Below are 72,089 nucleotides of genomic sequence, written 5' to 3'. Positions count from 1 at the left end.
CATCGTTCAGGAATGGGCAAGGCAGGGTGCAGGGTGCAGAAGCAGCACAAGACCTGTGACTCAGGAGACGAGGTCTCAGTTTGTTGCTGACTCTCGGTGTGATTATGAGCAGATCATTAGGTTGCTATATGTTATGTATAATCAGCCATGCTTTCGAAACAGAACCTGAGGGAAGTAACCACTCGATAAAAAGAAGCTTCCAAATGCCTTATAAGGGTACCCTTGTTGATGTTTGTGTCGCGTAACACAGCAGTGAGGCCCACCTGTGCCTGCCTATCCCAGAGACCGGGGCATGAGCACTGCCATATAGGACAAGGCTCACAACGTTTCTATTCGAGGAGTAGTTGTGACTTACTCCTGCAAAGTCAGGAGTAAGTTGTGGCTAGATCACACGCCATGCCATCTCTCTGCATTGCGCCCACCTTGTCAACCTTCCATGTTGCTAGATTATCAAACCACTTGTCCTGCAGTACTTTAACACAATAGGAATGTCAGGCATAATCCAACAGGGATATATATATATATATATATATATATATATATATATATATATATATATATATATATATATATATATATATATATATATATATATATATATATATATAAAAAAATAATAATAATAATCGAACGGCTGAATGGATTTGCACGAAACTTGGCAAAATATTAGGGACTGGTAGCCCGATGTGCCTTTGCTAGGTCTCAATATATGTGCTCCAGTGGATTTTGAGAAATTAACGTTCAAAAAAAGATATATATCTGTAACAGCGCTCCGCTTCGCGTACTTTTTGCGTTACGGAGCTTTGCGAAGCTGATTGGTTCTCCGGCGTCTGTCAACATTCCAAACAGTCCGTAGCGGCCGCCATCTTGTCTCTCGGTAGGATTGAGAGACAAGAGGAGGCCAAAGCGAAGGGGGAAATGACCATAAGGGGGCATAGTAGATCCTTCCTGACCTCTTAGGTTTGATGTACCATTTTGCCAAGTTTGGTGTAATTCCGTTCAGCCATTCAGGCTGTAGACGTATGTAAATGTCCTATGGAAAATTGCATGGGGAAAACACATTTGAAAGTGTTGAAATTTAGAACCAATTAAAATGTTACTTTGGTTTTGTATTTGTGTGTGATGAAAGTTAATTGGTTATGTATATATTTCAAATGAGAGGAAACCACAGCCATTTTGTGATACTACTGTCTGAGGTACATTTGTGAGGAATTTTTGGTGGTGAATTTCTGGTGTTTGATTTACACAGTACTAACACTTCTCCTACTTTTAAAAAGGTGAGTTGTTAATTTGTAAGGGGAACTATGTTGTACACTTGAAGATAATTTGAAAAATGTTTTCTGTTATTTATTTGCAGTCCTTCTGTTATACTAAATACTTGATAAAGTTAGTTTTATATTATGTATTACTAAAAACGATAAATGAAAGTGATTATTTTTTTCTGCAATTTACAGCAAGCCATTTCAAAATAAAATGGCTCACAATGAAGAGACCGTGGCAATTTCTTTTGAATTGTCCACTACATTGATTGAAATTGAGAGCACCAATAATGAAATATTGTCACAAGGAGGACATGACTTGTATGATTCCATTAGATTGATTGAAATGGACAGCACCAAGAATGAAATATTGTCACAAGGAGATGACTTGAATGATTCCACTACATTGATTGAAATTGAGAGCACCAATAATGAAATATTGTCACAAGGAGGAGATGACTTGTATGATTCCATTAGATTGATTGAAATGGACAGCACCAATAATGAAATATTGTCACAAGGAGGAGATGACTTGAATGATTCCACTACATTGATTGAAATTGAGAGCACCAATAATGAAATATTGTCACGAGGAGATGACTTGAATGATTCCACTACATTGATTGAAATTGACAGCACCAATAATGAAATATTGTCACAAGGAGGAGATGACTTGAATGATTTTTTTGATCAATCTCTTGATGGCGAATTTATCGAGTGTTTGGAGACCATAGAGTTACAAGAATCATCATTGGAGACTTTTCATGAGGACATTGCTGATGAGGACATGTTACTAGTTCTTTCAAATTTAGAAAATTCTGAAGAATAAATTTATATTTAGAAATCAAAAATTGTTTGAGACATTATTCATTTTTATTTTTAATTTATGAGGTTGTAGCGAAGTGATTGTAGTATAAAATGAGACTTATAGTATAGAGTGCAACATTTTTATGTTACATGGTAAGTTTACTCATATTTACTTCCCTTCTGCCACTATATTATCTCCAATGTTTATTTGACATCTCTTCTTCATCTCCGGCCTCCTTTCTCTCACTGTGTGTCTCCGATGCATCTTATCGCTGCTATTTTGTGTAATTACAGAAGAGAGTAAAATAAAATAGTTCGGAACGTGAAAAGGGGGCAAAGTAGAGTACTCCTCACCCCCTAGGCCTTTTTAGGCGGTCCCAAAAGGATCAGTTTCTGCTTTCCTGAGAGATTATGGTATGAGTTCCATATACCACAATAACTTGCATTACAACATGCAAGATATCTATCTCCTATTACCAACTTTTGGAGATATTCGCGCTAAGCGCGAATATCTCCAAAAAGTAACACCTGCCCTGAGCAGTTCTTAGCCATGTTATCCAATGGGAGGTGGATAACATGGCTAAGAGCATTAGCTCGGTAATGCATGAATATCGCTGAGTTTTTAGCGATATTCATGCATTGCGGCCGTTTATTATCGCATTTGCGATAAACCTTGATAATAGCAAGGTTTATCTTCGATAATTTCTGACGATGCTTAGTGGTAAAAAATTCGTTGGTAAGCATCGTTAGCGATAAATATCGCTTAACTTTGGTAATATGCCCCAACGTCTGTTAACGTTCGATTCGAAGGAAATGAGGAAGTGTTGAAAAACATTGTCTGCGCCATCTTGCCTTTTTTGAAATGCCACACTTTTGTCGTGCACGGCAGCCATTTTAGATGTCTTGACCAGACCCACTCTCTGCACGCTGTCGATTCGTAGCATGGCTCCTCACCCACGCAAGCATCTTCCCCAGGCACTGGTCACCACCGCTCTCTGTCTTATGCATGGGCAATAAACCTCCCCCCATCTGCGCTGCTCTTCCCTGAGAATCACACTCTGTGCCCGCCCGACACCTCCCTTTCGCCCTATTCACTACCGCACCCTCTGACACTCCTCTTCCTCTGTGTCCGATTGTCCAGGCTATCAGCTAGCCCTGCAGATGTAGTTGATGGCCCCAGCTGTAAAGAATCACCCCTCTTCAAAGGAGTTATAGTAGATCAAGGCCCACACCCGATGAGATCCGTCACACCACACGTGTTCCTACTATCTGAAAACCATCCTGTATTGTGATTGGGGAGGGGACCGAGCCTGAAGCGGAAGATTCCAGGAATGACTCTTTGTACATCAAAGTTTTTACAATTATGTGTCACATTAAAAATATATAGCACTCCAACAAAGTAGTAGGAATATAAAACTTTAATAACATATAAATATATACAACAAAACAAAAACAGTAAAAACATTTAAACAACGAAGAGACCGTGGCAATTTCTTTTGAATTATCCAATAGATTTATTGAAATTGACAGCACCAATAATGAAATATTCTTGTCAGTAGCGGTCTGTTGTGCGAATAGTTCCAAGGCAGCAGAACGCGCTGAAATCTAGATGGCACGAAGGTGATGTCTAGTAAGTTGCCGCCCAGCAAATAACGGCGTGGGGCGCCGCGGGGGTGAGTGAGTCCAGTAGGCACCACAGCTATTCTTACCGGCATTGCAGAATTACTGCTGGGGACAATGCCTGTGCTGTAGCAGGGTCACAGCAGAAACAAAAAGGATTATGTTGAAGATGTTGTTGGTTTTCAATTTGAAAACAGTTCTGGTGTCAACTGCTATGCTAATGTAGTGGTTAATGTTTTGTTTTCTCTAGAAAATGTAAAAGAGGGGGAGGCAGTCCAAAGTTCTGTTAAAAGGGCAAAGGAAAGGATCGGTGGTTTGAACTATCAGTCAAAAAGGGGAGGGGGTGCAATAATTTTTCCTACCGGGTCACACTGTGCTTTCACCGGAAGTGAGGTCTGCAGGATTCTAGTAATTCAAAGTGAGGCTGGCGCCAGCATGGGAGCGCCGACGTCCCGTGGATACAGTTTCGTCACTCCACGGGCGATCATGGCAGTCATTCCCCATCGGGGGTCGGAGACTCCCGCGGCTCCTCTAGAATCTTCAAGGTCGTGGAGGACTACGGTGGTGGAGTCAACCAGTGACCGGGCCATTTCTTTATGCTGGGCCCGCTCTTGCCAGGTCGACCGCCATTTTGAGAGTTCGGCAGCTACCGGCGATCGCGGGGTCACATGAGCGGACGGGCTCCACCCTGCCGGGCGAGACGTTGCAGCATGGCCACAGTGGAAGAACCCTTTTCCGGGCGCCTGGAGCGCTGAGGGTGCAGCTGGGAAGCCTCCACCTGGGGAGGCGGGAGAGGCCTGTTCGCACCGTCTCTCCCTCCCAGTGCACCCCACGGCGTCTCGCTTGAGATTTGTTATGGCCGGACCAGGCGATGAGGACGAGGGGGGGGGGGGTCGGAGGCATGTGCAAGACATCCCCCCCCAGTGTTGTCGCAGCCATTATTCAAGAAAGAAGAAGTGTCCCGTCCGTCTTCGGGCCGGGCTTCCGGTAGATGTCGGCCGGACGCCCCTGGCTCTGGCCCCATGAACGGGTTTCTTGGTTTATCGGCTGCAGCCGGATCCCGTCGGCCTCGGCCCCCCGACCGTTGGTGGCCGGACCGGAAGAGCATGTGGCGGGACTACCTGCAACTCTCAAGGGCCACCGCGGCCGGACTGGGAGAGAGAGGGGAGGGTCGAGGAGACATTCCCCCCCCCCTGCAACTGTTCAGCGTTGTAAAGGCAATCCCCTGGCCGGGTCCCGCTGGCCTCGGCCTCTCCTCCGGCTACACCCTACGTTAGGATCTCCTGGCCGAGGCGTGGCAGCAGGACCTGCCTTATATGGGCTGCTCCCGGCTGGGCGTAGTCGGAACCCTGCCCCACCTTGGAAGTTTCCAGAGTGGGGGCGGATGTTCTACTGACTTGCATTTTCCCTAGTCTATCGATTTTTTTTGGCGTGGCAGGCGGTGGGACAGCGAGGGGTGATTTGGTTTCTCTTACTGTTTTTCTGGTCTCTCACCACTGGCATATTTTAACGTTTTCTTGTTTCTAGGACATTAATAGGTTTTATCATTACGTTATGTTATCGTTTCTTTGTTCGTTGTTTAATAAAAGTTCATGTTCATCAGTGGCCTACTGATTTTCGTTTTCCTATTCTTTTCTTTCCAGGTTGTTTCATGCTAAAGTTTCTGTTAACAGGATACAGTGATCACTTCGTTATTATTGCATATGTCCTTTTCACTAGGGGTGCTCTCTGGTCGGGCCAGATGACGTATCTCTAGTAAATGGTCCGGGTGAAACAGGTGCATCAATCAGTGGGGAGTAGATAGGCATGACAGATTACAACGGGGGAGAAAGGTCCGCATTACGTACCCTTTCACTACTTGCAAAGATTTTCCTACGTTTATTTGCAAACAGGGAATACCTCCAAAAAGAACTAATTCCCAAACAGTCAATGTTAGGACAATCAATCAATCAATGAGGAATGAAATAGGTACGACGTGTAAAAGGCTTTCGTTACCTACCCTTCACTATCTGCAAAGGGAGAGAGAATATTCCTATTCTTCCTCGTTTGCAGGCAGAGAAGATCCTTAAGAGAATTAACTTCGAACAATTCAATGCTCGATTCAAACAATCAACAAGGGGTACTGTGAACACAAATGAACGCCGCTTATGTACATACGCATTGCTATTTTCAACAGGTTGTTCCTAATGTTTCTATTTTAGCGAGGTCAAAAAGAGATCCCATTAGTGGCCTACTGATTTTGCTCGATTCCTTTTGTTTTTTTACACGATTTTTCGCTATCTGCAAAGACTAAACAGAGTATTGCGACTCTGTGCTTGTTTGTAAATAGAGAATGAACCAAAGAGAACAATCAATCAAATGGAGAGAGAAGCAGGCACGACGGATTACAAAGGGGGCAAAGGGCTGCGTTAACTACCCTTCACTATCTGCAAAGAGAGAGTACTCCTAATAGAAATGAGGGGTGGGGGGCAGCATTCAAAGCAGATCAGTGTGCATAAACACGAAAATGTTTTTACTTACCACGTACTTGACATTCGACAGGTTATGATATTTGCTATTAAAAAACCATTGAAATTCACTGAAAAAACCATAGGTTATAGACCATATATAGTTAGGAATTAGCATTTACAAAACCTTGAAAATTCACTGAAAAAACCATAGGTTATACACCATATATAGTTAGGAATTAGCATTTAAAAAACCTTATTTTACTCACACAAAACCATTGAAATTCCATATATAGTTAGTTGCACTAACTATATATCGCGCACCCGCAATCCACTGCTGATCATGTCACATATTACATCATTCATGACATGGTCAGTGACATCACTGATGACATCTCAAATGACATCACTGATGAGATCACTGATGACATCTCATTTGACATCAATGACCACATCACTGATGATATCATTCATGTGACAATACAATGCATCTCCTCACGTTTTAATATAACCTCTGTTTCACCCAGTGTTAAATACAGAGTATAATTTTTGAAACCATTGACACACCAATACTAGTTACTACATACGTACTCACTGATTCCTACGTCTACACACACATTCACTCATTCACCCATACAATCATTCATACATACAATCACTCATCTTTACAACACTATCATATGCACTCATACACCTATACAGACACTTACACTCTGCCACTCATCCATGGAGTTACTCACACACCTAGTCAGTCCTGTAAAGAATCAATCACACTTCCATTTTCTTGTCTATACAGTTAAACATAGAGCACCTTACATTTTCAAACATATACTAACACATACTTACTTTCTTATACAATCATTGATACAAGTACACATTGATCTGCACAGTCACACACCTCCCAGCCAGCCACACACACACTCAGTCTCCTATACAAATACTTGGACAATCAATCAATAACCCATATAGTTAATCATATAGCTACTGATCAACACATGCAGCAGTTTACAGAACAACAGACATAATGATGCACAAATTAAGACAGTTTAGTCACTAACCCATGCACTCAGTGAGACACATTTAATCACTCACTCATACATTCAGTCATGCACCTACTAAATCCTTCGTCCAGACACTTATACATCTACTCATTCTTCAATATGTAAAACATATTTAAACTTTACAGAAACACACAGTCACTGGATGATGTCATCAGTGATCTCATCAGTGATGTCATTTGAGATGTCATCAGTGATGTCACTGACCATGTCATGAATGATGTAATATGTGACATGATCAGCAGTGGATTGCGGGTGCGCGATATATAGTTAGTGCAACTAACTATATATGGAATTTCAATGGTTTTGTGTGAGTAAAATAAGGTTTTTTAAATGCTAATTCCTAACTATATATGGTGTATAACCTATGGTTTTTTCAGTGAATATATATATATATATATATATATATATATATATATATATATATATACACACACACATACATACATACATACCTACATATATGTGTGTGTGTATGTTATAGTATAACAGATGTACGTGTGTGCCAGGGGATGTTCTGGAATCTAGCAGGGGGGTGCAGCCGCAGGTCGGTGCTGTACTTCACCAAAGGTGACGCAATCTTGCCTTGTTTTCTCTGTGCTGTAATACAGCAGAGGCTGTGCTGTCGTGTGTCTGTTGTAATACATCACAGGCGATGTATCTCTGTCTCTGAGCTGTAATATACAGCAACGGTCGTTCGTTCATTCATATCCGTGCTACAGTACTGCAGCGGTAATGCAGTTTTTCCCGGTGCTGCAATATAGCAGTAGTTGTGCATTCCTGTCTCTGTGCTTTAGTATATAGTAGAAGCGTATTATCCGTGCTGTGTTACAGCAGAGAATATGCGGTTGTACGTCTGTGCTGTAATATAACAGATGTAATGCTACCATTCCCACCTTGCTGTAACACAGCAGGAGAGATGCAATCTTGCTGGCTGCAGTAATACATCATATTAGAGGTTTTGGTTTTTCACAGCTTTGTGAATCTGCAGTAAAATAGCTCATGTGATACGGTTGTGTATCTGTTGTAATAAAGCCGAGATGGTGCGGTCTTGTCCCCGAGCTGTAGTAAAGCAGATGTGATGCTGCTCAGCCTCTCTGGTGGCAGGGGGTGCCCGACGGAGCCTGCTTGACGCTGCATAATAAACGCTGAGTCCGGATTGGCCCACCTGAACGTCCCTTGCAGGCTAAGCATCTTCTCTCGCTCCTGCCTCTGTTGCCGTGGAGACATCCAATCGTAGCGATTGGCTGCTGGCTGAGCCCAGCTCGCTCCTCGAGACTCTGCAGGTTTCATGGCGAAGAATAAAGAGCTTTTCGCAAGGGCAGTAGGCTTTGCTGTGAGAGATCCTAGGGGCGCCGTCGTTGGCCCGTGCGGTTTTCATGGCTTGTCCATACTCCCTCGAGGGTCACACGGTTGCTTTTGCCCCAGATATGGCCTCATGGCCTTTGCACAACAGGGGTCTCACAGCTAATCTGTACTTCACTGGGGGTCTCACGCCTGTTCGATACGTCAAGGGTCACCCAAATCATAGCCCTCATCAAGGGTCTCACATTTTCTGACCCCCATCAATGCTTTCTACGCGCCAATGTTATTCTGGCTTATCCTGGATTCATACTGAGTCCAGCTGAGGGACTTAGAGCTGGTCCTGGCCATCCTTGAGGGTCTCATAGCTTGACCCAGCCCCGTTGAGAGCCTCATGGATGGTTCTAGCCCCAATGATAGGGTGACCGTTTTGCCAGGACAGTCCCAGTTTTTAAACAGCTGTCCCAGCAAATTTCAAGAAATGTAGCTCATGTCCTGGTTTTTAAAGAGGGTCGACTGAAAACGGTGTGAGGTGTTTTTTATGTTTTACAAAGCAGGGATAGTTAGCAGCTGTTTCAAGAAAGAAATTTAATTAACAGGCAAGCTACTGGGTTTAAAAAATGCATTTTATGTATGTTCTTACTGCCTGGTCTGTAATTCTCTGCTGTGGAGCGCTCTCATCGCTTGAAGTTAAATTGTAGTCCTTCTTCTATTTTTGTGAAATGTCCCGGATTTTGGCTTTAAAATTCTGGTCACCCTACCCATTGAGGGACTCATGATTGACCCTAGCCTCGTTGAGGACCTCATGGATGGTCGTAGCCCCCATTGAGGGAATCATGATAGACCCTAGCCCCGATTGAGGGACTTGTGATTGATGCTAACCCCCATTGAGGGCTTCATAGATGGCCGTAGCCCCCATTGAGGGCCTCATGATTGATCCTAGCCTCCACTGAGAGCCTCAGGGATGGTTCTAGCCCCATTGAGGGACTCATGATTGACCCTAGCCCCCATTGAGGGCCTCGTGATTGATCCTAGCCCCCATTTAGGGCCTCATGATTGATCCTAGCCCCCATTGAGGGACTCATGATTGACCCTAGCCCCGATTGAGTGTCTAGTGATTGATCCTAGCCCCCGTTGAGAGCCTCAGGGATGGTTCTAGCCCCATTGAGGGACTCATGATTGACACTAGCCCCCATTGAGAGCCTCAGGGATGGTTCTTGCCCCATTGAGGGACTCATGATTGACACTTGCCCCCATTGAGGGCTTCATGGATGGTCGTAGCCCCAATTGAGGGCCGCATGGATGGTCGGAGCCTCCACTGAATGTCTCCGGGTTGTTTCGGACCCTAGTCCTCTTGTTCCAATCCCCATGAGGGTGTCATGGATGGTGCCCTTCAAAACTGAAGGCTAGCCTCGATGCGCATTAGTGATCTCACAACAGTGTGCAGACGCATTAAAGGTCTCCAGGCTGATGCTGACCCACCATTGAAGATCACATGTGTGGTCCTGGGTGGCCCATGAAAGTATCATGTCTGGTCTCAGCACCCGCTGAAGGTCACCTGGCTGGTCCGGGTGACTACTGAGGGCCTCATGCCTGGTCCCGGCGCCCCCTGATGGACTCACAGCTGATCCTGGCCACCAACTGAGGATCTCACAGTTGGCTCCTGTGTCCATTGAGGATCTTATATTTACTCCCACACTATGGTGTCCTTTTGCAGTGTTTTCACTGTATTACTGTATGTGTGCACAAATGCTTTACACTCTGCCTCTGAGATAAGCCTGTCTGCTCGTGTCAAGCTACCAAGGGGGTGAGCAGGGGTTCTTTTAGAAGTGTATCCCCCTTACCCTGACTAGGAAGAAAGGTCCCTACTTGGACATAAGTGCAAACCATTGCCAAATAGCGACTCCCATTTCTAGCACACACCTATGAATGTTTCGTTTTTGGCCTACAAGCCTGTGAAGGACCTCATGTCCTGTCCCTGTGCCCATGTGGAGGGTCTCAAGGTTACACCCCCACCTAGGTGCACTTAGGGGCAGATTTATGATGACTGGCGCATCCCTGGGGATGCGCCAGTCATCCTGCGCCGCTGCTCCGCCACCCATGGTGCGCCGCATTTATAATGCGGCGCACCATGGGGCAAAAACGGCACAGATGCGTGACGCATCTGTGCCGTAAAGGTGGCGCATTGCTGGAGCTGCGTCGCAAGCGCGACGCAGCTCCAGCAAGGCTCGGGGGTGCCCCATCTCCACAATGCTGCGTCAAGACCTACGCCTGCTTCAAGCAGGCGCAGGGTTTTGACGCAGCATTGTCCTGAATGTGACTGAGTGAAATCTCATAGATTTCACTCAGCCACTTTTAGGAGGCGTTCCTGCGCAGGAACGCCCCCCCTGCGCCGGAACGCCTCCTTAAGGCGCAGGGCTTTACAACGTGACGCATCTCCTAGATGCGTCACGTTGTAAATAGGGCGCATTGTTTGCGCCGCCGTTGCGTCAAATAAAGTGACGCACCGGCGGCGCAAGGCCGTCATAAATCTGCCCCTTAGTGTCAGCAGCTTTCGTTTCCAGGACGGTTGGGGGTTAGTAATCAGATACATACTTAGTATGGTAGTGAATGTTCTCGGTATATTATGTTTGTACTTGTACTTATACTTGTGTCTTTTGAACGGATGGTTGGGTTGGGTCGGAGTTAGTCGGTCACATGTCAGATACCCTATCCCTAAAACCTATCAAATATAAACCATTGGGCAGTTGGTAAAAATCTAAGATACACCGTTGCTGAGTTCTATTCATTCAGGTTCTATTAACTTATCTTAGTTTAATACATGCCAACATAGCCTCGTGGCACTAAAGCATACAACAGGCGTATAAAGAAAAGAATGACAAGTATATAGATCCCAAGCATACTATTTCATGAAATCGATGTAGTAAGTAGGGAAACAGGATCCTGTACCCTTGAAGCAGCTCAGTGGCAGTCAGTTCCTGCCGGTGGCGCACTCAGTGTGGCGAATGGGAGCTCACCGAGGGCAGCACCCATGGCAGGCCTTCCACGCCACACTCGAGCTGCTCGTCCAGTCCAGGGGTTTTCCTCTGCTGCTTCTCGTCCTGTCGGTCCCATTATACCACGAGGACTACAGATCCCACAATGCAAAGAAAAACTGGGCCAGGATGAGCTAGTCAAGCAAAGTCTTGGGATGTTCGGGTCCCATAAGTAAGATACCATTACATTCACCTTACCTTTTGTGACGACGTAGAAGTGTCACCCCATCCACACAGCTCCAAGTGTGCACCACTGCAAAGGCTTTTTGTCCTCACTCAGTGAAATTGTGTTTATCTTCTGTGTGTCCAGCTTTAACTTTTATTTGGGAAATTGGTATCTAACGGGGTCCAGTCGGGCGAGCCTTCAAGACTCCTTCCTCATTGAGCTGTCCCTTCACAAAGAGTGGTGACGTCTCTCTGCACAGGGATGTAGACGCTCTCCTGCAGCAGGAGAGGACGTTCTCTTGCACTCCCTTCCGTTCTATTGGAACCCCGTCACTCTATAAGATTCCTTCTCACACTTTAGCTCATCTAAACTTATCAACTGTGTTATTTACCTAAAGTGTTCCCAGGGGCTGGAGAAGATTAACCTTCTGACCACACACAACCTGCTCTCAGAGAGCTCGAAGTAATTGTAGCCCTCGAGGGAAGCTTCTGTTTGAACACCGTTACTTAACACGTTATCACATTATAGTATTCAGGGCTTTAAGTGGGGTGGAAAAACTGGGGGTCTCTCAATGGGGCGTGGTCCATGTAATTATGGGCGTGGCTGAAAAACACGTAAGCTAAAAATCTGTGCTTAGCATAGTGTGCCTCTCGACTTGTATTTTGCTGTTTCTGTCATTGCATCCAGATATTTCATTGAACAAGTAATATCATACCTACAAGTCAGGACTATTGGCTTTGTCAATGGTTATTAGTTGCATAAGATAAATAAGCAGCAACTATGGCTTGTCTATAATATTGAAAGAGTTTCCACTTTCAGCCCTGGTGACACCACGACAATGTTGCTGCTCCGAAGTTTCAAAAAGAGAAGGGAAATCCAGAGAGAAAAGGATTCTCTTTAAAGCATTTCCCTTCCCCCACAACGCTCACCTGGCATGAAGTCAAGCCGTAACTTCTCTACTAGTGAGAAGTGAGAAGTGAGCACGCGCACATCAATGTGCTGCTGTCACAGCAGTCCGGAAAAAAACGGACTGCCTGTGATAGGGCACAAAAGAGAGCCCGATAGCAGCTTCGGATTGGTAACACGGGCATTCGGGCAATGCCCGAGGGGCCGGTGTCCGTGATCTGCTGTGGACTGCTTTTTTTGAGCAGTCTGGGGGACCATTTGGGTGCTGTGTCTATTGTTCGAACATAGGCTCAGCCAGTGACCCAGTGGGTGTCTGAGTGGCCTTTCTAGAGGCAGATGGGAGATCATTACCACCATTTAGCAACAGGCAGAGGTGTCACTTTCTTTCTCTCGCTGGCCGGCCCATTAATGTGTGCACATACTGAGCGGGGGCCTGAGTTGAAGAGGCCTCACTTGCTTCCTGAGGTTCTGTAATTCTCGAGCCTGACTCCATTTTGTGTTGCCCTCATGTAGGCCTGTGAAAGAGGCTCGGCGAGCAAGTGGCCTGGCCTTCTGAGTTCATGTAAACATTAATTAGGTTTCTTTCAACTCTGAAAGAACTGCAGAGAAACTGACCTCTTCACCTGAAACTGACCTCACAAAGCCAATTTTCCCCTGGTTTGATCCTTGTCTAAGATTGCCACTTAATGTTCAGGACCTCGTTAACCTTTAGTTTCCTTGCACATGGTTTATCTTGTTCAGCATCTATTACTGTTTCCTTTATGTTCTGACATTACATGGGTTGTGCTTTTCAATTATAAATTTGTCCGGCTTGCAAAGATTGAATTTGGGACATTCCTAATAATTAACTTTTGGGTTGGGTTACTGTAAATTGGGTTTTTGTTAATGTGATACTCAGTTAGAAAATGTGCCCCATTGGTTAGAATTTTGCGCAGTGGGTGTACATTTATAATGAGAATATGGTGTATAAAAGGAGATGTCTTGCCTTAGTAATTTGAACAGTCTCCTAGGAATATACATTGTGATGTATTGATGGTATTTCTGCTACCATCTGCAGCTAATAAACTTGGTCTCTGATGCCACCCAGAAGTATTCCGTGTCTCTGTATACCAAGACAGGTGGAATCCGAAGATTTCAGGTGTGTCCCTGGCACCGCTGGGTTCTGACCCGGTTCTTCAACTGGCGCGGCCAACCTGGGGCGACTTCAGCGGTACCGGTCCAAGCCCGAAGATTGTGAGGAGCCCCGCGAGGAAACTCTGGAGGAGGGCCCCCACTCCATCCCGGAAGCTTGTTTCCTTTCCAGTAAAGAATTGGCTTGGTAGTTTGGTATGCCCTGTTCCCATGATGCACTGGGCCAGGGTCAGACTAATTTGCATGTAGCCAGGTTCTGAGCTGGGATGGTGCAGTGAGCTAAAAAACGGTGATGGATCAAGCCCTGATCTTTTGACTGGGTAGGAGTGTTCTGCTTAATTCAGATACTCTGTCCATCACCACCCCCTTTATGAATCGTTTTGGCCACCACAAGTGTGGAAGAGTATGCTCAGATGTGAGTCCCTTGCTCACTGCACCATCAGGATTCAAGCAAGCCCGGCCGAAGACGGCTGTAATGCCAGAAACCGGTCCCCGGAAGCTTGTTTCCTTTCCAGTAAAGAATTGGCTTGGTAGTTTGGTCTGCCCTGTTCCCATGATGCACTGGGCCAGGGTCAGACTAATTTGCATGTAGCCAGGTTCTGAGCTGGGATGGTGCAGTGAGCTAAAAAACGGTGATGGATCAAGCCCTGATCTTTTGACTGGGTAGGAGTGTTTTGCTTAATTCAGATACTCTGTCCATCACCACCCCCTTTATGAATCGTTTTGGCCACCACAAGTGTGGAAGGGTATGCTCAGATGTGAGTCCCTTGCTCACTGCACCATCAGGATTCAAGCAAGCCGGGCCGAAGACGGCTGTAATGCCAGAAACCGGTCCCCGGAAGCTTGTTTCCTTTCCAGTAAAGAATTGGCTTAGTAGTTTGGTCTGCCCTGTTCCCATGATGCACTGGGCCAGGGTCAGACTAATTTGCATGTAGCCAGGTTCTGAGCTGGGATGGTGCAGTGAGCTAAAAAACGGTGATGGATCAAGCCCTGATCTTTTGACTGGGTAGGAGTGTTCTGCTTAATTCAGATACTCTGTCCATCACCACCCCCTTTATGAATCGTTTTGGCCACCACAAGTGTGGAAGGGTATGCTAAGATGTGAGTCCCTTGCTCACTGCACCATCAGGATTCAAGCAAGCCGGGCCGAAGACGGCTGTAATGCCAGAAACCGGTCCCCGGAAGCTTGTTTCCTTTCCAGTAAAGAATTGGCTTGGTAGTTTGGTCTGCCCTGTTCCCATGATGCACTGGGCCAGGGTCAGACTAATTTGCATGTAGCCAGGTTCTGAGCTGGGATGGTGCAGTGAGCTAAAAAACGGTGATGGATCAAGCCCTGATCTTTTGACTGGGTAGGAGTGTTCTGCTTAATTCAGATACTCTGTCCATCACCACCCCCTTTATGAATCCCCACTCCATCGACACCTGCATGTCGAAAAGTGGACCGAAGGTCTTTTCTGCGAGGCTTCCCCTTTCCGACGGCTACGAAGGACTGCTGCCCTGACTGTCGCCCTATCTTGGAACCTCGTGTGACGATTTGTAAGGCGAGACGTTAGACGGTCTTCTGGTTGCGTGACAGACATTTTGGTTAAGTATTAGTGGGTCGCTCCCACGACTTTGTTTTGTTTCTTGGGTCTTGATTCGGATATTGCAATAGTCGAGGCCGAGGGGTTCGTATATTTACGAGTGTATCATTTTTTGATACCCTTTGAAGCTTGAAACCAGACTAGTGAGCAAGATGCCTGGTCTTGGTAAACTTGGTAAATGGTTTGTTTGTGGTCTTAGGGATTCCCGATTGGAGGATTCGTGTCTGATACCTCCGGTTGGAACTCCAACTTATGAGCTTTATTCGAAACATGGCGTGGGTCCCATTACCTTTAATGAGGTTTGGGTCTGCTACACTAGGAAGGACGGTGTTTTACGATGGCCCCCACATGGTAGTTTTGAAACAGAGATTTTAGATAACTTAGAAGTTGCGCTATTTAGGAAGAAAGCCCGGCCGGCGATGTTTGACTCTTTCCGACTTTGGCGTAAGGAAGCCAAACAGCGAGAAATTAAGCAAGCGAAAAGAGATAGGAAAGAAAGGAATATGTCAGTAATGCAAGCCGCTACGCAGTTTAAGGACGATGAAGAAGATCGTGCGATTGAAGTGTCAGATAGACAGCATTGCATGGCCATTGACAAATATTATCCGGCTTTGCCACCTCCCCTTTCAACTGTGACTGAAGACCTTGAAAAGGATCCTTTGATGTCGCATTTACTGAGATTACCACCCCCTTATGCGCAGAGTGCTACAGCACCTCCGTTACCTCCAGTTGTTGCACCCCCTGTTGTTGTTCAACCCCCTGCTGTTGTTCAGCCCTTTGTTGCTCCACAAGTGGTTCTTCCTCCTGCGGTGCAGCCCCCTCTAGGGCCGCCAGCTTTGTTACCAGCCTTGCCTCAAACTCCTTTAACTTACACTGCCTTATCTTCGTCTTCTCTTACTTCTGTCCCTATGACTCCTATTTCTCAGACTACTTTGTCTCCTGTCCTTATGTCAGCTTCTTCTCCTTCTGCTCGACAAAGAATGACTGAAACTGTCACTAGTCTTTTGTCTCCTCTCTTTGGGTCACTGAATAGGACCCCTGTTTCTGAACGTAAGCAGAGACGTAGTCAGCTTCCTGGTCCCGAAGAGCGGGCAGTGTTAGATCTCCTTGCTCGTAGATGGGTTTCGAATGCTTCCAGGTACGGTTTACAAGCGGTTATGGATGTTTTTCTACAGTGGGAAGCACCAAAGCAAAGGTATGTTTCGATGTCATGTGTACCTTTCTTCGTTAGGAGTGGGAAGATAATGAGTTGGGGACGCTTTCTTTTGACCGGCAGACACCAGTGGGACCGAGTGATTTTATTCTTTGTGACCCAGCCTACCTCTCGCGGAACCCGCTCCGCGGGTCCCGCTTCGTGTGGGGTTGATTGCAGCATCTCGAAGGAGACTGATTGTGTCCCTGCAGAAGGCGAGTTGATAGGCGGGGCTGCGAGCGAGTGCAGGCGCTGGACTGGGACTACTGTTCCCAGGAGCACCCGCCAGCCCGAAATCACTGCACCTGGGCCGCTCTCCCTGCCTGCTCCTCCCCTTCCTCTACAGTTCTATTAATTGACACACCAAGCACCGCTGCGCAGGAGCGCGCGGGAGCGTGCCCGGGAGAAGCCCGGGACAAGGGCGGGACCGTCTGTGGCCGTCAGGGGCCGAAAGAGGCCGGGCTGGGGCCCCCCTCTGATAAGTCTGTAATGTGGTGTGGTTTTAGGTTCATTATTATTGGGTTAATACCCCTGTTTAGCACTAAATGTATTTGAAAAATATTTCCGGAGATAGTTTGCTTGTGACCCTTTATTGGGTATTTTAATTTGCTCCCCCTATGCTCAATTCTTTTTAGGCACTATCCCCTTTTTAATTAATTTATTATTGTTATATTTTAGGAATGTCTAGCTCTACTCCCAACCTCCTCCCTGATCGTGTGAATATATCTATTCTCGGCCCCCTTGATAAATTCTTTATTAAAGCTACTAAGGATATTGATCGAGAGTTAGCCCTAGCTGAAAGGAGGGCCGAACGTCGTCTTTCAATAGAGCTTTTAAAGAGGCAGGTTCCTTCTCCTAGTAAAGTGAAATCTCCCGTATGCTCCTTAGAACATGCTGAGACAGATGCGGAGTTATTTAACACAGATAGTATACCTTTAATCTTTCAAGAAAGCCCGCTATCACCGGAGGTTTTGGATGTAGCTGTGGAGGGTCCAAGTGACTTGTCCTCGGTAATATCCATTAACCTTATAGATCTCAATACCCCTCTGCTTTTGGAGACTGTTCCCCATACTATTAGTAACATCTTACCTCCTCCCCTGAAGATACAAACGGAGGTTGTGACGTTGCTTGCTTCCCAGCCTATCACTAAAACAACTAGAGCACGCGACAACCAAAAGTCAAAAGGTGTGGTATCCTCCCCAGTTAGGAAGAGAAGGAGGAAGGGAGGGAAAAATAAAAGTGAGTCTGACAACCCGTGGTTGCCCCCACGGGTAGCAGTCCCTAAAGAAATTGTATCAAAGGAAGCGGGGGAAAAATTTATAGATGAGATATAAGTAATACAAAGGAAGGTAGATATGGGAAATAAACACACTCCTAATGATGGGCTTTTGGAGGCTGTTGAAAATCTCTTAAAGGCTTTTATTCTTCCTCTTGTCGAAAGGCTTAAAAGGCTAGATAAAAAACTGGATTGCCTCTTACCAGAGGTTACTCCTTCAGAGAAACCAACTTTAATTACCCCAGCCATTTCAACTGAAAACAAAAACACATCTAGACAATCTGAAAATAATCAAACCAGACAACATAATTCCTCTAAGAATTCATATAATGTACCTGCTAATAAAGATCCCACTGTTTCAGCAGGCATATCTGCTACGACAGCTTCGAAAACAATAAGTAAAGAAAAGACCCCCTCAGTGGTTTCAAAGTCTGTCTATAACAAAATACCTTCTACCCAAACAAATTTTCTTAACAGAGGTAAATTAAACTATAAAAATATTGTAGATCTGCCGCCGGACTCCTTTAATTTTGTCACTGTTTTAACGGGCGTTCCTGCTGTCTCAGAGGGAATTGTGGAATCGAATACTAGTTTAAAAAATAAAGTGATCCACTGGTTACGTTTGAATAGGCCACTACCCTCACACTTGAATGGAGACATTGTCTCAGTTAAAAGGTGTCAATGGGTGGGCATACGTCCTAAGGACATAGAGGGTGATTTGGTTATAGTTAATTTCCGGGACCACAGGGTGGTATCTTATATAAGCGATTGGTTTTTGGGTAGCAATAATGGGGGAGTGTCAACCCGGAACTTGACATATTTCTATCCAGAAAACATGATATTCCTCTCGAATAAACCTCGGAATGGTTATGGGTTGGATTTCCCTTACCAACGGAAACAACTTAGGAATCAACCTATCTCTACCCACTTTAACCGAAATGTTAATTTCTTTCCTTCGCCAAACCATCCTAACATCTATTCTAGGCCAATTAATCATCTTCCTACAAATCCAAAGGATTTTTGGAATATTCCTTTATCAAATATGTTCCATCCGCTGACTCCTATGAATCTAAATGACTGACTGAATCCAATTTTACAACAAAAAATACCAGTCTGGGACAATAAGTCTATTCTTACTCCCCTGGATAAATCAAAACCTAACTCTCATTTGGATCAATGGTGTGGGGATAGCATGTGTACACTTAGAGATACAAAAACTCATGATGAAGTTGATGTGGGAAATAATGTTGTAAGAAATATGGTAGAGGGGTGTGATCTAGCCCATTCTATAATGAAAACACAACAGGGAAAAGTAGGTAACCAAGAGGAGTCTAGTTGTTTCCGTTTAATCTCTTGGAATATAGCGGGCCTTGGGCGAAGATTGGAGGATCCGGTTTGGTTAGACTATGTTGATTCCTTTGACATAGCCTGCTTACAGGAGACATGGAGCACTGTGGATCAGAGCTTGGATGGGTTTCAAATGTTTAATGTTTCTGCAATACCATCGCAATCAGGGAGAGCAAAGGGTGGGCTAATGACAGCGATCTCTGTAAGGCATAAATCAATATATGTGAGCAGAGTGGTGGAATCACCTTGGTACCAATTACTCATGATTAAGGATTTATTTCCGGAAAATCTTCTTCTCATAAATTGGTACTACAATATATTTGACCCCAATGAAACTGTAATCATTGATAATCTACAGGAAGAGATTGTTAAGGTGACAAATAGGGTCTTCCCTCTCTCCATCATATGGTTAGGCGATTTTAATTGCGAGCTATGTAAGTTTAGTGGGTCCAGGGTGTGTGGTCTGCTGGATCTAACTGACCAACCTATGGCCCATTTTACCCATTCTAAACAGGGGGAAGCTCTAAATAGTATCATCATGAATAATGATCTATGCATCTTGGATATGTCCAGTTTTTCAGGTGAATTGAATATACCTACCTTTCAAGGTACAGGGGGTAGAATGAGTACAATTGATTTTGCTATGGTGTCTAAGGGTTTTTTTCACTTCTTGAAGGATTTTAAAATTGAGGCGAACCCAGCTAGTGACCATAATACCCTAATCTTGATTTTTAATATGGCTCTCGAAAAAAGACAGTGCCCGGAACAACCGATAGTATATAGTCAAAATAAGGGTATTACTTTAAGGTGGGATAAAGTACATGTGAGGCAACTGGAAACGGATATTTTTAAGGAAAATGTGGATCAGATAGAATCTTGTTTGACACCTATATCCGATCCAAATTATATAATTAAGAGCTTCGAAATATTACTGAGAAATGTCGCTTCACATCTTGTAAAGATAGGGGGGAGGAATCAACATCAAGGTCCTAAATGGTTTGATGCTGAATGCTCTTCTGCCCACACATACCTAACAAAGGCCTTACGCCGAGACCCACTTGACAGAGATATGGTTAGACTGGCCAGGAAAAGATATAGTGAGGCGGTTAGAAAGAGGAAAAATGATTTGAGGACCAAAGCATGGGAAGACCTGGATAAAGCGGTTGATCTAAGGGATAATAGGCTTTTCTGGGAGATAATAAATAGGCCTTTTTTTAAAACAGGGGAAGATAACACCATCCGAGTACATATACCTGAAGATTCCTGGGTAGCTCATTCCAGTAAAATCTTCAATCCCAATGAGTTACTCCAGATTGCTTCCACGGGAGAGGGTGAATACGGTAATGTTAACACGAAATCAGCAAAGCTACTCAGTGATTCATTAACGCTTACGGAACTGGAGTTAGCTTTGACTAAGGGGGTGGCTTTAAAGGCCCCTGGCCCCGATGCAATTCCCTTAGACCTTTTTAAACATAATTTGAAGGTCTGGTCCCCATTACTTTTGAACGTTTTTAAGGCAGTAGTGTTGGGGCCGATTCCGACCTCATGGAAAGAGGCAGTTGTGGTGCCTATTTTTAAAAAGGGGGACAAGTCGGACCCACGTTGCTATAGGCCAATATCATTAATAGACGCTTCTTGTAAACTAATGGGTAGGGTGATATTGGCTCGTCTGGAAACTTGGGCAGAGTCAGCTGGGATTATTGTAGAATCACAATATGGGTTTAGAAGAGGGAAAGGAACTACTGAGCAGTGCTTGAATTTAGCACTGATTATGGGCAAGTACATGGGTGCCAAGAATAATTCTATTTACTTGGCATTCATGGACTTGTCCAGTGCCTTTGATACGGTGTGTAGGGACAAATTGTGGCGTATGATGGAGGCTATGGGGTTTGAGGAGCCTTTGGTCACTCTGCTCCACAGGTTACATACCGCGACAACGGTTAGAATTAGATATGGCCCTAGAGGAGAGAAAACTAGACATATATTATCTACTGAAGGCGTCCGCCAGGGATGTATTTTAGCTCCTTTTTTATTTCTGGTTTATACAAATGGTTTAGAAGGTTTCCTGTTGGAAACTGGTGCTGATTTTCCTAAGATTAATGGTAAAAGAATTCCAATGTTGTCATATGCAGATGACACTGTCCTAATGACCCTTACCCCCAATAGCATGCAGATTTGTCTGAATGCTTTTGATATGTTTATGGGAAAATTAGATCTTGGGGTCAATTGTACTAAATCCTTTGCCATGACTTGCGGTTCGAAAAGTGTTAAAATCCGCAAATTCAGGGTGAGGGACTTCAATATAGAGAAAGTTGACAACTTCAATTATCTGGGAAACCTTTTTAATAAAAAACTGAACTGGGAACCCTTGATGTTAGCCCGAGTTCAAAAGGTTACACAGTCAATTGAAGCTCTCTTTCGCTTTGCTAGTAAATTAGGACAACAACGTATAGCTGAAATAACATCTTTGTATAAAGCCAAATGTGTTTCTGCTATGACCTATGGTGCTGGTGTATGGGGGTCACATAATTGTGAAAAGATACAGATTATGGAGAATAAGTTTCTAAAACGTTTACTATCTGTCCCATCGGGCACATCAAATATATTTTGTCATAGTGAGGTTGGAATTGAGTTTGTAAGTGATATTATTCACGTTGCACCTTTAGTATTATGGTCTAAGGTTTGGCAATCTGATGAATTGAAACTGACAAAAGATATTCTTCAAGATTGTCTTAAACTTGAGCATTACAGGGAAATCCCATGGCTCCGATATGTGAGGGATACCTTTTATAAAATTGGGCTAGGCGCAATGTTTACAAATCCTGACATGCTTAATAAGGATACTAAGGAAATTATAAAAAAAGCGTATAGTCTCAAATTGGGTTCCCTAAAAAAGAATGAACATGTATTACGTGTTCGGGGAAGACTAGTGCGACCCTTTTATTTAACATATATTATGAACACGCAAGGGCGTTTCTATCTCACAAGGTTTCGCCTCGGTACTTTACACTTCCTTTTTGCTTTTCCAAAGCAGGGGGGCTGGAGGGAGAAGTTACCTTGTTGCCCCTGTAATAATAAGGTTTCGCAAAATACCCTGCACCTTATCCTTTTTTGCACTTTGTATAAGGACCCAAGAAATACCTTTATTAGACCATTACTATTATCCCTTGGAACGTGCTATATAAAGAAGGTTATGAATTTTTGTTATCACTGTCAACTGTAAATATCTGTAATGCTGTATTGAATTTTATCAGATCAGCCCTTGTAATCAGAAACCGATATTGAATATTTTCGATAATCAAATTTGTGTAATTATGTATTGTGGTTTTACTATAGAATCATGTAGAAATGTATTGTGATTTTTTCGCAGTTCTAGTGCTTTTTAAATTGATGTATACTTTTATGATTTCCTTGAGGAATCGAAATAAAGTTATTTGAAATTGAGTTGGGTCCAATTCCGTTGGACTTGATTAATGTTCAGTCCGAATTTTCTAAGGTTCAGATGTTGAGGTAGCGGTAGTGACAATACTTACTTTCTGGTCTAGACTTCCACCTCAGTCATTGTTCGAACCTGATCCTTCTGTTAGGAGAAAAGTGAAGCAGTATACCTATGCGAGAGGTTCCTCCAGTATGGAGAGAGGCAGTTGAGGCTGACGTTCCTAATGGTGTTTTGGCTGCACCAGCACATTTTCAGCGAGTGTGGGTACATGTCCCTTGGAAGAGAGCAGAGGTTTTGGCACTTAAGCAGACATTGCCTGACCCCCGTAAAAATCCTGCTGGTTATTACAAGGAGTTGTCTCAGACAGTTGATGCGTGTGTTATGAATTTAGCTGACATCGATATGTTGATGGGTAATGTAGTTCCTCAACCTTTGTGGGCGAATATCTGTCACGAGGATCATGTGCAAGAGTTAGGAGAAACATGGGTTAATATTACTGCTGCAGATGGTAGACACGTAGGAGGTGCTAAACCTGAGCCTTTAGTTGCAGAACTACCTGGTAGGATTGTTAATTTAATGAAAACTTTGATGCCTCCTTAAGAACCAGCTTTTCTTAGAACCCAGCGGTGCCAGGGACACACCCGAAGTCTTCGGATTCTCCTGTCTTTGAATACAGAGACACGGAATACTTCTGGATGGCGTCAAAGATCAAATTTATTAGCTGCAGCTAGTAAGAGTAAACCAAGCAATACAACACGGTGTACAACTCAGGAAACTGGTCAATTTCCGTAGAGCAAGACATCACTTTTTATACACCATATTCTCATTACAAATGTACACCCACTGCACAAAATTCTGACCAATAGGACACATTTTCTAACTGAGTATCACATTAACAAAAACCCAATTTACAGTAACCCAACCCAAAAGTTAATTATTAGGACTGTCCCAAATTCAATTTCCACAAGCCGGACAAACCCATAATTGAAAGCACTACCAACTTGGTCTCTGACACCACCCAGAAGTACTCCGTGTCTCTGTATACCAAGACAGGTGGATTCCGAAGATTTCAGGTGTGTACCTGGCACCGCTGGGTTCTGACCCGGTTCTTCAACCAGTGTAAACTAACACATGCATTTTTTTACCCCCCCCCCCTTCCTAAAGTTTTTTTATAAGATTACGCTAAAGCAGTGATTTGAGGAGTGATTATGCAAATGTGGGCCGATTTTTGTTTTGGCGTGCCCAGGCCGATTTTCAATCCCAATCCAACCTTGCCCGATAGAGACCCATTTCAAGCCCCTTTTGAAAAACTGCCGGTGCTCAGTGTGGTAAATGAAGAATGCACAGTCCAGCTGAGTAAGTAGGTAGATTCTTTATTGTAGATTCCTCCTTGGTTAGATGATAGAAGAAGATAGGAAGTATAGATAAAACTCCACCAGGAGCCAGCTCTAAGCAGCTCAGCCTCGGTTGATCAACTGACATTATGAGCCAGAGAGTCACCCAGGCATTCCATGATGTCATGAACATTCTAATCAGTAAAGCACTACAGAGAAGTAGTTTACTACACATCCTCTTTCCTTAGGGAATGACAGAAGAATAGAGAAAAAATATAGACAAAAATACCTCAAGTATGACATTTACATGAAAGTACAAAATGAGGTACACAAATCAAATAATGTACAACAAGTACTGCATGAGGTATCATTAGCATGAGCAGAAATACAATACCATGCTAAATTTAGATGGACAAAAAAAACAACTAAATGCTACTATATGCCACATCCCCTTCCCTTAGGGTAAAAGCATGGTTTAGATGAATGAAGACCAAAGTAGCAAAGAAAGGTGGTCACGCTCACAACTGGGTACACCAGAGGGTAAACACCCTGAAAAACAAATGGGAGTGTAGACACAGACCCTTTACAAGCTCCCCTGACAAAAACATGCTGACAGAGAAAAATATGATAAAACTCCTCACCCAAAGTCCCACCAACATGAAACCCTTGGCCACGAATCTCAGGCAGGTAGACTTTGACGGAAGCAGAGTGTCAAAAAGAAACAATGTTTAACAATCTCCACCAAAAATAGGGAACAACACAGGGAACTAATCCTTTAAAATCACAACCTCCCCATAGTAGGGTACACCGCAGGATAGTGAACCTGGGAACTGAAATGGGGCATTGACTACCCACAAATCCACAACCTCCCCTAAGTAGGGTACACCGCAGGATAGTGAACCTGGGAACTGAAGAAAAAAAAAAACATTCACGGGGCATTGACTACCCACAAATCCACACCTCCCCAAAGTAGGGTACACCGCAGAATAGTGAACCTGGGAATTGAAATGGGGCATTGACTAGCCACAAAGACTACCACCTCCCCAAAGTAGGGTACACCATAGAAAATTTAAACTGGGAACTGATATGGGCATTGACTACCCACAAACACTACTAGCTCCCCCAAAGTAGGGTACGCCACAAGATACGAACCCTAGAAACTGATGTGGACATTGACTACTACCCACAACCTCCCCAAATAAACGGGTACACTCTAAGTGAGACGACTAAATAAAAATAGAAACCATGCAACACTACACAATATTCATGAGCTAAAGAGAACGCTTACTGTCACCCAACCAACTTAAATTGAAAACTGAATGGTTTGAGTGTGCACACACACAACTTCCCCAAAGAAGAATAGAAAAGTGGGCTAACCACAAAGCCTGGTAACTGATTGCCCCTAAAACCTACACAGATTAATGCATACGTCAAATTCTTGTCTGCACATTAACCACATCACTTGGATTGTAATGCTTGTACCTTACCAGGATAAAAACATAAGGCAAACAGGAAATACATAAAGACAACTTGCTCTTAGTCCCAGAAGAAGAGCTGCGGGTCCATGAACTATCCCTTCCGGTGTCCAGACAGTCACGATAGCTCTAGAAACGTTGTCTTTGCTGGATAGGCAACACCAGGCAACTCCTGTTGACTTTGTGAGGAGCATAGTGACCTTCGTTGACCATTTCACGCAATACTCAGTCACTGAAGCAAAGCGGGTAATTTATTGTCCACAAAACTTTATTGACAATACAGCAATGGCAAGAGAAATACACAGAAGTAAAGACTGCCGAAAGATGAAAAATGGCGGCACGCATACCTGTCGCTGTGCAGGATGGCTCTCGGCTGAAGCGTGCACCAAAACGTCCACTGCAGTAAAGACCTCGCGGAGATGGACGTCACTGAAGATGGAGTGCAGGCAACATGAAGCTGGTAAGACTGCGCGTGTTGAGTGAATGCACGAGATGTGTGCTCGTGGCATGTTTGAAAGTCATCCGTTAAACTGCCGTAGAGCAGAGGCAACATTTTGAGTGTCCCAATGAGCACATAAAAATGCCTCACACACCAGTTGCCCCCCGCATCTGTATACATGCGCATCGGCTCATCAAAAATGCCACTCTTGATACCATACGACACAGCGACAGCTGGCAAAGTACTCCCAGTCAGTGGACAATACTTGAACAAATAAGCGCGTGAGCTCACCAACATCGCCGCTTTTCTAAACACTCTTGAGTTTGATCCAACGTTGTAGACTGGCAGACAGTAGCAGGGCAACAGCAGGCTCACTGACAAACACACTGGCAGAACTGAAGGACCAGTTGTTAATGACACTGTTGTCTTTTTTTCCAAAAAGGAAGACGCTGCCAGACTATTTTCAACATCACTGCTTTTCTGGACAATCTGGGGTTTGTTCAAACGTTGTAAACTCGCAGACAGTAGCATGGCAACAGCAGGCTCACTGACAAACACACTGGCAGAACTGAAGGACCAGTTGTCAATGTCGTTGTTTTTTTTTAAAGATGAAGACTCTGTCAAACCGTTTTCTGCACATAAAAATAATCAGATTTGTAGACAGTCAGTCCAGACAACTTGCTGATGTAGCAGAACAATTCTCACGCACGTTGACAGGAGACATCAAAGTAAGGACACACATCTAGGGTGCAGGCTGGCCAGATAGTAAAGGACACTGGTGGGGCTAGCTGGCCGTTACCTTTTAGTTTCAATTGTCATTTTGAAAGTCCTTAGTTACTTGTCTTTCAGTTCCTTGGTTCCTTAGTAGACCTTTCTCCTCAGTGCACGCGTAGGTTTATCCAATTAAAATCGTCGCCAAGTTGTGGTAAATGAAGAATGCACAGTCCAGCTGAGTAAGTAGGTAGATTCTTTATTGTAGATTCCTCCTAGGTTAGATGATAGAAGATAGGAAGTATAGATAAAACCCCACCAGGAGCCAGCTCTAAGCAGCTCAGCCTCGGTTGATCAACTGACATTATGAGCCAGAGAGTCACCCAGGCATTCCATGATGTCATGAACATTCTAATCAGTAAAGCACTACAGAGAAGTAGTTTACTACACTCAGCAGCGGTGAGACCCGGCCCATCTACAGCCCTGATAGTAGTGTAATGTAGCATTGTATAGTGGGGCGCAAAAGCGATTATTCACACTGATAAACATGCCATATTGAGTGGGTTCGTGGTTGGGAAGTGCGTTATCGACAGTGAGAGCCTATGTGGGATCTATTTCCATGTTGTGTGTGATGCACACAGAGGAGGGATCACCAACTTTTGAAAAGCAGAAACCAGGACATTGCACTAACATAAAAGTAGGACTACCGTGTTGCCTCTATCAAGAAGCATAGAATGACCTAATTGTTAGCACTGACCAATATAGAAAGACAGAGAATGAGACACTAAGGCGAATCAAATGCAACTTTTACGCACAACATTATCTGTGTTAACAAACTGCTTTCTGATAAGGGTGGTTATGAAAACTTATCTCAGCTCTCCCTATCATAAAACCAGTTAATGTGTTAAATCTACTGACATTTGCTGATAGATGGTGAAAAACAGGACCTTAAATGTGTATACAAGGACCCCCTGCTACTAATATCTGTTCCGAGGGCAAGGAAAATACAATTGTACAAAATAAATCCCTAGCCAACTGTTATTTTACTCAGCATTGAAGAGCATAATTACTACATGATAATGGAAAAGGCTAAGTGTACACAAAGAAGTTTAGTATAAAAACCTATTATTCATACAAAATTACATTAACAAAGTATTTCTGATCAACACATGGCAATTAAAAACAACAAATATCGTAATCTCATTGCTCTCTCAATGCATTGCAGCAACACAGTCAAATTTCATGTGTGTAGTTTCAAGAGATACAATTCTATCTTCTGATACTTTCGATGCAATAATCACAATGATGTAAACATGTTAACGTAGAATCAGATTCAGATTCAGATTAGCTTTATTCGGTTTAAGTTTAAAAAAACCATAAAAGCAACAACAATACATAAATAAATATCTCAACATTTCATTACGAGGTTAATATCAACTATTAAAACAGGATTAAATCAGTGTGACGAGTCAGCTAATCAATGTTCATGCGTGTTCGAGGCTAATTAGAGGCTAGAGGATTAATGGCACAGGGTACACAAAATCCCCTTCTCCAGGAATTATAGTTCATTGTCGATGGTCTTGGTAATGGAAACTCGGATAGAAATCAAACAAGTCCCGAATGCAAATAGGGCCGTCTCCTTCTTTTGGCTTACAAAATCGTAGGTAGGGGACAGTGTTCCTATTCTTAAATTTGATTAACACCAAGTCCCCCGAGATGTCTTTGGGCAACGTACCTAGCCACCCCACCCTCCTGACGCTCAGGATTCCACCATCTAGGTCAGGTGGCAAGGGTCTGTTGTGCTTTAGCCAGAAAATGACCTTATTTAACAGGTCCTGGTGCGTTTCGAGTTTGCCCTGGCTAAGTGCAGGGACCCCAGAGAGGACAGTCACGTATGGGGCGGCTTCGGGAGGTAAATTAATGTGATGCCTTCTTTCTAAAGTGATCCTGGCCGGTGCCGAATTTAATATCAGTTTAGGCCAGTTGGGATAGGTGTAGTAAGAGGCAGTTCTAGAGTTTGGACGTTCCTACATACAGTGGACTTAGACTTTTCGTGGTTGATGGGAGGATTGGGGCAGATAGGTATAACTGATTTGTTGATTGGTAGAGGGTTCCTTTTAAGTGTTTTTTCAATACTGGTCAGCCTGTCCCCTAGATCGTTAATTTTTGTAACCAGGGGTGATATGGCAGATATTAACAATTGCTCAAACTGAGCCAGTAAAGACAATTGGAGGGGCGATAAAGGATCATCTGTTCTATGCACAGCCTTATCCACCATTGATGTGATTGGGTTAGAGGGGGATGGTGTAGAGCTGGTGCACGATTTTTGAACGTTAGATTGGTTCTCATTGTCTTTTTCCTCATCGTGCTTCCTTTTACAATTTGGACCCCGGGGCAGTGTATTGACTTGAGATTGGTCTTTATTAAAGGGTAAAGGTACATCCCATGGAGTACCGTTTAGATAGTCAGCGTCTCTACCCATAATAGGGGGGGTTGATACGTCCGGGACATACTTAGTGCCACACAGGGCATTCAGCTCCTCCCAGATGGACATGGTTAATAAAAATTAAGACTCCAAAAGTCCAAAAGCGACAATAGGCAGTACAGTGCAAGACAGATAAGAAATTAAAACGTCTCTATACCTCCTCCTTGGAAAGAATCAAGTGGGGTGACCCGTCCCGTCCTCCTCTGGCCTCTGAGGGCCGTAGAGGGCCCGCCCTTTGCCCGGGCTTAGTCCGGCGGTCCCGCGCGCGTCCCGCGGGGACAGGAGGTGTTCCGCTGTTTGTAGGTGCCTCCTGGCGCTGGCAGTGATGTCCCAGGTGCGCCTCTGCCACCGGGGCACCTGGGGATTGTGGTCTGGGTCTGGGTTCTGGATTGCCGTTTCCCTCACGGCGCTCGGTGGTGGGCTCTGAGCTTCCAATGCAGTGAGGTGGTGTTGGACTCTGCTGGTCCCCCTCCCGTGCTGTGCTGGCCAAAAATAGCCCCCAAGGAGCTGTCGGTGCTCCGCTGTTTGTAGGCGCCTCCTGGCGCTGGCAGTGACGTCCCAGGTGCGCCTCTGCCACCGGGGCACCTGGGGATTGTGGTCTGGGTCTGGGTTCTGGATTGCCGTTTCCCTCACGGCGCTCGGTGGTGGGCTCTGAGCTTTCAATGCAGTGAGGTGGTGTTGGACTCTGCCGGTCCCCCTCCCGTGCTGTGTTCTTGTTGAGAGACACAATGGGGTGGCTTTGATCATTGATGGATCTTCATGGAATTGAGTCTAGGTGCGTGTCGGAGACCCAAGCGCCTTCATCAGGAAAGCCACTAATACAACATGCCAGATCCTAAACTTCAAGAACTAAGGATAAGATGTATGGAAAAGGATTTGAATGGATAACGAAGCCTGTAAATGACAACGAACTTGAAAATGTCTTGAAGAATTTTGTGACCAAAGACTTTTTCCATGTTTCTAAATAACTATATGCCCTCTACTGACGATGGGCTAAACCCTGAAACACTAGTGTCTAGAGATATCTGCACTGCCGGAACCAACAATGGTTAAAAACTACAGCGACTTGAAAGTGCAAACTAACTGCATTTACCAGGATGCAACGGGGTCAAACAGCGCTGAGATGACAAGCAGGGTGCTCCCGCCCCCCTTTTCTATTTCTTCGGCCTCGAGCTGACGAGCACTCCGGTGTAGCACCTGTGCGCCTTGGAGGGGTACTGTGACCTGCGACGACTTGGGCTCCTTCTCAGCAACCCCCAAAGACTTTTTCCATGTTTCTAAATAACTATTTGCTCTCTATTGACGATGGGCTGAACCCTGAAGCACTAGTGTCTAGAGATATCTGCACTGCCGGAACCAACAATGGTTAAAAACTACAGCGACTTGAAAGAACGAACTAACTGCATTTACCAGGATGCAACGGGGTCAAACAGCGCTGAAATGACAAGCAGCGTGCTCCCGCCCCCCTTTTCTATTTCTTCGGCCTCGAGCTAATGAGCTGACGAGCTCTCCGGTACAGCACCTGTGTGCCTTGGAGGGGTACTGTGACCTGCGACAACTTGAGCTCCTTCTCAGCAACCCCCAAAGACTTTTTCCATGTTGCTAAATAACTATATGCTCTCTACTGACGATGGGCTAAACCCTGAAACACTAATGTCTAGAGATATCTGCACTGCCGGAACCAACAATAGTTAAAAACTACAGCGACTTGAAAATGCGAACTAACTGCATTTACCAGGATGCAACGGGGTCAAACAGCGCTGAGATGACAAGCAGGGTGCTCCCACCCCCCTTTTCTATTTCTTCGGCCTCGAGCTGACGAGCTGCCAAGCTCTCCGGTGTAGCACCTGTGTGCCTTGGAGGGGTACTGTGACCAGCGACGACTTGGGCTCCTTCTCAGCAACCCCCAAAGACTTTTTCCATGTTTCTAAATAACTGTATGCTCTCTACTGACAATGAGCTAAACCCTGAAAAACTAGTGTCTAGAGATATCTGCACTGCCGGAACCAACAATGGTTAAAAACTACAGCGACTTGAAAGTGCGAACTAACTGCATTTACCAGGATGCAACGGGGTCAAACAGTGCTGAAATGACAAGCAGGGTGCTCCCGCCCCCCTTTTCTATTTCTTCGGCCTCGAGCTGATGAGCTGACGAGCTCTCCGGTGTAACACCTGTGTGCCTTGGAGGGGTACTGTGACCTGCGACGACTTGGGCTCCTTCTCAGTAACCCCCAAAGACTTTTTCCATGTTTCTATATAACTATATGCTCTCTACTGACGATGGGCTAAACCCTGAAACACTAGTGTCTAGAGATATCTGCACTGCCGGAACCAACAATGGTTAAAAACTACAGCGACTTGAAAGTGCGAACTAACTGCATTTACAAGGATGCAACGGGGTCAAACAACGCGGAGATGACAAGCAGGGTGCTCCCGCCCCCCTTTTCTATTTCTTCGGCCTTGAGCTGATGAGCTGACGAGCTCTCCGGTGTAGCACCTGTGTGCCTTGGAGGGGTACTGTGACCTGCGACGATTTGGGCTCCTTCTCAGCAACCCCCAAAGACTTTTTCCATGTTTCTAAATAACTATATGCTCTCTACCGACGATGGGCTAAACCCTGAAACACTAGTGTCTAGAGATATCTGCACTGCCGGAACCAACAATGGTTAAAAACTACAGCGACTTGAAAGTGCAAACTAACTGCATTTACCAGGATGCAACGGGGTCAAACAGCGCTGAGATGACAAGCAGGGTGCTCCCGCCCCCCTTTTCTATTTCTTCGGCCTCGAGCTGACGAGCACTCCGGTGTAGCACCTGTGCGCCTTGGAGGGGTACTGTGACCTGCGACGACTTGGGCTCCTTCTCAGCAACCCCCAAAGACTTTTTCCATGTTTCTAAATAACTATTTGCTCTCTATTGACGATGGGCTGAACCCTGAAGCACTAGTGTCTAGAGATATCTGCACTGCCGGAACCAACAATGGTTAAAAACTACAGCGACTTGAAAGAACAAACTAACTGCATTTACCAGGATGCAACGGGGTCAAACAGCGCTGAAATGACAAGCAGGGTGCTCCCGCCCCCCTTTTCTATTTCTTCGGCCTCGAGCTAATGAGCTGACGAGCTCTCCGGTACAGCACCTGTGTGCCTTGGAGGGGTACTGTGACCTGCGACAACTTGAGCTCCTTCTCAGCAACCCCCAAAGACTTTTTCCATGTTGCTAAATAACTATATGCTCTCTACTGACGATGGGCTAAACCCTGAAACACTAATGTCTAGAGATATCTGCACTGCCGGAACCAACAATAGTTAAAAACTACAGCGATTTGAAAATGCGAACTAACTGCATTTACCAGGATGCAACGGGGTCAAACAGCGCTGAGATGACAAGCAGGGTGCTCCCACCCCCCTTTTCTATTTCTTCGGCCTCGAGCTGACGAGCTGCCAAGCTCTCCGGTGTAGCACCTGTGTGCCTTGGAGGGGTACTGTGACCTGCGACGACTTGGGCTCCTTCTCAGCAACCCCCAAAGACTTTTTCCATGTTTCTAAATAACTATATTCTCTCTACTGACGATGGGCTAAACCCTGAAACACTAGTGTCTAGAGATATCTGCACTGCCGGAACCAACAATGGTTAAAAACTACAGCGACTTGAAAGTGCGAACTAACTGCATTTACCAGGATGCAACGGGGTCAAACAGCGCTGAGATGACAAGCAGGGTGCTCCCGACCCCCTTTTCTATTTCTTCGGGCTCGAGCTGACGAGCTCTCCGGTGTAGCACTTGTGTACCTTGGAAGGGTACTGTGACCTTCGACGACTTGGGCTCCTTCTCAGCAACCCCCAAAGACTTTTTCCATGTTTCTAAATAACTATATGCTCTCTACTGACGATGGGCTACACCCTAAAACACTAGAGTCTAGAGATATCTGCACTGCCGGAACCAACAATGGTTAAAAACTACAGCGACTTGAAAGTGCGAACTAACTGCATTTACAAGGATGCAACGGGGTCAAACAGCGCTGAGATGACAAGCAGGGTGCTCCCGCCCCCCTTTTCTATTTCTTCGGCCTTGAGCTGACAAGCTGACGAGCTCTCCGGTGTAGCACCTGTGTGCCTTGGAGGGGTACTGTGACCTGCGACGACTTGGGCTCCTTCTCAGCAACCCCCAAAGACTATTTCCATGTTTCTAAATAACTATATGCTCTCTACTGACGATGGGCTAAACCCTGAAACACTAGTGTCTAGAGATATCTGCACTGCCGGAACCAACAATGGTTAAAAACTACAGCGACTTGAAAGTGCGAACTAACTGCATTTACCAGGATGCAACGGGGTCAAACAGCGCTGAGATGACAAGCAGGGTGCTCCCGCCCCCCTTTTCTATTTCTTCGGGCTCGAGCTGACGAGCTCTCCGGTCTAGCACCTGTGTGCCTGGGAGGGGTACTGTGACCTGTGACGACTTGGGCTCCTTCTCAGCAACCCCCAAAGACTTTTTCCATGTTTCTAAATAACTATATGCTCTCTACTGACGATGGGCTACACCCTGAAACACTAGAGTCTAGAGAAATCTGCACTGCCGGAACCAACAATGGTTAAATACTACAGCGACTTGAAAGTGCGAACTAACTGCATTTACCAGGATGCAACGGGATCAAACAGCGCTGAGATGACAAGCAGGGTCCTCTCGCCCCCCATTTCTATTTCTTCGGCCTCGAGCTGACGAGCTGGCGAGCTCTCCGGTGTAGCACTTGTGTGCCTTGGAGGGGTACTGTGACCTGCGACGACTTGGGCTCCTTCTCAGCAACCCCCAAAGACTTTTTCCATGTTTCTAAATAACTATATGCTCTCTACTGACGATGGGCTAAACCCTGAAACACTAGTGTCTAGAGATATCTGCACTGCCGGAACCAACAATGGTTAAAAACTACAGCGACTTGAAAGTGCAAACTAACTGCATTTACCAGGATGCAACGGTGTCAAACAGCGCTGAGATGACAAGCAGGGTGCTCCCGCCCCCCTTTTCTATTTCTTCGGCCTCGAGCTGACGAGCTGACGAGCTCTCCGGTGTAGCACCTGTGTGCCTTGGAGGGGTACTGTGACCTGCGACGACTTGTACTCCTTCTCAGCAACCCCCAAAGACTTTTTCCATGTTTCTAAATAACTATATGCTCTCTACTGACGATGGGCTAAACCCTGAAACACTAGTGTCTAGAGATATCTGCACTGCCGGAACCAACAATGGTTAAAAACTACAGCGACTTGAAAGTGCGAACTAACTGCATTTACCAGGATGCAACGGGGTCAAACAGCGCTGAAATGACAAGCAGGGTGCTCCCACCCCCCCATTTGTATTTCTTCGGCCTCGAGCTGATGAGATGACGAGCTCTCTGGTTCAGCACCTGTGTGCCTTGGAGGGGTACTGTGACCTGCGACGACTTGGGCTCCTTCTCAGCAACCCCCAAAGACTTTTTCCATGTTTCTAAATAACTATATGCTCTCTACTGACGATAGGCTAAACCCTGAAACACTAGTGTCTAGACATATCTGCACTACCGGAACCAACAATGGTTAAAAACTACAGCGACTTGAAAGTGCGAACTAACTGCATTTACCAGGATGCAACGGGGTCAAACAGCACTGAGATGACAAGCAGGGTGCTCCCGCCCCCCTTTTCTATTTCTTCGGGCTAGAGCTGACGAGCTCTCCGGTGTAGCACCTGTCTGCCTTGGAGGGGTACTGTGACCTGCGACGACTTGGGCTCCTTCTCAGCAACCCCCAAAGACTTTTTCCATGTTTCTAAATAACTATATGCTCTCTACCGACGATGGGCTAAACCCTGAAACACTAGTGTCTAGAGATATCTGCACTGCCGGAACCAACAATGGTTAAAAACTACAGCGACTTGAAAGTGCAAACTAACTGCATTTACCAGGATGCAACGGGGTCAAACAGCGCTGAGATGACAAGCAGGGTGCTCCCGCTTCCCTTTTCTATTTCTTCGGCCTCGAGCTGACGAGCTGACGAGCTCTCCGGTGTAGCACCTGTGTGCCTTGGAGGGGTACTGTGACCTGCGACGACTTGGGCTCCTTCTCAGCAACCCCCAAAGACTTTTTCCATGTTTCTAAATAACTATATGCTCTCTACTGACGATGGGCTAAACCCTGAAGCACTAGTGTCTAGAAATATCTGCACTGCTGGAACCAACAATGGTTAAAAACTACAGCAACTTGAAAGTGCGAACTAACAGCATTTACCAGGATGCAACGGGGTCAAACAGCTCTGAAATGACAAGCAGGGTGCTCCCGCCCCCCTTTTCTATTTCTTCGGCCTCGAGCTAATGAGCTGACGAGCTCTCTGGTACAGCACCTGTGTGCCTTGGAGGGGTACTGTGACCTGCGACGACTTGGGCTCCTTCTCAGCAACCCCCAACGACTTTTTCCATGTTGCTAAATAACTATATGCTCTCTACTGATGATGGGCTAAATCCTGAAACACTAATGTCTAGAGATATCTGCACTGCCGGAACCAACAATAGTTAAAAACTACAGCGACTTGAAAATGCGAACTAACTGCATTTACCAGGATGCAACGGGGTCAAACAGCGCTGAGATGACAAGCAGGGTGCTCCCGCCCCCCTTTTCTATTTCTTCGGCCTCGAGCTGACGAGCTGCCAAGCTCTCCGGTGTAGCACCTGTGTGCCTTGGAGGGGTACTGTGACCTGCGACGACTTGGGCTCCTTCTCAGCAACCCCCAAAGACTTTTTCCATGTTTCTAAATAACTATATGCTCTCTACTGACGATGGGCTAAACCCTGAAACACTAGTGTCTAGAGATATCTGCACTGCCGGAACCAACAATGGTTAAAAACTACAGCGACTTGAAAGTGCGAACTAACTGCATTTACCAGGATGCAACGGGGTCAAACATCGCTGAGATGACAAGCAGGGTGCTCCTGACCCCCTTTTCTATTTCTTCGGGCTCGAGCTGACGAGCTCTCCGGTGTAGCACCTGTGTGCCTTGGAGGGGTACTGTGACCTGCAACGACTTGGGCTTCTTCTCAGCAACCCCCAAAGACTTTTTCCATGTTTCTAAATAACTATATGCTCTCTACTGACGATGGGCTACACCCTGAAACACTAGAGTCTAGAGATATCTGCACTGCCGGAACCAACAATGGTTAAAAACTACAGCGACTTGAAAGTGCGAACTAACTGCATTTACAAGGATGCAACGGGGTCAAACAGCGCTGAGATGACAAGCAGGGTGCTCCCGCCCCCCTTTTCTATTTCTTCGGCCTTGAGCTGACAAGCTGACGAGCTCTCCGGTGTAGCACCTGTGTGCCTTGGAGGGGTACTGTGACCTGCGACGACTTGGGCTCCTTCTCAGCAACCCCCAAAGACTTTTTCCATGTTTCTAAATAACTATATGCTCTCTACTGACGATGGGCTAAACCCTGAAACACTAGTGTCTAGAGATATCTGCACTGCCGGAACCAACAATGGTTAAAAACTATAGCGACTTTAAAGTGCAAACTAACTGCATTTACCAGGATGCAACGGGGTCAAACAGCGCTGAGATGACAAGCAGGGTGCTCCCGCCCCCCTTTTCTACTTCTTCGGCCTTGAGCTGACGAGCTCTCCGGTGTAGCACCTGTGTGCCTTGGAGGGGTACTGTGACCTGCGACGACTTGTACTCCTTCTCAGCAACCCCCAAAGACTTTTTCCATGTTTCTAAATAACTATATGTTCTCTACTGACGATGGGCTAAACCCTGAAACACTAGTGTCTAGAGATATCTGCACTGCCGGAACCAACAATGGTTAAAAACTACAGCGACTCGAAAGTCGAACTAACTGCATTTACCAGGATGCAATGGGGTCAAACAGCGCTGAGATGACAAGCAGGGTGCTCCCGCCCCCCTTTTCTATTTCTTCGGCCTCGAGCTGACGAGCTGTCAAGCTCTCCGGTGTAGCACCTGTATGCCTTGGAGGGGTACTGTGACCTGCGACGACTTGGGCTCCTTCTCAGCAACCCCCAAAGACTTTTTCCATGTTTCCTAATAACTATTTGCTCTCTACTGACGATGGGCTAAACCCTGAAACACTAGTGTCTAGAGATATCTGCACTGCCGGAACAAACAATGGTTAAAAACTACAGCGACTTGAAAGTGCAAACTAACTGCATTTACCAGGATGCAACGGGGTCAAACAGCGCTGAGATGACAAGCAGGGTGCTCCCGCCCCCCTTTTCTATTTCTTCGGCCTCGAGCTGACGAGCTGACGAGCTCTCCGGTGTAGCATCTGTGTGCCTTTGGAGGGGTACTGTGACCTGCGACGACTTGGGCTCCTTCTCAGCAACCCCCAAAGACGTTTTCCATGTTTCTAAATAACTATATGCGCTCTCCTGACGATGGGCTAAACCCTGAAACACAAGTGTCTAGAGATATCTGCACTGCCGGAACCAACAATTGTTAAAACCTACAGCCACTTGAAAGTGCGAACTAACTGCATTTACCAGGATGCAACGGGGTCAAACAGCGCTGAAATGACAAGCAGGGTGCTCCCGCCCCCCTTTTCTATTTCTTCGGCCTCGAGCTGACGAGCTCTCCGGTACAGCACCTGTGTGCCTTGGAGGGGTACTGTGACCTGCGACGACTTGGGCTCCTTCTCAGCAACCCCCAAAGACTTTTTCCATGTTTCTAAATAACTATATGCTCTCTACTGACGATGGGCTACACCCTGAAACACTAGAGTCTAGAGAAATCTGCACTGCCGGAACCAACAATGGTTAAAAACTACAGCGACTTGAAAGTGCGAACTAACTGCATTTACCAGGATGCAACGGGGTCAAACAGCGCTGAGATGACAAGCAGGGTGCTCCCGCCCCCCTTTTCTATTTCTTCGGCCTCGAGCTGACAAGCTGACGAGCTCTCCGGTGTAGCACCTGTGTGCCTTGGAGGGGTACTGTGACCTGCGACGACTTGGGCTCCTTCTCAGCAACCCCCAAAGACTTTTTCCATGTTTCTAAATAACTATATACTCTCTACTGACGATGGGCTACACCCTGAAACACTAGAGTCTAGAGATATCTGCACTGCCGGAACCAACAATGGTTAAAAACTACAGCGACTTGAAAGTGCGAACTAACTGCATTTACCAGGATGCAACGGGGTCAAACAGCGCTGAGATGACAAGCAGGGTGCTCCCGCCCCCCTTTTCTATTTCTTCGGGCTCGAGCTGACGAGCTCTCCGGTCTAGCACCTGTGTGCCTGGGAGGGGTACTGTGACCTGTGACGACTTGGGCTCCTTCTCAGCAACCCCCAAAGACTTTTTCCATGTTTCTAAATAACTATATGCTCTCTACTGACGATGGGCTACACCCTGAAACACTAGAGTCTAGAGAAATCTGCACTGCCGGAACCAACAATGGTTAAATACTACAGCGACTTGAAAGTGCGAACTAACTGCATTTACCAGGATGCAACGGGATCAAACAGCGCTGAGATGACAAGCAGGGTCCTCTCGCCCCCCATTTCTATTTCTTCGGCCTCGAGCTGACGAGCTGGCGAGCTCTCCGGTGTAGCACTTGTGTGCCTTGGAGGGGTACTGTGACCTGCGACGACTTGGGCTCCTTCTCAGCAACCCCCAAAGACTTTTTCCATGTTTCTAAATAACTATATGCTCTCTACTGACGATGGGCTAAACCCTGAAACACTAGTGTCTAGAGATATCTGCACTGCCGGAACCAACAATGGTTAAAAACTACAGCGACTTGAAAGTGCAAACTAACTGCATTTACCAGGATGCAACGGTGTCAAACAGCGCTGAGATGACAAGCAGGGTGCTCCCGCCCCCCTTTTCTATTTCTTCGGCCTCGAGCTGACGAGCTGACGAGCTCTCCGGTGTAGCACCTGTGTGCCTTGGAGGGGTACTGTGACCTGCGACGACTTGTACTCCTTCTCAGCAACCCCCAAAGACTTTTTCCATGTTTCTAAATAACTATATGCTCTCTACTGACGATGGGCTAAACCCTGAAACACTAGTGTCTAGAGATATCTGCACTGCCGGAACCAACAATGGTTAAAAACTACAGCGACTTGAAAGTGCGAACTAACTGCATTTACCAGGATGCAACGGGGTCAAACAGCGCTGAAATGACAAGCAGGGTGCTCCCACCCCCCCATTTGTATTTCTTCGGCCTCGAGCTGATGAGATGACGAGCTCTCTGGTTCAGCACCTGTGTGCCTTGGAGGGGTACTGTGACCTGCGACGACTTGGGCTCCTTCTCAGCAACCCCCAAAGACTTTTTCCATGTTTCTAAATAACTATATGCTCTCTACTGACGATAGGCTAAACCCTGAAACACTAGTGTCTAGACATATCTGCACTACCGGAACCAACAATGGTTAAAAACTACAGCGACTTGAAAGTGCGAACTAACTGCATTTACCAGGATGCAACGGGGTCAAACAGCACTGAGATGACAAGCAGGGTGCTCCCGCCCCCCTTTTCTATTTCTTCGGGCTAGAGCTGACGAGCTCTCCGGTGTAGCACCTGTCTGCCTTGGAGGGGTACTGTGACCTGCGACGACTTGGGCTCCTTCTCAGCAACCCCCAAAGACTTTTTCCATGTTTCTAAATAACTATATGCTCTCTACCGACGATGGGCTAAACCCTGAAACACTAGTGTCTAGAGATATCTGCACTGCCGGAACCAACAATGGTTAAAAACTACAGCGACTTGAAAGTGCAAACTAACTGCATTTACCAGGATGCAACGGGGTCAAACAGCGCTGAGATGACAAGCAGGGTGCTCCCGCTCCCCTTTTCTATTTCTTCGGCCTCGAGCTGACGAGCTGACGAGCTCTCCGGTGTAGCACCTGTGTGCCTTGGAGGGGTACTGTGACCTGCGACGACTTGGGCTCCTTCTCAGCAACCCCCAAAGACTTTTTCCATGTTTCTAAATAACTATATGCTCTCTACTGACGATGGGCTAAACCCTGAAGCACTAGTGTCTAGAAATATCTGCACTGCTGGAACCAACAATGGTTAAAAACTACAGCAACTTGAAAGTGCGAACTAACAGCATTTACCAGGATGCAACGGGGTCAAACAGCTCTGAAATGACAAGCAGGGTGCTCCCGCCCCCCTTTTCTATTTCTTCGGCCTCGAGCTAATGAGCTGACGAGCTCTCTGGTACAGCACCTGTGTGCCTTGGAGGGGTACTGTGACCTGCGACGACTTGGGCTCCTTCTCAGCAACCCCCAACGACTTTTTCCATGTTGCTAAATAACTATATGCTCTCTACTGATGATGGGCTAAATCCTGAAACACTAATGTCTAGAGATATCTGCACTGCCGGAACCAACAATAGTTAAAAACTACAGCGACTTGAAAATGCGAACTAACTGCATTTACCAGGATGCAACGGGGTCAAACAGCGCTGAGATGACAAGCAGGGTGCTCCCGCCCCCCTTTTCTATTTCTTCGGCCTCGAGCTGACGAGCTGCCAAGCTCTCCGGTGTAGCACCTGTGTGCCTTGGAGGGGTACTGTGACCTGCGACGACTTGGGCTCCTTCTCAGCAACCCCCAAAGACTTTTTCCATGTTTCTAAATAACTATATGCTCTCTACTGACGATGGGCTAAACCCTGAAACACTAGTGTCTAGAGATATCTGCACTGCCGGAACCAACAATGGTTAAAAACTACAGCGACTTGAAAGTGCGAACTAACTGCATTTACCAGGATGCAACGGGGTCAAACATCGCTGAGATGACAAGCAGGGTGCTCCTGACCCCCTTTTCTATTTCTTCGGGCTCGAGCTGACGAGCTCTCCGGTGTAGCACCTGTGTGCCTTGGAGGGGTACTGTGACCTGCAACGACTTGGGCTTCTTCTCAGCAACCCCCAAAGACTTTTTCCATGTTTCTAAATAACTATATGCTCTCTACTGACGATGGGCTACACCCTGAAACACTAGAGTCTAGAGATATCTGCACTGCCGGAACCAACAATGGTTAAAAACTACAGCGACTTGAAAGTGCGAACTAACTGCATTTACAAGGATGCAACGGGGTCAAACAGCGCTGAGATGACAAGCAGGGTGCTCCCGCCCCCCTTTTCTATTTCTTCGGCCTTGAGCTGACAAGCTGACGAGCTCTCCGGTGTAGCACCTGTGTGCCTTGGAGGGGTACTGTGACCTGCGACGACTTGGGCTCCTTCTCAGCAACCCCCAAAGACTTTTTCCATGTTTCTAAATAACTATATGCTCTCTACTGACGATGGGCTAAACCCTGAAACACTAGTGTCTAGAGATATCTGCACTGCCGGAACCAACAATGGTTAAAAACTATAGCGACTTTAAAGTGCAAACTAACTGCATTTACCAGGATGCAACGGGGTCAAACAGCGCTGAGATGACAAGCAGGGTGCTCCCGCCCCCCTTTTCTACTTCTTCGGCCTTGAGCTGACGAGCTCTCCGGTGTAGCACCTGTGTGCCTTGGAGGGGTACTGTGACCTGCGACGACTTGTACTCCTTCTCAGCAACCCCCAAAGACTTTTTCCATGTTTCTAAATAACTATATGTTCTCTACTGACGATGGGCTAAACCCTGAAACACTAGTGTCTAGAGATATCTGCACTGCCGGAACCAACAATGGTTAAAAACTACAGCGACTCGAAAGTCGAACTAACTGCATTTACCAGGATGCAATGGGGTCAAACAGCGCTGAGATGACAAGCAGGGTGCTCCCGCCCCCCTTTTCTATTTCTTCGGCCTCGAGCTGACGAGCTGTCAAGCTCTCCGGTGTAGCACCTGTATGCCTTGGAGGGGTACTGTGACCTGCGACGACTTGGGCTCCTTCTCAGCAACCCCCAAAGACTTTTTCCATGTTTCCTAATAACTATTTGCTCTCTACTGACGATGGGCTAAACCCTGAAACACTAGTGTCTAGAGATATCTGCACTGCCGGAACAAACAATGGTTAAAAACTACAGCGACTTGAAAGTGCAAACTAACTGCATTTACCAGGATGCAACGGGGTCAAACAGCGCTGAGATGACAAGCAGGGTGCTCCCGCCCCCCTTTTCTATTTCTTCGGCCTCGAGCTGACGAGCTGACGAGCTCTCCGGTGTAGCATCTGTGTGCCTTTGGAGGGGTACTGTGACCTGCGACGACTTGGGCTCCTTCTCAGCAACCCCCAAAGACGTTTTCCATGTTTCTAAATAACTATATGCGCTCTCCTGACGATGGGCTAAACCCTGAAACACAAGTGTCTAGAGATATCTGCACTGCCGGAACCAACAATTGTTAAAACCTACAGCCACTTGAAAGTGCGAACTAACTGCATTTACCAGGATGCAACGGGGTCAAACAGCGCTGAAATGACAAGCAGGGTGCTCCCGCCCCCCTTTTCTATTTCTTCGGCCTCGAGCTGACGAGCTCTCCGGTACAGCACCTGTGTGCCTTGGAGGGGTACTGTGACCTGCGACGACTTGGGCTCCTTCTCAGCAACCCCCAAAGACTTTTTCCATGTTTCTAAATAACTATATGCTCTCTACTGACGATGGGCTACACCCTGAAACACTAGAGTCTAGAGAAATCTGCACTGCCGGAACCAACAATGGTTAAAAACTACAGCGACTTGAAAGTGCGAACTAACTGCATTTACCAGGATGCAACGGGGTCAAACAGCGCTGAGATGACAAGCAGGGTGCTCCCGCCCCCCTTTTCTATTTCTTCGGCCTCGAGCTGACAAGCTGACGAGCTCTCCGGTGTAGCACCTGTGTGCCTTGGAGGGGTACTGTGACCTGCGACGACTTGGGCTCCTTCTCAGCAACCCCCAAAGACTTTTTCCATGTTTCTAAATAACTATATACTCTCTACTGACGATGGGCTACACCCTGAAACACTAGAGTCTAGAGATATCTGCACTGCCCGAACCAACAATGGTTAAAAACTACAGCGACTTGAAAGTGCAAACTAACTGCATTTACCACAATGCAACGGGGTCAAACAGCACTGAGATGACAAGCAGGGGTCTCCCGCCCCCCTTTTCTTTTTCTTCGGCCTCGAGCTGACAAGCTGACGAGCTCTCCGGGGAAGCACCTGTGTGCCTTGGAGGGGTACTGTGACCTGCGACGACTTGGATTCCTTCTCAGCAAACCCCAAAGACTTTTTCCATGTTTCTAAATAACTATATGCTCTCTACTGACGATGGGCTAAACCCTGAAACACTAGTGTCTAGAGATATCTGCACTGCCGGAACCAACAATGGTCAAAAACTACAGCGACTTGAAAGTGCAAACTAACTGCATTTACCAGGATGCAACGGGGTCAAACAGCGCTGAGATGACAAGCAGGGTGCTCCCGCCCCCCTTTTCTATTTCTTCGGCCTTGAGCTGACGAGCTGACGAGCTCTCCGGTGTAGCACCTGTGTGCCTTGGAGGGGTACTGTGACCTGCGACGACTTGTACTCCTTCTCAGCAACCCCCAAAGACTTTTTCCATGTTTCTAAATAACTATATGCTCTCTACTGACGATGGGCTAAACCCTGAAACACTAGTGTCTAGAGATATCTGCACTGCCGGAACCAACAATGGTTAAAAACTACTGCGAATTGAAAGTGCGAACTAACTGCATTTACCAGGATGCAACGGGGTCAAACAGCGCTGAAATGACAAGCAGGGTGCTCCCGCCCCCCTTTTCTATTTCTTCGGCCTCGAGCTGACGAGCTGACGAGCTGACGAGCTCTCCGGTACAGCACCTGTGTGCCTTGGAGGGGTACTGTGACCTGCGACGACTTGGGCTCCTTCTCAGCAACCCCCAAAGACTTTTTCCATGTTTCTAAATAACTATATGCTCTCTACTGACGATAGGCTAAACCCTGAAACACTAGTGTCTAGAGATATCTGCACTGCCGGAACCAACAATAGTTAAAAACTACAGCGACTTGAAAGTGCGAACTAACTGCATTTACCAGGATGCAACGGGGTCAAACAGCACTGAGATGACAAGCAGGGTGCTCCCGCCCCCCTTTTCTATTTCTTTGGGCTGGAGCTGACGAGCTCTCCGGTGTAGCACCTGTGTGCCTTGGAGGGGTACTGTGACCTGCGACGACTTGGGCTCCTTCTCAGCAACCCCCAAAGACTTTTTCCATGTTTCTAAATAACTATATGCTCTCTACTGACGATAGGCTAAACCCTGAAACACTAGTGTCTAGAGATATCTGCACTGCCGGAACCAACAATGGTTAAAAACTACAGCAACTTGAAAGTGCAAACTAACTGCATTTACCACAATGCAACGGGGTCAAACAGCGCTGAGATGACAAGCAGGGTGCTCCCGCCCCCCTTTTCTTTTTCTTCGGCCTCGAGCTGACAAGCTGACAAGCTCTCCGGTGTAGCACCTGTGTGCCTTGGAGGGGTACTGTGACCTGCGACGACTTGGGCTCCTTCTCAGCAATCCCCAAAGACTTTTTCTATGTTTCTAAATAACTATATGCTCTCTACTGATGATGGGCTAAACCCTGAAACACTAGTGTCTAGAGATATCTGCACTGCCGGAACCAACAATGGTTAAAAACTACAGCGACTTGAAAGTGCGAACTAACTGCATTTACCAGGATGCAACAGGGTCAAACAGCGCTGAGGTGACAAGCAGGGTGCTCCCGCCCCCCTTTTCTTTACCCTTGCTTCATGTTGTAAGGGTACCCTTGTTTCACAGATGATTGTTATCGAGTAGGAAGGGACACCTTCTTGCACAAAAACAATATTTGATGGCCTTTTCCTCTTTCTATGTGGCAAGCAGGATGCATCACATATAGAATGAGGAAAAACCGAGGAGAAATAAAAGTATTTCTCTACATTGTGCCACTCCTACGCCTCCCGAGGAGGCGTAGGATTCTGACTCATTCTCAACTTTACAAAACTTTGTAAATCTTGGAATGTGTCAGGCTCCATGGATGTTGCGTGGGAACACCCACAGCAACACCCATGCAACAACCCTTTCACATAGAGTAATGCGTGAAAAGGGCTCATATTTACAAGGCTATGAAAAGTCATGCAGGGTGCCTTTACTTCGCCTTGTAAATGAGGCCCTCAATTTTTATTACTGGCCATGACCAGCGGGCTGCAATGTGCTGCACAAACTGTCCACACGTACTGCTTTCATGTCTCAGCACAGATTATCATCACCATATATTTTACAACCTCCTGCCACAAAGAAATAAACAAATACTCTATCAGCACCAGTATATTTTACACTCAGTGGGGTATTGAACTCCTTTATGTTAAACTTGTCTTTGAACCACAGCGCTCCAGGGGACAAAATCAACCCTGCATAAAAAACCTTTATACAATAGGGAGTGCCAGAACGGCATGGCCTGCCTTTAGCTTTGAGATAAAAATATAGCATGCCTAGGAGAATTGCAAAAGGGGCTCATACTTTAGCATGGTGCATTGCTGGGACATGCCCAAAGTTCTGAGTGCAGGTTGTTCATGCAGAGCAGTGCCCTTGCCAGTATTCCCAGGCAACTGCAAGAGGTACAACTGGAGATGGCATTAGTGACCCGTCCTCAAGCATCAGCTCCAGGGCAGTAAACAAACACAAAGTTCCTACATGCTGACCCCTTTTAATTTCTGCATTTCACCCATAATCAGTGGATATAGCCAGTGCTTGATATGGAAAAATAGAAGTGCAGGTACTCTGTAACAGAGTACCTGCTTGTTTCTGAGAAGTGCCGGTACTCTCTAATCAAACGTATTACGTCACCCTTGAGAAGTGCCGGTACTCTTCCTCTCAAAATAAAAAAGTGCCGGTACTCCGTACCGGACAGTACCGGCCCATTTAAAGCACTGGATAGAGCTCAGTGCGCTCTGCCTGCTTACAGCCTGTCCGGCCAGGTTATGGCCAACCCGTCTTACCTTTGGCTCCCCCAGGAAGCAGGATGCCTGGAGATGTTTTGTGACTTGTCATCCATGTATCTACTCTATATGCCTCCCATATGAGCAACGTTCCTCCTTTTGTGCCATCTAACATTTTTCCAAAATCTCTACGGGGTAAGGATCGACTGAGATTCTGATACAGATGTGTGTGATGCTGTCACACACCTGAGCTGACACTTGCTCTTAAAGTCCTCAAATCTTGGGTGACAATTAATTTCAGACCTTAGTGGCTTGTACCCACAAAGCAAACCCGTTTCTTATTGTAAGGCTTTTAATAATCCGTGGTCCTAGCCAGGAGAGCAGTGTCCTATTTTGTTTCCCTTAGTTCAATTCAATTTGTAGGTATAATGGTACTTTCCGCGGAGGGCTCTGTGGATGATGCAAAGTGCCTTGACCATAGATCGTCTAGCTACAGGTAGCACGCGGAGTGTTTTCAGGACTGGCGTCGTGTGTTCTCTGGGATGAATGGTGAGTAGTAGACTTGACAAAGCATTTTGGATTTATTTTATTTTATTTTATTTTATTTTGAAGGGATTAATTCTGTGATGAAACATAGGGTGCCAGGGTGCATGCAAGTGGCATAATCAAGCGTGGAGATCACAAGCGTGATTATAACTTGTTTCTGATGCTATCCATTGAATGGGAATATGTAACACTGTTTTGTCATTGTATACAAAGTGCTTCTTGGGACCTCATTGTCATGTGATATCAGGGGTAGATCTCAGTCTACTTTTCTCGCCGCTCTTGAAATACGATGTGTTTAAGCGAGTACCAGCCCTGAATCAGGCTGCACCAGTTCATAGCCCCTCAAGAAGAACATGGGCTGAACAAGAATCAACAAGGGACCCAGGGGATTGACTGTAACCCCTTCTTCCTAGTTCTACCAGTGCCAGGGTCTCTCTGCTGGACCCTGTCATCGCTGGGGGGCTCGTGGTGGGCACTCCTAGATAGTCTCGCAGCAGGTGTGGCCTGTGCCAAGAGCCCACTGCCCCATCTATTTATTTATTTTATTTATTTTTGGAGTTTTCTATAGCGCTGGCCAGACCCGAGGGTATTGGAGCGCTTTACAATCGAGCTGGAGGGAGCGGTTGCATAGTAATATATCAAGGAAAAGAGATTCATGTAAGATCAAGGATTAACATTGTTAATTGGCGCCTGAGTGGCGAGTTTGAGGTAGTGGGTTAGAGGTAGTCATAGTTGCAGGGTGAGCTGCTGAGGTAGAGTTCGGGAATGCACGGTTGAGGTAGAGGATTTTGAGGCGTCTCTTGAAATCTTGAAATGAGGTCGTAGTCCTGATGTCAACTGGGATGGAGTTCCAGATTTTTGGGGCGTTGCCGGCAAACGAGGGCGTTGCGGTTTTTTGTTTCCGGGTTTTCATGGGGATGAGTAGTAGGGTGTTCGAGCTTCTGAGGTTTCTGGACTGGTCCGCTTTCCTGAGCATGGAGGCTAGGTATTCCGGTTTCCCTGTGTGCAAGGCTTTGTGCGTCAGACAAGCCGTTCTGAAGCTGGCGCGCATTTCCATTGGGAGCCATTTTAAGTCTTTGAGTGCTGGGGAAATGTGGTCGAATTTCTTTGCCCCTGAGACCATTCTGGCGGCTGCATTGAGGGTTGTTTTCATTGGCGCTAGGTGTGATAGGGCTGTGCCTATTAAGGTTGCGATCCCATAGTCCAGTCTGGATAGCACCAGGGATTGGGTGGCTATTTGGAGATCCCTCTGCGGGATGTGAGGTTTGATTTTGTTGAGGAGTTTCAGATTAAGGAAGGCGCTCTTTGCGGAGTTCTTGATGTGGTTCGTCATTGAAAGTTTATGGTCAAGGGTGATTCCGAGAGACTTTACTGAGTTAGTCAGAGTGAGATTCCCACTGAGAGCGTCGATAGCTTTCATCCATTCTGTGATTTGGGGGTTGTCGTCCTTGTTGGAGATGAGGAGGAGTTCTGTTTTTCCTTGATTGAGTTTGAGATGGTTTTTCCCAAGCCAGGCTTGGATTTCCTTGAGCATGTTGTTGAGCTTTAGAATGTCGTTGAAGGAGGTGGTTTCTATGTAGATCTGTGTGTCATCTGCATAAAGATGGAAGGGGATGTTTGCTTTCTTCAGTATGATGGTGAGGGGTACCATGTATATGTTGAACAGTTGCGGAGAGAGAACGGATCCTTGGGGAACCCCTCTAGTGACGGGGAGGGGGTCGGATGTGAAGGATTTTATTTTGACTCTTTTGAAGCGGTTCTGGAGGAAGGAGTCAAACCATTGCAGGACCATATCATTTGCACCTACTCTTTCCTTGAGGGACTTGATGAGGAGCTTGTGGTCAACCGTGTCGAATGCCGCTGACAGGTCGAGGAGAATGAGTAGGCAGCACTGGTCTGCGTCGAGGGAGTTGCGTATGTCGTCTACTATGTTCAGGATTGCGGTTTCAGTACTATATCCTTTTCTGAAGCCAGATTGATTATGGTCCAGGAGGTTGACGTTGTCAAGCTGGTTGTTGAGTTGGCGTAGTACACATTTTTCTAGGATTTTGGCTAGAAAAGGCAGACTTGAGACTGGTCTGAAGTTGTTGAGGTCGTTGGGGTCTAGGCCTGGTTTCTTCAGGAGGGGAGTCACCTGGCCGACTTTGAGGCAGTCCGGGATGGTGCCAGTCTTTAGGGAGCTGTTGATGATTTCACACCAAAGTGGCGCGAGAGTGCGTTTGAGGTCTTTGGCCATTTGTGAGGGGATGGGATCGAGGTTGTGGGAGGAGGATTTAGAGGATGAGATTAGATTGAGGATCTCGGCTTCATGGACAAGGTCGAAGGAAGACCAGGTGTTAGCGGTGTGGTCAGTGGAGGTGGTTTCTGTAGTTGTTGGAATGATGCTGGTCGACAAGGGAGGGCTGTTGTCTAGTGATAGTTCGATCCTGTCTATTTTATCGTTGAAGAAGGTGACGAAGTTGTCACATAGAGTTTTGGAGGGCTGTACAAGGGCAATTGTTAGCTTGGATGTTTGTTTTTTGATGATGTCAAAGAGTTCTCTGGGTCTATTTTTAGCCTTGTCCAGCGCATTGCAGAAGAAGTTTGTTTTTTCGTTGTTGATACGGTTTTTGTACCTTCTTCGTACTTCCCTAAGTTCCCTGCGGTGGATGGTGGAGGGGTTCTTTCTCCAGTGTCGTTCTGTGGCTCTGAGCAGCCTCCTCTCCTTGTTGATGTCCTTGTTGAACCAAGTTCTTGATGGAATGTTCCTTTGTTTTTTCCGTTTAAGGGGTGCCAGTTGGTTTAGGATGTTGGACGTGGTCGTGTTGTAGTGTGAGGTGAGTTCGGTAGTTGATAGTCCTTCTGTGGAGATTGGTAGGGCGGAGGCTATTCTTTCTTCTAGTTCCGAGGTGTTAATTTGTGATAGGTTTCTGGACCATGTGGGGGGGGGGTTTCGGTGGGGGGACAAGATTGGATCCCTTGGAAAAGTTGAAATAGGATTAGGTGGTGGTCCGACCAGTCTACCGGGAGGATGTGGTCGATGGAGATTGCATCATGGCGGGCAATGATGGCGTCTAGGATCGCCCCTTTGTAGTGGGTCTCTTCTGTGCAGTGTTGGGAGAGGTTGTTGGAGTGCAGAAGATCGTTTAGGGATTTAATAGTGGCATTGTTCTCATTGTTCCAGTGTAGATTAAGATCCCCCAGAGTGAGGGTGTTGGAATCTTTGAGAGAACAGTTGGCGATCAGGTTTGAAAGTTGCTCCGTGAATGTTGCGTTGTTACCTGGGGGATGATATAGTAGGTGGCATTGCGTTAAATGGTTGTCGCTGGTTTTGATGTTAGTTGTCAGGCATTCAAAGGAGTTCTAGTCAAAGGCGTTAACTTCAGCCACCGAGAGGTCGTTCTTGTGGATGATTGCCACGCCTCCACCTTTTTTATGGTTCTTTCTATCTTTGTTGATGATGGAGTACCCTGGTGGGACAAGCATATCTAGGGTAGGTGGTGAAGAGTCATTGAGCCATGTCTCTGTGATGAATGCTATGTCTGTGTTGTGGTTGAGGATGGTCTCTGCTAGCTCTGTGGAGTGTTTGGTGGCCGATCTGCAGTTTATGAGCAGGCAGTTGGTCCCGGGGGGGGGTCTTTTTTTGTCGGTTCGGTGGGAACGGTGATGAGGAAGATCGGGGGTCTAGAGGGTCTGCGTGGGGGATTATCATTTCTTAGACTGGTAATTACCGGAATAGAGGACTGGGAGGGTCGGGTGGTGAGGTTGGTGTAAGAGGCAGCCGATTCGGGCGTGGGCCGGGTAGGGATGTTGGTGTAAGAGGCAGCCGTTTCGAGCGCCTCTTCCCTGGTCATGGCTTTCTCCGCTCTGTTTGGTCTCCCGGCCATGGGCAGGGTGGGAGGTTGTGTGTTGGGGTGGAGATGAAACTCCACCCCAGTTTTGACTCCATCAAAGGAGTCATGACGATACCGGCTCACTCAGAGGATCTTGTCACACAGCAGGTCTGAGCACCATCCAGGGTTTCACGGATGCATCCGATCTCCATCGATGGTCTCCAGACTCCTGATTCCCACTCAAAGTCTTACAGCGGGTCCAGTGTCCCTCAAGAATCCTATCTCTCTTGGTCTTACGGCTGGTCCAGCCCTCAGAGACATCTCTCGGTTGGTCTGGCACTCAATCATGGTCCTAGCAACAATTAGTGTGGCAGATGTGTGTCACTGGGGCCCAAGGATAGGAGTGGCCCACTGCACTCCAAATATTACTGCCTTTTACTATCCTACTCAGAAGATGGGTAGGTTATTTTTCTGGCTTCCAGTAGGACCTTTGGCATCTTTGCTAGCCCATTCCTCTCAATGAAGCTTGGGTTGCTATTAAGGACCCTATGACTGAATCAGTTTTGACTAAGAGTCTCTCGAATGCGTCTGACTGTTCATTGATGGTCTCGGGGTTGGGCCAGCACTCATTAAGGATCTCATCAGACCAACCCCTCATCTGTGGTATTGAGGGTTCTGGCCTTGAATGAGTGCCTTTTGGTCCTTGTCAATCACTGAAGACGTCATCGTGGTCCCAGACATTAGGGGTAGGGTGTCGCTAATGGCAGAACCCTTAATCAGGATCTCTCACTTTTTAAACTGGGTCTCTTGACTGGTTCTAACCATCACAGAGGCTTCACAGCTGGTCCAACCCACATCTAAGTTTTATTGGCTGGCCGAGACTGTCCCTGGGCCTTTCATTGTTGGCTTGACTGTCATTAAAAGTCTTGTGCGGGTCCTAATCCTCTAGAAGACTATTTCTAGTTTCTGGGCTCATTGAAGGTTTCTTGGTTTCCAGTCCCTAGTGAAGGTCGATCCTTTGCGGACCCGGAAGTAGAACGCCATTTGTCGGACGTCAGGGACTCGGGTTCCATCAAGACGCAGACAGTGATTCCCCCTTCGGTGAGGCTGACGACTGAAACTGGCAGTCGTCATGCAATATATCTGTATACAAGGTGCCTGCGCAATCATTTTAAGCCAGGCAGCCCACAAAAATATAGACGGACGTAGGATCCTGAAATTAAAATCGTTTAACGTCAGGGATGACTTAAAGCCATTGCACATGCTCTGAGCAACAGAGCTCTTGTCCTGATGAGAACTCCATAAGCACCACGAGTTCGAAACGCGTAGACTGTAACTAGAGCCATAAGATCAAATAACCAAGACACAATTGATCAAAAAAAGTGTTTTCAAAAGGAGTAATCTATGGCATTCTGAGAATATTGTTATTCCAGAGTAAATGTATGATTGTGTGATGTCTGTGGATGCATGAGAGGGAATGTTTGAATGATAGGAGCCTTGAATGAATGATTGAAAATGTACATAGGATAATGTGTCAAGACAATTTTATGTAAAAATGTTATGTTGTGTACAGATGATCTTTCGAAATATGGAAATTGGTGAAATAATAACCAAATTCATGAAGACGAACTTAGAAAAATAATAAAAAGATTTATTCAAAGAAAACGTGATAACAAAGCATAGTGTTTAAATCGTATGTTTTGAGCTGATTCAAGTAGAAATAAGAGAATAGTACTGGCACTCTTTTTCGTTAAATATCCAGTAGGGCCTTTGGCATCTTTGCTAGCCCATTCCTCTCAATGAAGCTTGCGTTGTTATTAAGGACCCTATGTCTGAATCAGCTTCGACTAAGAGTCTCTCGAATGCGTCTGACTGTTCATTGATGGTCTCGGGGTTGGGTCAGCACTCATTAAGGATCTCATCAGACCAACCCCTCATCTGTGGTATTGAGGGTTCTGTCCTTGACTGAGTGCCTTTTGGTCCTTGTCAATCACTGAAGACGTCATCGTGGTCCCAGACATTAGGGGTAGGGTGTCGCTAATGGCAGAACCCTTTTTCAGGATCTCTCACTTTCCAAACTGGGTCTCTTGACTGGTTCTAACCATCACAGAGGCTTCACAGCTGGTCCAACCCACATCAAAGTTTTATTGGCTGGCCGAGACTGTCCCTCGGCCTTTCATTGTTGGCTTGACTGTCATTAAAAGTCTTGTGCGGGATAAATCCTCTAGGAGACTATTTCTAGTTTCTGGGCTCATTGAAGGTTTCTTGGTTTCCAGTTCCTAGTGAAGGTCTCAGCCTGATTACGGCACTGTGACAGGTCTTATGATTGGCCCAGACTTAATCAAGGATGTTACACATCCTGTAGATGGATTCAAGGCTGGTTCTGGCCCCAACAAGAGTCTCACAACTCCTGGCATCCATCGAGGGTCTTAAAGTTCCTGATCCCTAACAAGCCACTCCAGAATGTTCTGAGTGTCATTAAGGAACGTCATCGTAGTTCTAAATGGCATCCAGAGGGTGCACATAATGGCAACTGAGTGAGCCAAAGCTGCCTTCTGCTACCAAAGAATAAAGAGAAAATGAGTCTCAGAGACCCTCCCCCCAGGGCTATAAGTGGGCCGGGTCCTGCCATTGCTCAGCACCGGCAGTTCTAAAAAGCATCTGCTGAGACAGGCCCCTATTGGGCTCTCCGTTTTTGCCCTCACCATCAGAGTGAAAAACAAATCTTAACTCTGCAGCAGTGGTACCCACCACTGCCTTTGGTGTAACTTCAAAGAGACTTGTTATAGCTCTTTCACAGTATCATCGTTTCAAAACTGAAGCATTTTCAATATTACATACAACAAATCCCTAGATGTTGCTTATTTATCTTATGCAACTAATAACCATTGCCGTAGCCAATAGTCCTGGCTTGTTGTAGGTGTAATGTTACTTGTTGTATCATATGTCTGGATGCAATGACAGAAGCAGCAAAATACCAGTGGATCAGCTCACTACGTTAAGCACAGATTTTTAGTGTAGGGGGTTTTAAACCACACCCTTAATTATATTATATCGACCACGCCCCTTTGAGAGAACCCCACCCCCCAGTTTTTTCATCCCACCGAAAGCCCTGCCTCCCACTCACAGCACCGCAGGATATAACGACTCTCAGAGTCACTCTCCGGAGTTAGTGTGCCTCAGAGTGTCTTCGAGGAGCAGGTGGGATCAGAGTCATTACCTTGAGTGGCATGGCATGTCTCAGTCGGAGCCTCTCTGTTACCTCACTCTCAAGATCGTGGTTTGAAATAGAGAGCACCACCTGATATACCAGCACTATGAGACAAAGTGCTAAAGACCACTGTAAGCTGATAATAGGTCTTTTCACCAACAGAAAGGTTGCACTGTCTGGTAGGCAAGACCTAGAAAGGGTGATTGAGGCACTGTACAAAGATGCTGTTTTGGGATGAATAGACAAACTGACAATAACAAATCCAACTAGTTAGGCCTAAAAGGAAAGTGCCTAGATGTTTCCTTGTATGCAGTTATTAATTCTTTCATCCATGCACTCATTCACTTATCATCCACGCACTCAACCTCTTATCCTTGCTCTCATGCAATTACTGGTCCATTCATTTATTCATTCTTGATTGTATTCACTCACCACCGTTCCACAATACAACAGACACTCACTCATCAATGAAGAGGCACTTTCAGTTATCAGCCGGAACGATTGGCTTTGCTGCTAGTCTGTGCAGGAAGCTGGAGTACTCCCGTAGCCTCTGAAGAGTGTGAATTTTGACAGTAGTGTGACACAGCTTGCTACCGTATGATGGGTGTGAACGTGCTGTTAGTACTGTGTAATGGCATATCTTTCTGGGGTGTGAAGGTGTTGTCAGATGTTCCAGCTTGCCACACTGTGAGAAGTGTGAGTGCTGTCAGCAGTGTGTGCCTACAAGTCTGTGAGGGGTGTGAAAGAGTTTCTGGTTGTGTGTGACTAAAAGTCTGATGCTGATGGTTGTGTGAATGCTGTGGCTGGGTGAGACTGTTGATATTTGTTGGGTGAAAAATGTTTCTAGTAGAGTGGGACGATTAGTCTGTGTGGAGTGTGCGAATGCTGTTAGTATTTACCGCTATATGTATCAAGCTATTTAGCATTCGCAAAGGCCGAAATTCTGCGAATTTCGGCCTTTGCGAATGCTAAATAGACAAATGGTATGTATCAAACAAGTTTGATGCAAAATAAGGAATAGCAAAATTTGCTAATCCTTATTTTGCGATTGCACTTAAGGAATTGCAAATTTTGCGATTCCTTAAATGCAATGTATCAAACAAATAATATGCAAAAAATGCCATTAAGGATTAGCAAATTACCACCAACTTCTAGTTGGTGGTAATTTGCGAATTCTTATCAAAAAGCTTTTTTGAAAAAACCCAAAGGTGCCATATGACGCCCATACATGCCCTTAGGGCATGTATGTGCGCCATATGCCCCCAAATGTCTTTTTCAGGGGTGCAGCAGGGTGTTCTTGAGACACCCCTGCACCCTTGGAAAAATCCCTAATTTGCGATCAGCAAATTGCTAATTGCAAATTGCACTTTCATTCCTATGGGCCTCCTGGCCCATGGATATGAAGGGGTAATTTGCGATTAACAATTTGCTAATCTCAAATTAGGAATGCTAAGGAATCGCTATTGGAAAGCGATTTTGTACATACATACCGTTTTGCATTTCCTAAATAGCGATTCCTTAAAATTCGCTATTTAGGAAATGCAAAATGGTTTGTTGATACATATAGCGGTTAGTCTTTTTTTGCTTTTCCACCGTAAAGGCTTTAACAGCCTACCTTGTCTTTCCGTTAAGGCCATGGCTGAGACATGCCATGTTCTTTTAGTACGGTAGATGAGTCTCGCCTCTTGCAGTAGTGCAACAGTGATCATCCCTTAGTGGAGTCCTCTGTCTCCCCTGAAGAGCTTTGATGATCTGCTTTCCCTAATGAGGCTGCCCAAAGATGGGGGACATGAATGGCCCAGTCACTGTATCTGCTGTTGAGGATCATTGCCCAGTTAACACTGACAGGGCCTCGCAGAGAATGATCACTGACACCACATCATGTGCACTAGTCGTGTCGGCTGGGGTCAACAAGCACTTCTCCCATTGACTCACTGATACTTGGCCTGTGTCCCTGGACTCTGTCTCCGGCCTCACAAGAGGGGCTCCACAGCAGGTTGTACCTCACCCTGGCTGCCACCGCTCCAAGTGCACCAAAGGCATTCCAGTGCCCCTTCATAGATGCCCACAAAGTACAGATTTGCAACAAAGTGCCCTACATGAGCAGGGTGCCTGTGCAAGACCATAAGGTTGATGGAAACAGGTGGTTTGTTACCAAGCAGGATACCTCTACTGCGCATGTGTAGGGGAGCATGCACTCACTTATGCAACACAGAGCATCACACTGGCAAACTAGGCAAACAAGCATAGCACAGTATAACACCACCCACTGCTGTCATCATCTACTGAGGAAAACCCAGCAGCTCTCAAAATGATACATAAAACAATCACCTGCATGGGAGAAGCAGGAAGCACACCACAATGACTCAGCCATTCGTTTACTACCAGGGCCGGGAACCCAAAGCAGCTCTGGCAATTTTGTAGGACCAGCCCCCGCGGAAGGGCGATGCAAGTGTGGAGCACTGCTGATTTTGGTACTAGGGGGAGATATTGCAGCACAACTGGTCCCCAGTAACAAATACCAGCTCCCACTCCTTCAAAACCGACCCCCACCCTTCCAGCCTCTCGGGAAAACCCCAGATGCCCGTTACGGCTAGTCTGGCCCTCTTTACTAGAACATGCACCACCTACCAACCCATTTCATATGCTGCCAAGTCATTAAGTTTGAACATGGCTGTCATCTTATGAGTAGGGAGACCATTGTCTCGCATTGAACTGGCCCTGCTCCTGCAATGACGAGCGGTATGATGAGCTATTCCTTGTTTTTGTCAGGGGCGCAAACCCTGGAGGAGCTGTTGGAACTTGCGGTGCCACATGATAACAGGCTGTGGGAGATGGAGAGTTGCAGTGTTGGTTTCCTCTGGGGCAATGTGCAATAACAATTCACCTCCATTGCAGTGCATGTGGAAATGTGGGAATTGACTTTGGGTGGAGGGGTCCCGGGACAATCAGGGGTTACTGCGCTTCAATTGTGACAGGTATCCTGGTGCCACTTTATTAATAGACCCAAATTGTGAACCATGCACACACCTTTAGCATTTGACCCTCAGGGTAGCAAAGGCAAGCAGTCTAAAGCTTGCTTGGGGATTTGATGGATTAGACACTTAGGGGCTTATTTACAAGCCCCTCACGCCGCCGGTGCCTCACTTTTTTTGATGCACTGGCAGCGCAGTGTGCTGGCTCATATTTACAAGGACATGCAAAGCCACCCTGTGTGACTTTTCATGGCCTTGTAAATATGGCTTGTTTTCACGCATCACTCTGCGTGAAAGGGGCGTACCATGGGTGTTACTGTGGGTGTTCCCACGCAACACCCATGGATTCTGCCGCATTCCCAGATTTACAACATTTTGTAAACCTGGAAATGCGTCAGAATTCTATGCCTCCCCAGGGGAGGCATAAGGAGGCACAGTGAGGAGAAATGCTTTTATTTCTCCTCGTTTTTTTTTACCTTTCTGTGTGTGTTGCATTATGCAGCATGCATAGCAAGAGGAACCCACCATTAGTAAATATTTTTGTCTAGGAAAAAGTTCCTTCTTGCACAAAAACAATGATCCATAATTAGGAAAAGGAAAAACAAGGAGAAATAAAGATATTTCTCCTCGTTGTGCCTCCCTTCCGTCTCCCCTGGGGAGGTGTAAGCCTTATAGTTATGATTTCTCGTAAATCTGGGGCAGTGTGAAAAAGCCATGGATGTTTCTGGGAACGCCCCCAGCAATACCCACTGCACTCCCCTTTAACGCAGAAAACTGTGTTGAAGGAAACGATATTTACAAGGCAGCCTTAAGCAAAGAAAGGACTGGCCAGGCCGTAGTTGTTTCACCCCAGAAGCGTCTATTGGCTTCTAGCCAACAGTTCCTGGCCCCACAACAGGTGGAGAAGGCAACGAGCGGCCAAGTCACGCGAGTGCAGGAGGGGTCGTGAAGAGAGCACGTCTGCAAGAGCAGTAAAGTGCCGAGCGGACACACTCCCTACTCAGCCCCAGAAAAACGTGGGGCCAGAAGGAGCTCCCCCGCCCCTCTCCCGTTAGGAACCAGTTGTAGTCTTTCGGTGGGAGTCGGAGATGTGCTCCTATCGGGTTGCAGCTATTTGAGATGTAAGGGCGTTGCAGATCCCTACAGACATACCTCGGCGTGCCCGGAGCGCCATGTCTTGAGGGTCATAGGAGTATATGAGGCGAGGAGGTGGCAGGGATGCGTCGAAGACTGGAAGGCGGGAACAGCCAGCTTTTCAATAGACGCCCGGATTGAAAGCTGGCATTGGATTCTCCAGGTGTGGACGAGTAAAAAGTTCAATCATTTAGTTGCTTCTCCCAAAAACAAAGTAATTCACAAAAGTGATCTGCAGAATCGAGGGCCCTCTGGGGGTATCAGAGGCTACACTGGGGGTATCAGAGGCTAGTAAGTTGTTGAAGGGTGCACAGGGAAGCGCAGGCGATCCTGTTCCACCGGGTGCAGCAGGTGCTGTGGGTTACACTGACTCCACCGGGCGCCCTGGATTGCGCTCTGGCAGCTCCAGGTGCACTAGGATACCCTCGAGAGACCGGGCACCAGGGCGCTACACTGGGTGCACCGGGGGCTGTAGCACCGAGCGTTCCTAGTGCTGTGGGTGTCCCTGGGAGGTCCCTGTGCCGGGAGTTCAGTGAGCACAGTCAGTGCATGCAATGCAATAGATGCACCGGCGTATGCAGCATCTGCTGGGGTCCCCTGTAGTAAGCGTCCCACATGCTTCGAGATACATGGGCAGCACCATCTGCAGCAGGTCACACAATGCGCCCCAGGCCCCGTGAACAGCAGGTGGAACAGTGGATGCTAATTGTCACGCTGGGGGCACCAGGTGGTGCCCTTGGCATCTGGTTCCAGTATAGTGTGATACAAAATACACAAGAGAGCAGACAAGGTCTGGAAAATAGTGTATAGCTATGTTAGCGAATGTGCAGCAGTGGGTGCATGTGTAAACGTATGTTATTGAAAAACAAGGCTGAAAACGTCCCATCAGACCACCCTTTATGGTGGATTTTACGTCATGTGGGATGTTTTGCTGATCATTCCATAACACAACTGACCAAATAGTGCCGCTGTAGAAATGGATGTCAGTAATCTAGCCGTAATGTCCATTGTGAAGTAGTGTTTACTAAAGTGCAGTGCTAAAATAACAGTGAAAAATTTAAAATAGACTACACAGGCGCTGTACAGCATTCAAAACGCAATCTATGTGTCAGATATTAAAAACACGCCGAGTAGTATGACTACCCCATGGCGCTGTGCAGAACGGTCGACATGTTTCAGCCTCACGGGCATTGCCCCGGCTTTCTTCAGGACCACAAGAAAAAATGCTACTGCAACTATGATTAATTGTGTTAAGTGACAAGGACAAATAATGTACTGAGAAAGTTACATATCTACCAGTAACCATCGCAAAGTATGCCCACTGGAAGGAGAGAAGAACGTCTTCTTCCTGAAACAATGTTTACAAAACACTATATTATACACATGCAACCAAATGTATACACAAACATAATACCAACAAAACTCACACCTGCCTGAATGAAATTTGCATTCAGCAATATGAACAAGCATACTAGCTTAAACAACATGAAGCATTTCTTCACGATGCTACTCACCCAGCTTTATGTGGGTGAAGACCTCACCTCACCCGGCGACCGCTCGGGAGTATGAGGCCCCGCTCTGTGGTGTAGAAAAAGGAACGCTATAAGCTCACAACTCTATAGTGTCCAGCCCAATTGCTCTACACACTAACCCAACAGACGTGTGATGGTCACCCACCTGTTCACCCCGGAGTCCCAACCCACATCCAGACACTTAGAAAACATAACGCTATGGTGTAAAACATATAACCTCTGAATGGTTTGTTGATGGCTCCCAGGTACCTACCAAAACCACAGTGTGTCCTAATAGATAGGGTTCCTAATGATTAACCCAGGGATTGTCTATAGTAGGGAGCTATTCAAAATTTATTAAGCAAAAATGTCCTTAATGGAGGGCTTATAGGGCCATCCAAAACTCTTAGGCTCGAGGTTACTAAGCTCAATTGTTCATAATAGAGGGCTAGCCAAAAAATATTAAGCCATAATCTCCTTAATGGAGGGCTTAGGGGGCCGTCCAAAACTCTTAAGCTCGAGTTTACTAAGCTATATTGCATAGGAGGGGGGCTGACTGAGAGCGAAGGCATCAGCAGGAGACTCACCTGTCCGTCGGTGCCCCCAATCTTGGCTCGAGCGGAAGTGGAGGAAACGGTCAGAACCGCCCTTGGGTGTTATATACCTACCGGAAACCAAATTAGTGAGGCAGGAAAAGGGGGGCGTTGGAATACTGCTAACTGAGGGCAAACGCGCGAAAGAGGAGCGCGAGAAACAAGAGACACTGCTCTGTAGCACATGCGCAGTAACCAATATGCCTAGACGATGACATGTGGACAAACGCGCTCAATGGGAGCGCGAGAGACACGGCTCTGAAGCACATGCGCAGTGGCCGATTTGCCGATAGATGACATACACATTGTCACCACATTATCATTAAAACCTAACTAGGGGAAAGTTTCGGATTACACCTTTGCCGATTAGCGCGGTTGAAAATACGAGCTTTATATAAAAAAATGCTCAAATACGCGCCCATCATAATATATGCGCGTGGCTGGTGGAAAGACACTGTATGTGTGTGTCGTGCACTCAGTGAAATAGACTGTATCTCACTGGAAAGGGGCGTGATAGGCTCGCAGGCTTTAGTCTCCCAATATGGAGACCCCCATGAGTGGCAAGGGCGCAGAAACTTGTCTTCAATTGTCGTGTAGAGTGTAAAGTGAACAGTTAATGAACATTAACATTATATAGAACTCCTAAACTTGGTTTATGGTGAAAAGTAGATCTAAATGTCCATTAAACATATATATATCCGGGGACGATCTGACTCAAATACCTCAACTATAATGCTTGTCTGCAAGAGAGTGTGTCCCAAAAGAAGATAATTCATGCATAAGGAGACACTCTATGATGGAGTTTGTTGTCTAGAGTTGCTATACGCTGGAGCGTAATGAGACCCTTGTGAGGGATCAGTATGAACACGATTTAAGGAGTTGTTTGTTATCGCCAAGTGTCAAGGAATGTGGATATAGGGCCGGGTGGACAGAAGGGATTACCACACAATTATGTTAGGTGAGCTTAACGGGTGCAACAGAAACTGCGTTACAACCAATTTAAAAGACCCGCAACCATCAGGTTGCTCATGAAACTAAAAAACAAAGCATATATGTGGAGGGTCAAGGGGAATATTTAATGACCTCTCTGCTCGCTCCCCTACTAAGATACAAAATACACAAGAGAGCAGACAAGGTCTGGAAAATAGTGTATAGCTATGTTAGCGAATGTGCAGCAGTGGGTGCATGTGTAAACGTATGTTATTGAAAAACAAGGCTGAAAACGTCCCATCAGACCACCCTTTATGGTGGATTTTACGTCATGTGGGATGTTTTGCTGATCATTCCATAACACAACTGACCAAATAGTGCCGCTGTAGAAATGGATGTCAGTAATCTAGCCGTAATGTCCATTGTGAAGTAGTGTTTACTAAAGTGCAGTGCTAAAATAACAGTGAAAAATTTAAAATAGACTACACAGGCGCTGTACAGCATTCAAAACGCAATCTATGTGTCAGATATTAAAAACACGCCGAGTAGTATGACTACCCCATGGCGCTGTGCAGAACGGTCGACATGTTTCAGCCTCACGGGCATTGCCCCGGCTTTCTTCAGGACCACAAGAAAAAATGCTACTGCAACTATGATTAATTGTGTTAAGTGACAAGGACAAATAATGTACTGAGAAAGTTACATATCTACCAGTAACCATCGCAAAGTATGCCCACTGGAAGGAGAGAAGAACGTCTTCTTCCTGAAACAATGTTTAGAAAACACTATATTATACACATGCAACCAAATGTATACACAAACATAATACCAACAAAACTCACACCTGCCTGAATGAAATTTGCATTCAGCAATATGAACAAGCATACTAGCTTAAACAACATGAAGCATTTCTTCACGATGCTACTCACCCAGCTTTATGTGGGTGAAGACCTCACCTCACCCGGCGACCGCTCGGGAGTATGAGGCCCCGCTCTGTGGTGTAGAAAAAGGAACGCTATAAGCTCACAACTCTATAGTGTCCAGCCCAATTGCTCTACACACTAACCCAACAGACGTGTGATGGTCACCCACCTGTTCACCCCGGAGTCCCAACCCACATCCAGACACTTAGAAAACATAACGCTATGGTGTAAAACATATAACCTCTGAATGGTTTGTTGATGGCTCCCAGGTACCTACCAAAACCACAGTGTGTCCTAATAGATAGGGTTCCTAATGATTAACCCAGGGATTGTCTATAGTAGGGAGCTATTCAAAATTTATTAAGCAAAAATGTCCTTAATGGAGGGCTTATAGGGCCATCCAAAACTCTTAGGCTCGAGGTTACTAAGCTCAATTGTTCATAATAGAGGGCTAGCCAAAAAATATTAAGCCATAATCTCCTTAATGGAGGGCTTAGGGGGCCGTCCAAAACTCTTAAGCTCGAGTTTACTAAGCTATATTGCATAGGAGGGGGGCTGACTGATAGCGAAGGCATCAGCAGGAGACTCACCTGTCCGTCGGTGCCCCCAATCTTGGCTCGAGCGGAAGTGGAGGAAACGGTCAGAACCGCCCTTGGGTGTTATATACCTACCGGAAACCAAATTAGTGAGGCAGGAAAAGGGGGGCGTTGGAATACTGCTAACTGAGGGCAAACGCGCGAAAGAGGAGCGCGAGAAACAAGAGACACTGCTCTGTAGCACATGCGCAGTAACCAATATGCCTAGACGATGACATGTGGACAAACGCGCTCAATGGGAGCGCGAGAGACACGGCTCTGAAGCACATGCGCAGTGGCCGATTTGCCGATAGATGACATACACATTGTCACCACATTATCATTAAAACCTAACTAGGGGAAAGTTTCGGATTACACCTTTGCCGATTAGCGCGGTTGAAAATACGAGCTTTATATAAAAAAATGCTCAAATACGCGCCCATCATAATATATGCGCGTGGCTGGTGGAAAGACACTGTATGTGTGTGTCGTGCACTCAGTGAAATAGACTGTATCTCACTGGAAAGGGGCGTGATAGGCTCGCAGGCTTTAGTCTCCCAATATGGAGACCCCCATGAGTGGCAAGGGCGCAGAAACTTGTCTTCAATTGTCGTGTAGAGTGTAAAGTGAACAGTTAATGAACATTAACATTATATAGAACTCCTAAACTTGGTTTATGGTGAAAAGTAGATCTAAATGTCCATTAAACATATATATATCCGGGGACGATCTGACTCAAATACCTCAACTATAATGCTTGTCTGCAAGAGAGTGTGTCCCAAAAGAAGATAATTCATGCATAAGGAGACACTCTATGATGGAGTTTGTTGTCTAGAGTTGCTATACGCTGGAGCGTAATGAGACCCTTGTGAGGGATCAGTATGAACACGATTTAAGGAGTTGTTTGTTATCGCCAAGTGTCAAGGAATGTGGATATAGGGCCGGGTGGACAGAAGGGATTACCACACAATTATGTTAGGTGAGCTTAACGGGTGCAACAGAAACTGCGTTACAACCAATTTAAAAGACCCGCAACCATCAGGTTGCTCATGAAACTAAAAAACAAAGCATATATGTGGAGGGTCAAGGGGAATATTTAATGACCTCTCTGCTCGCTCCCCTACTAAGATACAAAATACACAAGAGAGCAGACAAGGTCTGGAAAATAGTGTATAGCTATGTTAGCGAATGTGCAGCAGTGGGTGCATGTGTAAACGTATGTTATTGAAAAACAAGGCTGAAAACGTCCCATCAGACCACCCTTTATGGTGGATTTTACGTCATGTGGGATGTTTTGCTGATCATTCCATAACACAACTGACCAAATAGTGCCGCTGTAGAAATGGATGTCAGTAATCTAGCCGTAATGTCCATTGTGAAGTAGTGTTTACTAAAGTGCAGTGCTAAAATAACAGTGAAAAATTTAAAATAGACTACACAGGCGCTGTACAGCATTCAAAACGCAATCTATGTGTCAGATATTAAAAACACGCCGAGTAGTATGACTACCCCATGGCGCTGTGCAGAACGGTCGACATGTTTCAGCCTCACGGGCATTGCCCCGGCTTTCTTCAGGACCACAAGAAAAAATGCTACTGCAACTATGATTAATTGTGTTAAGTGACAAGGACAAATAATGTACTGAGAAAGTTACATATCTACCAGTAACCATCGCAAAGTATGCCCACTGGAAGGAGAGAAGAACGTCTTCTTCCTGAAACAATGTTTACAAAACACTATATTATACACATGCAACCAAATGTATACACAAACATAATACCAACAAAACTCACACCTGCCTGAATGAAATTTGCATTCAGCAATATGAACAAGCATACTAGCTTAAACAACATGAAGCATTTCTTCACGATGCTACTCACCCAGCTTTATGTGGGTGAAGACCTCACCTCACCCGGCGACCGCTCGGGAGTATGAGGCCCCGCTCTGTGGTGTAGAAAAAGGAACGCTATAAGCTCACAACTCTATAGTGTCCAGCCCAATTGCTCTACACACTAACCCAACAGACGTGTGATGGTCACCCACCTGTTCACCCCGGAGTCCCAACCCACATCCAGACACTTAGAAAACATAACGCTATGGTGTAAAACATATAACCTCTGAATGGTTTGTTGATGGCTCCCAGGTACCTACCAAAACCACAGTGTGTCCTAATAGATAGGGTTCCTAATGATTAACCCAGGGATTGTCTATAGTAGGGAGCTATTCAAAATTTATTAAGCAAAAATGTCCTTAATGGAGGGCTTATAGGGCCATCCAAAACTCTTAGGCTCGAGGTTACTAAGCTCAATTGTTCATAATAGAGGGCTAGCCAAAAAATATTAAGCCATAATCTCCTTAATGGAGGGCTTAGGGGGCCGTCCAAAACTCTTAAGCTCGAGTTTACTAAGCTATATTGCATAGGAGGGGGGCTGACTGAGAGCGAAGGCATCAGCAGGAGACTCACCTGTCCGTCGGTGCCCCCAATCTTGGCTCGAGCGGAAGTGGAGGAAACGGTCAGAACCGCCCTTGGGTGTTATATACCTACCGGAAACCAAATTAGTGAGGCAGGAAAAGGGGGGCGTTGGAATACTGCTAACTGAGGGCAAACGCGCGAAAGAGGAGCGCGAGAAACAAGAGACACTGCTCTGTAGCACATGCGCAGTAACCAATATGCCTAGACGATGACATGTGGACAAACGCGCTCAATGGGAGCGCGAGAGACACGGCTCTGAAGCACATGCGCAGTGGCCGATTTGCCGATAGATGACATACACATTGTCACCACATTATCATTAAAACCTAACTAGGGGAAAGTTTCGGATTACACCTTTGCCGATTAGCGCGGTTGAAAATACGAGCTTTATATAAAAAAATGCTCAAATACGCGCCCATCATAATATATGCGCGTGGCTGGTGGAAAGACACTGTATGTGTGTGTCGTGCACTCAGTGAAATAGACTGTATCTCACTGGAAAGGGGCGTGATAGGCTCGCAGGCTTTAGTCTCCCAATATGGAGACCCCCATGAGTGGCAAGGGCGCAGAAACTTGTCTTCAATTGTCGTGTAGAGTGTAAAGTGAACAGTTAATGAACATTAACATTATATAGAACTCCTAAACTTGGTTTATGGTGAAAAGTAGATCTAAATGTCCATTAAACATATATATATCCGGGGACGATCTGACTCAAATACCTCAACTATAATGCTTGTCTGCAAGAGAGTGTGTCCCAAAAGAAGATAATTCATGCATAAGGAGACACTCTATGATGGAGTTTGTTGTCTAGAGTTGCTATACGCTGGAGCGTAATGAGACCCTTGTGAGGGATCAGTATGAACACGATTTAAGGAGTTGTTTGTTATCGCCAAGTGTCAAGGAATGTGGATATAGGGCCGGGTGGACAGAAGGGATTACCACACAATTATGTTAGGTGAGCTTAACGGGTGCAACAGAAACTGCGTTACAACCAATTTAAAAGACCCGCAACCATCAGGTTGCTCATGAAACTAAAAAACAAAGCATATATGTGGAGGGTCAAGGGGAATATTTAATGACCTCTCTGCTCGCTCCCCTACTAAGATACAAAATACACAAGAGAGCAGACAAGGTCTGGAAAATAGTGTATAGCTATGTTAGCGAATGTGCAGCAGTGGGTGCATGTGTAAACGTATGTTATTGAAAAACAAGGCTGAAAACGTCCCATCAGACCACCCTTTATGGTGGATTTTACGTCATGTGGGATGTTTTGCTGATCATTCCATAACACAACTGACCAAATAGTGCCGCTGTAGAAATGGATGTCAGTAATCTAGCCGTAATGTCCATTGTGAAGTAGTGTTTACTAAAGTGCAGTGCTAAAATAACAGTGAAAATTTTAAAATAGACTACACAGGCGCTGTACAGCATTCAAAACGCAATCTATGTGTCAGATATTAAAAACACGCCGAGTAGTATGACTACCCCATGGCGCTGTGCAGAACGGTCGACATGTTTCAGCCTCACGGGCATTGCCCCGGCTTTGCTGAAACATGTCGACCGTTCTGCACAGCGCCATGGGGTAGTCATACTACTCGGCGTGTTTTTAATATCTGACACATAGATTGCGTTTTGAATGCTGTACAGCGCCTGTGTAGTCTATTTTAAATTTTTCACTGTTATTTTAGCACTGCACTTTAGTAAACACTACTTCATTACTGACATCCATTTCTACAGCGGCACTATTTGGTCAGTTGTGTTATGGAATGATCAGCAAAACATCCCACATGACGTAAAATCCACCATAAAGGGTGGTCTGATGGGACGTTTTCAGCCTTGTTTTTCAATAACATACGTTTACACATGCACCCACTGCTGCACATTCGCTAACATAGCTATACACTATTTTCCAGACCTTGTCTGCTCTCTTGTGTATTTTGTATCTTAGTAGGGGAGCGAGCAGAGAGGTCATTAAATATTCCCCTTGACCCTCCACATATATGCTTTGTTTTTTAGTTTCATGAGCAACCTGATGGTTGCGGGTCTTTTAAATTGGTTGTAACGCAGTTTCTGTTGCACCCGTTAAGCTCACCTAACATAATTGTGTGGTAATCCCTTCTGTCCACCCGGCCCTATATCCACATTCCTTGACACTTGGCGATAACAAACAACTCCTTAAATCGTGTTCATACTGATCCCTCACAAGGGTCTCATTACGCTCCAGCGTATAGCAACTCTAGACAACAAACTCCATCATAGAGTGTCTCCTTATGCATGAATTATCTTCTTTTGGGACACACTCTCTTGCAGACAAGCATTATAGTTGAGGTATTTGAGTCAGATCGTCCCCGGATATATATATGTTTAATGGACATTTAGATCTACTTTTCACCATAAACCAAGTTTAGGAGTTCTATATAATGTTAATGTTCATTAACTGTTCACTTTACACTCTACACGACAATTGAAGACAAGTTTCTGCGCCCTTGCCACTCATGGGGGTCTCCATATTGGGAGACTAAAGCCTGCGAGCCTATCACGCCCCTTTCCAGTGAGATACAGTCTATTTCACTGAGTGCACGACACACACATACAGTGTCTTTCCACCAGCCACGCGCATATATTATGATGGGCGCGTATTTGAGCATTTTTTTATATAAAGCTCGTATTTTCAACCGCGCTAATCGGCAAAGGTGTAATCCGAAACTTTCCCCTAGTTAGGTTTTAATGATAATGTGGTGACAATGTGTATGTCATCTATCGGCAAATCGGCCACTGCGCATGTGCTTCAGAGCCGTGTCTCTCGCGCTCCCATTGAGCGCGTTTGTCCACATGTCATCGTCTAGGCATATTGGTTACTGCGCATGTGCTACAGAGCAGTGTCTCTTGTTTCTCGCGCTCCTCTTTCGCGCGTTTGCCCTCAGTTAGCAGTATTCCAACGCCCCCCTTTTCCTGCCTCACTAATTTGGTTTCCGGTAGGTATATAACACCCAAGGGCGGTTCTGACCGTTTCCTCCACTTCCGCTCGAGCCAAGATTGGGGGCACCGACGGACAGGTGAGTCTCCTGCTGATGCCTTCGCTATCAGTCAGCCCCCCTCCTATGCGATATAGCTTAGTAAACTCGAGCTTAAGAGTTTTGGACGGCCCCCTAAGCCCTCCATTAAGGAGATTATGGCTTAATATTTTTTGGCTAGCCCTCTATTATGAACAATTGAGCTTAGTAACCTCGAGCCTAAGAGTTTTGGATGGCCCTATAAGCCCTCCATTAAGGACATTTTTGCTTAATAAATTTTGAATAGCTCCCTACTATAGACAATCCCTGGGTTAATCATTAGGAACCCTATCTATTAGGACACACTGTGGTTTTGGTAGGTACCTGGGAGCCATCAACAAACCATTCAGAGGTTATATGTTTTACACCATAGCGTTATGTTTTCTAAGTGTCTGGATGTGGGTTGGGACTCCGGGGTGAACAGGTGGGTGACCATCACACGTCTGTTGGGTTAGTGTGTAGAGCAATTGGGCTGGACACTATAGAGTTGTGAGCTTATAGCGTTCCTTTTTCTACACCACAGAGCGGGGCCTCATACTCCCGAGCGGTCGCCGGGTGAGGTGAGGTCTTCACCCACATAAAGCTGGGTGAGTAGCATCGTGAAGAAATGCTTCATGTTGTTTAAGCTAGTATGCTTGTTCATATTGCTGAATGCAAATTTCATTCAGGCAGGTGTGAGTTTTGTTGGTATTATGTTTGTGTATACATTTGGTTGCATGTGTATAATATAGTGTTTTGTAAACATTGTTTCAGGAAGAAGACGTTCTTCTCTCCTTCCAGTGGGCATACTTTGCGATGGTTACTGGTAGATATGTAACTTTCTCAGTACATTATTTGTCCTTGTCACTTAACACAATTAATCATAGTTGCAGTAGCATTTTTTCTTGTGGTCCTGAAGAAAGCCGGGGCAATGCCCGTGAGGCTGAAACATGTCGACCGTTCTGCACAGCGCCATGGGGTAGTCATACTACTCGGCGTGTTTTTAATATCTGACACATAGATTGCGTTTTGAATGCTGTACAGCGCCTGTGTAGTCTATTTTAAATTTTTCACTGTTATTTTAGCACTGCACTTTAGTAAACACTACTTCACAATGGACATTACGGCTAGATTACTGACATCCATTTCTACAGCGGCACTATTTGGTCAGTTGTGTTATGGAATGATCAGCAAAACATCCCACATGACGTAAAATCCACCATAAAGGGTGGTCTGATGGGACGTTTTCAGCCTTGTTTTTCAATAACATACGTTTACACATGCACCCACTGCTGCACATTCGCTAACATAGCTATACACTATTTTCCAGACCTTGTCTGCTCTCTTGTGTATTTTGTATCTTAGTAGGGGAGCGAGCAGAGAGGTCATTAAATATTCCCCTTGACCCTCCACATATATGCTTTGTTTTTTAGTTCCAGTATAGTGTGACCTTCCGTCGCAGTCACGTGTCCGAATGTTGTGCGTGTGGTTGGAAGGTTCATGGGTGGAGGGAGTCGTACATAGGAGGAGGGGTCATTTAAGTTGGAAGAGGGTCAAAGATGTGCTCTCATTGTTTCTCAGAGGACACGAATCAGCAGCCACGTGTGCTGGAGGGAGGGAGAGCTGCATGAGATTGAATAGACGCTGCACATTCATACATAAGCACCCGTGGGAGCCATTGGGGCCAGTTTGAATGGACCTCCCAGTAGGTAACCATGCCTGGAAGGACACCGGGTGTCATTTATAATTTGCAGAATTGAGGTGTCCCAGTCCAGATCTGAGCCTTTTGAGGAAGGGCCCCAGCACACCGTCCGCTGTGGGAGCGGCTCTCCAGGCCCACGCAGAACACTAGGCCCAGTGAAGAAGGAAGGCCTTGAGTGAAAACGAATCTCCGCACAGCTGGCGCTGCTGCACCAGCTGTGCAGCTCTCTACACCCCCGTGAGTCTGCGTACAAGGCATGGAGGGGACCTGGAATATTGTGACACACACACACTTCCTTGTGCACCCAGCGGACACTACAGGCAGTGTCTGGTGCACTGATGGCACACCACACTCGGCACGTGTGGTGCACTCGGGCTCTGCCTTTGGTCACACTGGGTGCACGAGGTGCTGTGTATGGTGTGCACGGGGGTCCATAGCTGAAGTGGTAGAATGCACACCTGCATGGAATGAGCTTCAAGGTTTTGCGATCCTAAACGCAATAACTTGGGGCGCGCTATCCCGGAGCGCGCTCCCTGCCTGCGCGTCAATGTATATGCAAAAGCTGGAGCCTGGTCATGCTCCCTTACCCAGGATGCACAGCTGAAGAATCCCATGAAGTTCAAGCGTTATCATCCATTTCTTGATCCAATTTATCATATAAGTAATCACAAGTAATCCAAATATTCATTTGACATTTTGGTGCTTTCCTCTTTACTACATTTCAGCGCGGTACATTGGATGCTGCTTACGCCACGGGGCGCCAGTGTGCGGGTGACAGGATGCAGCAGCGGGTGATGTGGGTTCAGAAATCGACCAGTGCTATTGTCTGTAAAATTCAAAACATGAATCTAGATTTGCAGTGGACGCACCAGATACATTTGGGTCATATGGATTGTTCTACCTGCAGCTGTTACACTGGGTGTTGCACTGGCCGTTACCACAAAAAGCGACGCGACGCCAGAGTCTGCGTCCCCAGCTGCCGCGGGTACACCGCCTGAGCACCAGCGCAGAGTGCAGAGCAGCTGTCGGACAGTGAACAAGCCAGTGCTCTGCCGCCTCTCAGTGGCTTTTTGTAGGAACTGCACTTGTTGTCATTAGATATGAAATCCATTCTTGTGAACGAGCTCGATTTTCCATTGTAGCGCTTCCATCCTGTCAAGGTGACTGGAGATAGATAGCCGGGCAACACCCATTGGGCTCACGGGGCTTCAGCCCCCCCCCCCGTCGTGTGTGTCAGCCCGGGCTGACAGCTTTGAGGGCTGGCGACGATCTAATTGCAGCCGCACCCGAGTACTTAACAGGTCTTTAAAAGACAATTTACTTGTAAATTGGGCTTTTGTTGTGTTTTAACCCCTTCTTTCAGTCACTCTGTCTATGGTTCGAAGAATTAGCCCCCCCCCCCGAAATTTGGCTCTAGTTGCCCGCCTGGCAGAGTTCCTTTTCAAATCCCAATGGCAGGCGTGCCAATACGATAACATAACATTCAAACAAATAACTAAAGATTTTCCATAATACACTTTCTCGCTCCGCAATGGGTATATGAAGCGCTTTATATTCATGACAAAGTACTTAGCTCAGCTAAGTCAGTGTTAGCATATGGGTGGAGAAGAAGCAGCACACTTAGACCCAAATTCTCAAAGGTGTCACAGAGCGCAGTGCGGCAACCAAAAAGGCTGCGATGGGTGATAGGGAGAGAGCCATATTTACTGAGATGAGATTTCAGCATCTGTTTGCAAGGCACACACCTTCGCACCATAGTTTTAGGGTATGTGTCTGAGCCTTACATAGGTTTTGTAAAGGAAGGGTGCCCCTCCTGTACAAAATTATAGCTAGACAAGTAAAAAACCTTTTCCTACTTTGTTTGTGTACTGTACAGTGCAGCACACATGCAAAGTCGGAAAAGAAAGGAAACAAATGAAAACATTTCTCCTTTTAACTCCTATCTTTCAGCGGTGTTAATTTTTGGCGCTTAACCCTGTCTACTAATGTTAGTAGATAGGGTTTACCGTAAAAAAGCAATGGTCGGTAACTGGGAACGTCCATGTACCACCCATGTTAAGCCTCCTTGATGCAAAATGGCGTTTGCAATACTTTTGGGTACTTTCCAGTCAAAACAAGTTTTGCACTTGGAAGTGAATATGGAAAAAAAAATTGTGTTGGTAAGCAACACTTTTGTTGCAGTAACCCAGCAAAAAATATTTGAGAATCTCTCCCTTAATCAGCTCAGCTCAGCTTCCTGAAGCGGGCACGACCGGCTTTAAAGTTTGTCCACCCTGGAGAGATCCCAATTGAGCTGGGGACCCTTTCGGTTCAAAGGGATCATGCCAGCCCATTCTTACTCTGCATTATTGTCAATGAGTAGTACACCCTGTAGTGTGTGCCAGAGGAGCAGTGAGGGAACACACTATCTGTAGAGCAGTGATCAAAGTGCATTAAAAAAGTATGGGAACTGAGATGCTGCGAGCAAGGTGGGGTGGGTGAGTGAACGTGGCTAAAAAAATAAAATATTCTGTAACTGTTTTCGGTCTTCACCTTCCGGTAACTACATATAAATAACGCGCAGCTTACATGAAAATTAAATGCAAGTTATGTTAATCAGTGAGAAATGCACTATCATACATTATGAAATCTCTATTGGTTAAAGCCCTGCAAAAGAGAGCCGCAGAATTGAATCCTGGCTGGTGAAGATGAGAATAGTGACTTGTGTATTTTTAGTGCTACGGGTGTGCAGTCTGTGACACCACAAAGCAATGCTTTACACCAGCCCCTGGCAGGAGCAGCTGAGATGAGGCAGAGTTCAC

This window comes from Lissotriton helveticus, chromosome 3_1, assembly GCF_964261635.1.
Source record: "Lissotriton helveticus chromosome 3_1, aLisHel1.1, whole genome shotgun sequence".
Classification (NCBI taxonomy): Eukaryota; Metazoa; Chordata; class Amphibia; order Caudata; family Salamandridae; genus Lissotriton; species Lissotriton helveticus.
Note: the sequence above shows the minus strand (reverse complement) of the source record.